We start from the raw sequence: 63,159 nt of genomic DNA, 5'->3' as shown, positions 1-63,159 counted from the left end.
AACATTTCATGAAATTTGCATTTCTGAAANACCTCGTTCCTAAATATATATATATATATATATATATATATATATATATATATATATATATATATATATTATGTTACATTACATGTATGTGTTTTAAATTAAATATTTATGTAATTTTTATATACTAAAATTAAGTTTACAGGAAATTAATATTACCACCATTTACAAGGACTATAATTATGTTAACTTATATTTTAATTCAACATTAGTTCGAAGGCATTCAAAAACGAGTCCAACAGCAATCCTCTTATCTAAGAAAAAACATGGAAATTTTTGCCTAATTGAGTGATGATACTGCGTTGAAAAAGATTCAAACGGACAAAAGCATTCAACCTTCCAGCAAAAAGCACATCTTAACAGAATGATATACTGTAGTCTGACAAATGATTTTGATGATCAAACAAATTCTTCTGTTACAAATAAAAAATTTTTTTAACTTGGATGGAAATTTTATTTTCTAATTAACAACTATAAATACATAATATGTGAAACAAATTACATTTGAATTGTAAATATTAACTCATAAAAAAACACTCACTTTTATTTCAGAAAATTATGTTTAATCCATAAAATGTATTATCGGCCGCGACAACATGTTCAGTAGAGCACTTCAACGCAATATTTTCGGCGGTCACAAAAGTCGATGTTGTAAAAAATATACATGGATAAAACAAAGAAAATATAAGATGAAAGAACTTTCAAACGAATGACGACGACGATGATGATGATGATATGATGGCAAGCAAAACTTTTAAGCTCATCTCTGCGCCGAGGAATGAATGAATGCACAAACAAACATATGTTGCCTACTGCATCATCACGTGCATTTATTCATTCATTCATCTACTCAATCAATCACTCATATGCGTCTTTTTGTTGGGCATTATTATTGTATTGCATATGTTTATATAATTAAACTATGTATATATATATGTATAATACATACTTATATATATATATATATATATATATATATATATATATATATGTGTGTGTGTGTGTGTGTGTGTGTGTGTGTGTGTGTGTGTGTGTGTGTGTGTGTGTGTGTGTGTGTGTGTGTGTGTGTGTGTGTGTGTGTGTGTGTGTGTATTAAATCGTTTACTTATATAAATATACAATTTTTTTTTTTTTATGGCATTTTCAGATATTTTCTTAAAAAAACAGTAAGCATTAAACCTATTTAATAAAATAGAAATATTTTATCTATGCAGAACTTTTTATTTGTTTTACCAGTTGTTCCTGCTATTTCGGCACTTATTTGGTCTAAAAATGTTGCCTGAGGACTGAATATTTCTATGCCTAATGGGAGAAAAGTTTTCGTGTCATTGTTCAAATCGTTATATTTGCTATTTTGAAACCGTCTGCTTTCACCATCCTCATTGGCTGTATAATTGACATACCTTTATGCCAATTTATGGTAAAATATAACATCCCATGTTAAAGCGGCCTTGTAACCAAAAGGAAAGTGTGTAGCCATGAAGCCTAAAATTAATTTCCTCCACTAAACCCAAGGGGTTTTTAGACCGCGTGGATGTTGGTTTTCTGAAACAACCTAACAATGAGGTCATTCGTGGCAGAATTTCTGGTCTGCCTACCTACCTACCTGGAAACGCCATGGTAACCTAATGGTGAATTATCCCCATAGACATTTGCTCTCTGAACCAACCTGTGGGACAAGTTTTGGACATAATCCAATCAAGATGTTTTAATCGTACAAACGGTTACCACATGCCGAGTTAGGCACCGCCATCAGCCAAGCCGAGCCAAGTTTGATATTACCGTCAATAAGTAAGTTTTATCAAAAAGTGAGACATTTATTTGTTTAAATGATGATACAGAGTTTTTATCCATCCAGGCGACTTTTTCAAAAAATACTGTTATAACTGCGGGAATGATCAAATTGTGCTCTATTATATGATTATTGTCATCTTTGCTATGTTTATAATCTTTGGAACATTATGAGTGGTCAAACATCGAGTAACAAATGGATTAACGCTTTGATCTCTCGTTAGTTGCACAGCACACGTCGGCATTTAGCTGACTATTCGCCATCACGCCGACACGCATGAACCGCTGCACCAAGCAGGAAATGTGATTTGTTGCAAAAAAACAGTTAGTTCTCTGTTGTCACCTGATCTTTTCACTAATTAACTTACATATTGTTTTGAAGAATTTAAAAGTGTTGAGGTTCATAGGGCCAAAAACTTCGGTGCATATCGGCAAAAATTCCATCAAGGGAACGGCGTTTTCGAATTATTTCATTTGTAGGTATGAATTATGTATGTAGGAATTTATGTATGTTTGTAGGTAGGTAAATTCTGTATGTGTGTACGAGTATGGGAATGTAAAAATGAGTTCTAAATATAGCAGTATTATGTTATTTTAAGATATTTACATAACACCAATCTATTGACTAAGAAGCAATTAATTAATGAATATTGAATACAAGCTGTTACCCCTTCTTGCACAGAACAACTGTTCATCTCGCTATGATGAAGTGCTGTCTCTAACTAACATGCTATTTATATTCATGTAGTCATCAAGCCTATTATTCAGCTTCTAATAATAATGCATTTGAATGAAATTTACTTAAACTAACTTATCCAGAAAATGCTGAGGAAACTCTATTATTACTATAAAATCTAAAATAAAGCATGTTCTTTGATTTTTCATTTTTGCATCCTATGTGCGAATTAGAGCAGAAGCAAAAATAACAAATTAATATTTCTCATTTTTTCCAATCTAAAGTAATTTTTCCTTTTTATACCATTTTTCTGGAATAATTTTATTAATTATTTTTACATTTTGGTCTTTTTTATTTTTTTCTCAATTATTTAAGATATGAATTGTAAATAAATTACTCAGCTAGCAATTGCAACGCTCATAAATTAAGTTGTGAAGAAATGGTTGCAGTCATAAAACTTTTGTTCATACGGAGCCATCGATTGTGTTGCGCAACTTTTTGTTTGTAACTAAATGTAACTTCAGTAAATTAAGAAAATAAATGATAGATCAAAAAAATTATTTGTTAGTACAACTGCATTGAGTTACATCACGAGTTTTTACATGCAATAGTGAACAAGCAGCCACGAATGTAAACTTTAAAAATATTGCTTGATTGTTTAAAAACTACTTCATTGTTCACAAATTGTTAAATTATTAATACATAAATATTGAGAAGTTCATTTAATATTTTCAAATTCATAAAAATTGTTGAGGCAATATATAGTGACTTATTTTTAAAATTTCACAAATTGATATAAAACATTGTAGTTATTTTTAGAATTTTATTTTTTTATTTTAAATAATTTATTGACATCTTTTCTGGTTTCTCAATTAACGTTCTGTTGTTTACTCATTTGATATCTCTCTCCACTCACCATCAATATCATCACTCCGTTCTATTTTGTGTTATTCATCAAAAAAGTCACTGAAAACCAACAAAAATATAAACTCCAACAACAATAATTACAATAGCAATAATAACAGAAGCGAAGTAAACTATAAGTCAGACAACAATAATGCCTGATGGAGAAAAAATTAACTAGTGCCTATTACGTGTTTATGTACGTGAATGTACTTGTGTGTGCTTGCATCTTATTCGCGTATGTATGGGTATACGCTTGCATTTGTGCATAAATAAATTGTTAAAAAAATTAACAGCATAAATTAAGCTTACCATAAACATATATTATTTTATAACATTTTTGCTTCGGATTCGATTTCAAGAAACTAATAACAAAGGGTATTAGATGGATTTTTCTGCCAATTGGATTAATAAATACTTACAAAAACATCTTTTTCAAACCAGCTAGCGATGTGATACATTGGAAAATCTTCGGCTCAATTTAAGTCATATTAAGTACAAAAAATATTGTAACTAATTTGAAGTTCTAACTTAGTCACTTCAGTCGTGTACTTCGCTACCCAAATTGTAGTCATTGCTCCCTATAACTTATTAAGATTAAAAGTTTGACAGGGTTGATGTCATTGTATGTTCATAAAAATTGTCATACCTCAACACATATCTATGTGTTAATATATATATATATATATATATATATACATATATATATACATACATATATATATATATATATATATATATATATATATATTAAAAATACCAAAAACACATCTCAAATCTCTTCTCCAAATCTGTACAACCGAAGCACCTTGCCACACTCCCACAGGCAAGCTATACAATCAAATTGACGGTGTAGCCTTATTTTTGAACGTTAAATAAGTCATACCTTAACTTTAATAAGAATTTCACTACACTTGCCTGAGAAACTGTTGCAAAGAATAAAAATCTATTTTTATAAAACTGACACATTCTATTAACTGTCTATTTCTGATTAACCGGCTTCCCTCGTAAATATCGTTCATAAAAATTTTATCTAACAATTTTCATATAAATAAAGATGTAAGTTGTCGATTTAGGATTTTAGAAAAAAAAACGGTTAATCTGTAAATAATTTACAGAAAGATTAATTGAATTTTGAAAAAAAAAATGCTGCATCCACCCTTCAACAGCATCGCCTTTTTTAACGCTTCTGTTTGCAGAACTTTTAATTTTATCTTCAAGAACTTTTTAATTATTTTTATTTTTGAAAATTACTACAAAACACGCGATTGAAATTGAAAAATCTAGCATATAACAGAAAAAATATTGTTACGAAAAATTTTAAATATGAAAATTATTGCCAATGTTAAAAATATTAAATGAAAACAATTTTTTTGAAAATTTCATAGAAAATGTTTGAAGAATAATTCAAACCACATCACGAACGAACTTCACAGAACAAACCGTAAAATATTTTTGTTTTGTTTCAGCAAAAAAATATTCAAGCATTTCATGTATTTGTACGTTCAATGTAAGGTTTTTTGAAAAGAAATGTGATACATTGTTGGGATCACGTGTCTTGTGGATTCAAGTACTGACTACAATGCTCTTGCAAATACATGAATAGAGCTTGTAAATAAATAATTACAGCTAAGCTATTTTCGTTGTTATGATCAGTTGCATTGTTGTTGTTGTTGCTGTTGCTGATTTTTTGTTCTTTGAGTTCTATAATTTTCTGGATGGACTTTTTATATTCATCATTAGTAAGTAATTTAGTGACTCTATCTAGTCCCGTTTAAATGAACGTTTAGTATTCACATTAAACAAACAAAGAATTAACATTGTAGAGACACAATACACAACTTATCAATTCGAACACCGAATCATGCTTAAAATAAATCAAAATTTTGATTTTGAATTCAAGAACGATTTACGATCTACAGTTAGAAAAATCGAAAAATTAAACATGAAGTCAACCAATAATATTATATATATATATATATATATATAAATATATATATATATATACATATATATATATATGTATATATATATATATATATATATATATATATATTATACATATGTGAAGTTGTGACGATTGTGATGATAATGATTGCGCGATTGAAATATGCCGCCTGTATTGTGATGATAATGATTGCGCGATTGAAATATGCCGCCTGTATATTTTGTGAAATTGTGACGATTGTGATGATAATGATTGCGTCTTTGAGGCGTGCCGCCTATATATATCTATATATTTTACTAGACATTCTATGCATGTATATTTTGTTATTTGATATGCTATATATGCGACGCTGCTGTGTTGTATCGCTTTTCTGAGTATAGGAAAAGAGTATAGATAGGAGTATAGAATTTTCTATGATATAGAAAGCGTTATGTAGATAGGGCGGTAAAAACATATAAAAGGCCACGAGTTCAATCAATCAATCAATCAATCAATCAATTAGCTTATAAAGCGCTATTTCCGCGATGTTCAACAGCGCTGCTCAATGAATTTTGAAAACAGATGGGTCTTGAGATCCGCTCTGAACTTCGCAAGTGATGGAGAAATAGTTAGAGAAGTAGGTAGAGAGTTCCAGAGAAAAGGACCAGAAAAAGCAAAAGCAGATTTGGCAAAAGAGTGTTTAACACAAGTTAAGAAAAAGCGAGAAGAAGAAGACGATCGTAAACCGGGGCGTTTAGGTTCAATTAATATATCTGATAAGTACTTAGGAAATAATTGAGATATACGAGGGGCTGGTCGTTTGTTATCTTAATTTTAGGTTTCGGTCTCTTGCTTGTCAGTTGAAGATTAATTTTGGACTTATCGTTTTGTTTTAATAAGGACAGAGGTTTGATTTGTATTATTTTGTTTGTTATTTTATTTCTTTTATTGAATAAAAGAAGTGTACACTTGAAGTTTGGCTCGGCTTAATTATTCTACCTAAAATAATGGATGTTGAAGAAGACTTGTTGATAGTTGACGAGGTCGGCGTCTCTAGTCAACAAGCAGGGCGCGAACAAACTTCCGCCCGGCCCGTGTTTTCAGACCCTGAGAGGGTCTATTGTAGAGTGGCGGATCCCGGCCAGGAAAGACTCCGCCGAAGCGAAGGCTCGGGTGGATATTCGTATGCGGACGCGGTTCGGGACCGCGTGGTGCGGAATTCGAATGTCGCCCGGCGAAAATCTACACATATATATATATATATATATATATATATATATATATATATATATATATATATATATATATATTTTACAATATTCTATAAATTCTACCGGACTTTATTTTCCGAATTCATGCTGCAAATAAGGCCATATTTCGATTTCGAATGTACCATCATCAGTGTTCACTTAGAAAAAGTCAATATTTCCCTATATAAACTTCCGACTGCACTGATGGTGATTCATTCGGAATCGAAATATGGCCTTATTTGCAGCATGAATTCGGAAAATAAATTTATTTTGAATTTTAATAAATTAATTTTAATAAATGAATTATATATATATATATATATATATATATATATATATATATATATATATATATATTATTTTTTATTGTTGCAGTCCTGAAAATTTTAACGATAAAAAAACTTTTCAACGTTGAAGAGAATTTAAAACTTTTCAAAAACAGTTCAAACTTCAAAAGAATAACGTTTCTTAACATTAATCAAGCGGACAATTAAATAACTTTTAATCAATTAGGACATAAATTATTTCGTTAAATTTATGCATATAGTTGTTCATGCTTTTGGAGTCTGCTTGATTTAATCAATAAAATATTTGTAAAACCTATTGATTTTCATAACATTTCCATTTTCTTATGTTAACAAATATCAGACAAAATTTCCAAAATCAAAATCCTGGCTACGATCTTGTGCTTAGTTAATGTTCAAGTCGACCATGCCCCACAACAACTTATTTGAACTAAAACTACATCTCTCTATTTGAAAAATTCAACAATTTTCAGATTCATTCTCGCATTGTGCAGCTTCCATCAACCAGTTCTTAATCTTGAGACGTATAAATATTAACAAGTTATTGAATTCAATTCAAATTACATTCTTTAAATTAATATTATCAAACTTTGCAGGTTAGAAAAATGCAAATGCAAAAAAAATCTTTCTTTCTGCTCAATCTCAAAACTTATCTTGAGCATTACCTTACTGAAACATTGCAATACAGAAAAAATTAAAAGTTGTTTGTTATCTAACTTTCATCATCCAACACAGCAAGTTGTGTGTGAAATAGCACTACAGTTTATTTTCATCCCAGTTTTGGTATTATTATGTTTTATTTATTTTCTATTTTTATCAATCAGTTCATCTTCTTTGGTTTTTATTTTTCTTTCTCTAAATATCTAGGCTATTTATCAAAACCATATTTCTCCTGCTTTTGAGACGCATAAATATATTCAACCGATAGCGCATTTTATTTGTTCTCAACGATAACATCATTATATTAATTATACTTGTAATCTAAATCATTTTAAAATACTTTTGCGAATTTCAGTTATATTGCAAAATTTTTATTGTGTAATACAAAATATATTAATTATTTTATATAATTTATTTATTTTATATATATTTAAATAGTAATAATATATTAAAAATATGTTCTAAAGTTGTACAATGAATCGTTTCAATGTGTTAGTTTATGGATATTGTTGACTATATTTTGATAATTTAATTTTATTCGATTTCAATCACACAACGTGACATTTGGATATGAAAACCGCCCTAATACAATTATATAACAAAAAATAAACATTTATAAAAAAAATAACTTCATAAAATACCGCAATAAATTTGTCTATATCGCAAGTTGGACGAGCAGATATTTTAAAAAATCTGTTGAAAATACCGGGAAGTACTTTTTGAACACGATGTTTGAATTACTTGCATAACCCAAAAACGTTGGAGCTGCTACAAAAAAGAACGAAAAAACACTTTTCTCCCGGCATGGTATGAACAAAAAGTTAGAAGAAAATAAATTATTAGAAAACTGTAAAAAGCGGGCAAAAATATAAATTATCAAATTAACTACTGTTGAAAACTGAGGATTGCGAGCTTTGTTATCGCATATTTGCGAACAGGTAAATGCAAATAGCATCGTATGCATTGCATCGCAGCGAGTATATAGGCTAGGCACCATAAAAACGGATAAACACGTTACATATACATACAGTCAGAATATACACACATGATCAAACGATAAAGTATGTATTCACATCCAAAAGTGATTTACGACACGTGAATTATTATGAGAATCGAATATTTGGAAAAACAAATCTATTCCTGTCATCACAACATATCTTCAAACGAATGCTCCATTATATTTTTATAATATATTTACTACTCGGATAATGCTTTGGATGGTTTTCAAATGTTATAAACGTTTGATAAAATATTTTTATTATTATCCGTAAAAATTTTCGACTGAAACAAACACCAATAATTAATATTGTTGATGTTTAATAAATGAAATGATAGAAAAAGGTTGAAAGGTCTATTAAAGTTTTTTAAAATTCAAGTGTATCAACAATACACTACACACATACACACACACACACACACACACACACACACACACACACACACACACACAACACACACACACAGTGTATATGAATATGTGCTAAACGACGCCCCTCACACAAAGCAAGCTGATAGGCGGAGTATCCTCTTGCTTATTCAAACCGGGTCACTGCACGCACTGCGAAACAGGATTAGGCGCTTTTAACCAGTTGGCCAAACTGACGCCCAATAGAACCAATAATAAACCAGCACAAAATTTTCAATCAATTCATTTTCAACCTCTTAACTTCCTTTCATGAATTCATAAAATCATTCGCTTGTTTCTATAATTCACTTTGTTAACTCTTCCCTATTAAAAGTTATACCTACCACAGTTTTATTTAAATTTAAAAGCTTTGTAATTGCAACCTTCTACTTGCATTCGCTGTTATTTGTTATAATAAATATCGTCTGACGGTTAACTGTCATCCTCCTGTTTCCAGTCCAGTTGTTTTACTAATCTGGCATTTAGTTTGGCTTAATCATCCTTTAGCAGAAGCAATTTTCCAGTGCCTTTTAACAACTTCACAGTTCAGAATCTTACTCCTGTTTCTTTAATTGCTATTGTAGCTGCTCTGTTGGTCACCTGGCACTAGGCAGAAGTGAGTTTACATATGTATAAATAAAATCACTTATATATGTGAACTCATAATAATATTAATACAAATAATTATTTGGACCACAACATAAAAAAACTTTACAAAATTAATGTAGGCAATAATGTAATAATGCCACAGTGAATTTCAAGATATTATAACCGATAAAATTATTTAGTCGGAGATCCAAACCTACACAGTAACCTCTCAACTATGAAAATCAACTGAATTATGTTCATTTTCATCTTTTTTTTATTTCATTTTGCATAAATTAAATTTCAACAAGTTAGTATATGTTAGATTAGGATTATTTTTAAATTAATTAAAAATATTTCTATAGAACTAAGAATCTTTTTCCAAGCAGATATCTGAAATTTATTCGCAGTTGGTTATGTTTGCCACACTTGATCTATTGCAATATTACTTGGGCTTCTGCATATAAATCAATCCTTTATCTATTCTATCAACATTCTTATAAACAGAGCAATAAGCAAATTTGCCGTTTTGAGTTCACTTTAAATTTCTATATCAACAAAGAATTTTGAAGTACATAATGGAATCAATATCTCATTCCAATTTTTGTTAGCCAACAAAAAACAATTGCCACTCTTTTTGAAACATTACTACACGCATAGCCGTTCAACCTATTTTAGTAATCATTCACTACGAAACATCACAGCAAGTCGGCATTTTCATGTTTTCTGTAAACCTCCTGAAGTCCGAAACATGGTATCAAAGGATGGTTTAGGCCCAAACACAAACAAAATTAAAAAGGATTGAAATTAGTGTTCAACAAATGTTAAAAAAACAAATAAATGGATAAACGTGTGCATGCTTGCGGACATTCGAGCGTTAATTTCTGTTATTTAAAATTATAAACGTGAAAATTATTTATAAAAATTGTATTTGTTTTAAAATCTTTCGTGACAGTGTTAAACTATCTCAATAGGTCACTATAGACCTTGCTTAGTCATCCTGAATCCTGCTTATCTACATTTAAAAAAAGTATTCCGTTGTGCCTGACAGCTAAGGAAAAAAAGAACATTAACAACTTTAACTCAAATACGAATAATTAAACTGGATCGTTTCCTGAATCTGGCATCATCTGCTAAAATGTCTCGCCATCATTTGCCAAAGTGAGCAGTTGATTACACGTCAGATTGTTTGTTAACATGGTAGGTAGCCGACAGATGGGAAGGATGGTGCAGATACGTTATCGAGAACTTTTTTATATAGTCAGCTGTCATTCCGCCTGGCATTCTTCATTCTTTTCAGTTTTATTATAAAAAAAATGCGCGTATAATATATATGTATGTATGTATATATATATATATATATATATATATATATATATAAATGCGCGTATAATATATATGTATGTATATGTATATGTATATATATATAATTATATATATATATATATATATAATTATATATATATATATATATATATAATTGATAAACTGAACCGACGGTTGCATTCGCTTCTATAAAATAAGCTGCTCCATCCGCCTGAGCTCACTCATTTTATTAAGTAGAGACAATCATTTCAAATTAAAACTACATTTTCAATTTATTTTACTTCTAAAATGAGCATATACCCTTAAAGCTTCAATAGATTTAGATGCAACAATAATAATAATTTAGCGTGCAATTTATAATGAACGAGAGTTCTTCTGAGACATTCTCAGGTAGGAATATCGAAACAATAAAAACATTTCGCAATTTTTTCTTTGATAACGTTTTGACTGAACTAAACGAGTAACTACGCCCTATGAGCAGTGCTGTTTGTGAGCGAACGAGTTATAAAGAGATTTTTAGCTGCCTGACTAATCATTAAAAATTGCAAAACAATTTCAAATTTTTGTAACTTTAAGTAAGCACCTCTCGACAAAAATGAACGGTCTACTAGCTAGATTAAAAGCATAGCGGACATCTGTCGAGTTAAAATGAAATAATTGTCATGATAATAATGGATGATATTCACAACATGCGATGGGAAAGAGTGCGATCAACATTAACTTGTTAGCAAGTATATTTTTCGATAAAATGGTAATAATGAATTGTTATTAATATATCCATGTTGAATTTTATTCCTGTAACAAAATTCACGATAAAAATGACTTAGTTGAATAAGCCAACAAACTCCATGCTCCTGGTGTTTAAAATAATTTCACAATTAAAAATTTTGTTATTGTAATCATTTTCCAATCTTTTTCTAATCTATATATAAGAAAAGAAATTAATTAAAACGCAATAGTCTTTTATAACAAGTCACAAAAGCCATAAAACAGTTTGTGTATATATATTAGATTAAGACTGTCAGAAATGCATGCAATTATTGATAAAAATCACAGCATGTTCGGCGTTAGTTAACTTCCAATTTATTTTTTCGATTTTTCTAACGGTTGACCGTAAATCATTTGCAAGTTTCTTTAGTGCAAAACCAAAATTTTTGTTTATTTTATGCATGATAAAACGGAAAAGCTTTTTTCGGTATTCCTATACCATCTTCGGTGCTCATATTGATATGTCGTGTTTGTGCCCAGATGTTCAAATATACCTATATATATTGTGCCTCTACTTTGTTGATTCCTTGTTTGTTTAAAGTGAACACTTAGTTTTACAATTTCGACTTCTTTAAATATAGCACTTTTACGTGTTTTCTAATAAATATATATAAGTATATATATATATATATTTGAGCATCTGGGCACAAACACAACATACCATTTGAACACCGAAGATGGTATAGGAATACCGAAAAAAGCTTTTCTGTTCTAACACGTATAAAATAAAAAAAAATTGGTTTTGAACTAAAGAAACTTGAAAATGATTTACGATGAACCGTTAGAAAAATCGAAAAGTTAAATTGGAAGTGAACTAACATCGAGCAAGCTGTGATTTTCATCAATAAGTGCAAATATATATATATATATATATATATATATACATATATACGTTGGTAATAGACCATAATTTTTACAATATTCTATAAATTCTACCGAATGTTTGGCGTTAACGTCGGTTGGTCGCAGAACTTCGGGTAAATGTTTGTAATAGACCATAATTTTTACAATATTCTATAAATTCTACCGAATGTTTGGCGTTGACATTCGGTAGAATTTATAGAATATTGTAAAAAATATATATATACATACATCTTTTCTTCAGGATTCTAGACGCTGTCTCACCACAACTACCTTCCAAGTACAAACGCCATAAAGGTTGGATCAATAAAAATATCATCAAATTATCCAAAACTAAATATAAATTATATATAAAAAGCATCAAATTTCCTACCGATACTAACATCTCTGCTTACAAAAAGTTCCGTAACTTCTTCACTTCAATAAAAAGAAAGACTGAGCGCAAATTCTATGTCATCAATTTTGCTATTTCTAAAAATGATCCCAAATACCAATGGAAACTGATAAAGCAAGCCCTGAACTCCAATTCATCTTTTCTTCCTATATCTAAACTCACCATTAACAACATCCCCATTGACGACAAACAGGACATATGTGAACACTTGAACGAACACTTTACTACTATCTGCAACAAACTTCTTTCTACTCTTCCTGCTGTTTCAACTAATCCGATTTCATTCATAAGCCGCTCTCTATCTGATTCTATTGATTTTTACCCCATCTCAACTTCTGAATTGATAACTTTAACTGCCAAGATGAAAAATAATAAATCGGTTGCTGCTGACGGATTAAATATGTTTTTAATAAAAAATACAATTCACAATTTAACAATTCCCCTAATCCATATTTTCAATTTATCTTTGTCCACTGGTGTATTCCCTGATACTTTTAAAACCTCTAAAGTTATTCCTATATTTAAAAACGGTAAACCTGATGACATCAATAACTATAGACCCATTTCTCTTCTCTCTCCACTATCCAAACTTCTTGAAAAATTAGTTTATACTAGGTTGTTCTCCTTTTTTGAGGCCAACAAAATTTTTTGCAATAATCAATACGGTTTTAGGCCAAACCACTCCACAGAGCTTGCTACTCTTGATTTCATACATCACATTTTATCCAGGTTAAATGACAAAAAGCTTTCAGTTGGATTATTTTTAGACCTTTCCAAAGCATTTGATGTAATCAATCATAACATCTTACTAAACAAACTAAAACTTTATGGTGTCAGAAACGTAGCCAACGATTGGATTAAGAGTTATCTCTCTTCACGTAAACAATACGTCTCCGTTGAAAATCACCAATCTACTACGGCCTTCATCCTAAACGGCGTTCCTCAAGGCTCAATCTTAGGCCCTCTACTTTTTCTAATCTATATTAACGATATCCAAAATGTATCTACCGATATAAAATGTTTGCTTTATGCTGACGATACCAACCTCCTATTTACTCCTGATAACATCTCAAACTGTTCTGATTCAATTAACCAAGTGCTCTCTAAATATTCTGATTGGTTCTCTGCTAATAAACTCATAATAAACTACTCTAAGTGTTCTTATATCATCTTTGGCCCAAAAATCTTATCAAATTTGTCTCCAAACCTAAATCTTAATATCAACAATATCTCAATAAGTCGTGCATCTTCTTCTAAATTTTTAGGTATAACCATTTCTGAAAATCTTTCTTGGGAATCTCATCTACAATCTATCTCCTCTAAAATCAACAAACTCATAGGTCTTTTCTACAAAATCAAGCACAAATTAACCAAATCCGCCTTAAAAAAAACTCTACTATGCTTTTATTTATCCTCATCTCACTTACTGCATAACCATTTGGGGTAACTCACCAAAAACCCATCTTCATTGTATGATATTGTCACAAAAAAGAGCTATACGCTTAATCTTCAATTTGAACCCTTTCTCTCCCACTAGCTCTTTTTTTAGTAAACATAATATTTTGTCGATTAATTGTTTATACATTTATTTTACAGCTATTTTTGTATTCAAATTCTTAAATAATTTACTTCCCTCCTTTTTTTCTAACTTTTTTACACTCAGTGAATCTGTTCAAACTCTCAAAACTAGACACACCACTATCTTTTACTCAGTGAAAACTCGCCTTAAACTCATCTCTACAAGTTTAAAAACAACTGGCCCTAAAATTTGGAAATTATTTGTGCCTCAGGCCATTCAAAACATAACAAACAAGCAACTCTTCAAAAAAAGGTTGCAATCTCAGCTTTACTTACTTCACCCCGACACCACCATCTAACGATTTATATACATTAATATATAGCTGTTGTTTAAATATGAATAGAAGTGTGGGTGTGTTGTGCGTGCGTGTGTGTGGTGCGTGTGTGTGGTGCGAGTGCGTGGTGCGTGTGTGTTTTTGTCTGTCCGTTATTATTATGATTATTTGTCTGGTTAAGAAGTATTATCTGAATATATTCAATTGGAGTTAACATTTTTATAGGATTTCGATATAGTATTTGAATGTATTTGAACGCCGAAATTTAGTTTTTTTAATTTTCTAACCTTTGAACCTTTATGTTTATTAATGACTTAGTTAAGGGTGGCTTCTCCACAAGTTTATTTTAAACTTATTTGGTCCTCTATAATGAAAATAAAATAAAATAAATAAAATATTAGAGATATGACTAAAAATTTTTTTGGCGATGTTTGGTTTCCCATGCCACTATGAGTGGAGAAATTACATTTTAAAACTGGAAATACCATTTGAAAGTGTTGAATCTTAAAAAGGTTCACCCCCTAGCTGAAAACCGTTTTCTCCCATTTATCTATTGTTAGATACAGTACAGTTTAAGGTATCACAGCTTCAGTTTATTGCTGGTGTATGCTAAATGTATGCATGCTTACTACATAATCTTTCATATTATATATTATATTTGTTATCATCACCTGACTTTTGATATTTAATAAACCTATTTTGATAATCTAAACTCATAAGATTTGTTTATTTGTAGATAATTAAATTTTCACTCAAATTATAATTCGAAAGGACGTCTAGATGTCGAAAAATAGTCTTCCTTCAGATTTGAATAAGAAACTATGGGAATCAAATTTGGTGAGATTTGAAACAGCCAAGAATTCAAGAAAGTATGCAAAGATTGTTGACAGTCTTGATCAAATGAACAAAATGCCAACAGAACAGCATATCCTGGACAGATTTACGTGCTTGGCTGCAAATGTGAAAAGTAGACAGGAGAGAGTTGTGATAGTGGTCAAAGAAGTAAAAATCTTATGGAAAAAACTGAATCTTCCAATTCAAAAAGGCAAATCTACAGTGGAAAGAAAAATTGAGAATGTACTAAACAAGTATGAAAAAGACAGCAGAAAACCAGGAACGCAAGACTTTACCAACTTGTTCAACGTAACTGATGAAAATGGAGAATGGTTGTGCCAGGAAGATAAAGCCTTCTATAACCTTCAGATGTCAACAAATTGTAGAGCTGGCTACTGCACTACAATTGAAGATACACAAGGAGTTCATCCTAGAAAACTAAAGTTGATTAAGCAAAAAGCCAGTCAAAATATTACTAAAACATGTAATGAATGATTATTTTGAAGCAGCAACAACCTCGCCTAATCTCAATTATTGGTTCATTAGCAGAATAACAGAAGAGTACCAGCAACTGAAAGCATCTTTTGACAATTCTGGAGATGCTCTGAAGGAAGAAGAAGAAGAAGTTGTTTGGAGAGATGATATGGCTTTCATTCATCACTTGATCACATGTTACAGACAGTTTAAGAAAACAGGATGCTTCCCTAAAGTAAAATTCAGAACTTTGCCAAATATAAGCAATGCAAGATGGAATAGCCGAGCAATCTATGCTTTGCTAGCTTATATTTTACTTCCAGAATTTCGACAGTCAGCCGAAGGTCAGTCATCATGTGACTTTATTAGTGGCACGTGGAGTGACATCTGGTTTTCTGGTCAGGTTTATAATGAGGATAACTACAATAATTTGGCAGCCGTTTGCAAAGATCACTCAAAGGCAATAAAGACTTTAAGGACTTTTTGGTCGGTTGAGCCGACTCCAATCCCAACTCAAAGGTCAAACATTTGTGCTGAACGTGCAATTAAAGTTCTGCAGGATTTACTTCCATTGTGCAAAAACATTGAAAAAATTAACATTAAATTTCTTTTGACAAATGAACACTAAAACCTGTATGTTTGTATTTCTGATTAAAAAAAACCATTTTGTACAATGTATAATTGTATATATATATAAATTTGATTAAGGGGGTAACATTTTTTTAAAGTTGACACTTGCCATTGGATTTTTCTTCATCTTTGCATTAAAACTCCACAAAAAATAACATGGGGATAGGGTCTTTAAAAATTGTCATATCCCTAATACATACATACATATACATATATATATATATATATATATATATATATATATATATATATATATATATATATATATACATACATACATATACATACATATAGCACAATTTGTACAAACACGTAGTAACACTTTCAATATTTCTCTCTCCTCTTTCTTTCTTTTTCCAAGTAAAAAAAGCAAGTATATTTTTCGCTATCGTCGGTCGGTCGTAGAGATCAGTATAATAAATCCATCCACCCACACTCTATCCATCCTACAATCTTCAACATTCATTCAATTTATATATGTGTGTGTGTGTGTGTGTGTGTGTGTGTGTGTGTGTGTGTGTGTAGTGTCAGCGATTATATATGCATATATGTAAGCATGTAAGCTTTTCAGTGCTTAATTGTGTGTGCAAGCTTCTGCGCGTGTTGTCGGCTAACTTTCACCAACACGCCAAATGTTTACAAATGGATACAAATTGGAACTTCAAGCGATCATAAACTTTGGCGACTTGTGTGGCGACCGCACTGCGAACCATGAATTTTAAAAGCAGAAGGGATCAGAAGGGTCAATGCTTGTGGAATAAAATGGTATCGAAGAGAGGAAGCTGCAGGCGTTTTGGAAAGATGACTACCACCAAAGAGATGCGTGGAAAACTAAATAAATATACAACGGTGGTAGAAAAAAAAACTCAAATTGTTCTGTGGATGATAATGGATTGAAAAAGAAACAAAAAATGCCTGCTTACGTGCATATATGTGTGTGTACCATCTGTATATATAACATGCCGTTTCGACGAAGTATCACATCACCAACATTGACAATGGAAAGTTTCCTTATTCGCAATGTTGCATTGTTACACTCCATCCACCCACACTCCATCCATCCTACAATCACCAACATTCATTTGAGAACTCCTCACTTCCGTCCTATCTACTCATCTACCCGCTGAAGAGCTTGTTCCAATCATCATCTGTATATATATATATATATATATGTGTGTGTGTGTGTGTGTGTGTGTGTGAAAACATAGAGTATATATATATATATATATATATATATATATATATATATATATATATATATATATATAACAAAGAATTAAGCATACTCACCAAATACGTGGAAAGAGTGAGAAAGATATAAATCGAGGGTTGAACTTTAAAGTGCAACCTAAAACTTAAAGAGAATCAAAAGTCGAAATGCATGCATGACGTAAGATCGACTTGTTATTACAATCGTTTTATCAACTGCTAAATAAACAAAAACTTTCAAAAATATTTTCCAAACATTTAGCACAAATTACACTTTGTTAACAGATTATTTTACATAGTATTCAAGAATTTTTTAAACGAATACACACAAATATATATAAATATATGGTCTAAAGTTAAAGATTTTAAAAATTGAAACTGTTTCTGCTTACTAATGAACACCACAAAAACTAAAAATTAAAATATAAGAATGAACAGAATAAAGAACATAATGAACAGTTCCCCATCAGACATCTGACTAATGATGCCAGCAATCACATCGCATCACATAAGACACATGTAGAGTACACACACATTCGCGATACTGCAATTCACACGCTCGACCACAAGTACTACGATCTTAATACCATTGGAAATTTAGTAAAGTTTAGAATAAAAGTTTAGAACATCTTCCGAAACATCAAGTAGGATGAATAAACAATCAATTTATAAAAAATCATGTATAAAGGTTCAGTGCGGTCCAATGATGGGATCCAGGCTTATAAACCAACGTTGTTATGGCATATCAAATAATCAAATAATAACGATCATAATCGACATCATCAACCCACATCACATAATGAATGAACATAATTATATAAAAATAATAAATAGAGAACAAAATTGTACGGCCCATAGCAAGTTGAATGAAAGTATTTAATTACTTGAAATCGAGACACAACACTGCATTGCATTCAACACTAGCAAGCACTATGAAATGTAGCGTATCACAAAATTATTAACTTCAAGCACTGATGTCTGTTGTACGCAAGCAACTACAAAGGAAAGTGTACATTTCAATTCGTCGCCAAATTTATAGAATCAGAAAGTACAATATTAAAATAATAACTCTTCATTTGTGACAACTTGTTGAAACTTTATTAAACCAGGCAAATAAAAATTTTCGGCAGACATGGGATTAGCCCATGAGATCCTTACATTAAGTATTTATTACGTTACTAACATTGGAGAAGGTAGAAGTTCTAATGATTGGAGCCCTTCATTGGTAGATGTGGCGATAAAATTGTTACTGTCCTCTAGTTGTTATGAAAATAAAAGCAAGCAAGTAACCAGTAGCATACAATCGTACGTTTGTGTCCATGAATTATAAGAAAGCGTGTGAATTACCTCGATAGGAACCTTTGCGTTCTTTTGATGTTCATAAAGTTTCTCACTTAACCGCTATTAAAAGTCATTTAAATTCATAAAAATATACGTTGAAAAAAATGTATAAAATAAAAATACTCCTTTACGTGTAAATATATAAATATATATATAGAGTTGTATAAACATATCAAATAATTTGCGAATGTGTTATTCAACATTTGCAAGAGTCAGCTTGAGAGCATATACTCATCCAACATATACATATCAAAATGACAATAAAATACAACAGCCAAAAAATACATTGGAAGAGTAATAAAAAAATAAAAAATAATAAAAAAAAAAAAAATTTAATTCCAGCGGTTGTCCTTGATCATGTGGGCGACCTCGATGATGTACTTGCCCTCCTTGTACTTCTGACTCGTCTCGAATGCGTGCTCCTGCCAGTGCAACATCGCAACGTTTTATAAAAACGTGCTAACAACATCATGACATCATGACAACGTCACAACATCATGACAACGTCACAACATCATGACAACGTCACAACATCATGACAACGTCACAACATCATGAAATCGTGATAACGTAATAAACAGGGCGTCGGAGTCGGAAATTTTTCCCAGAGTCGGAACTTTTTGGGAGCCCGGAGTCGGACCGGAAAAAGTTATTTACTTTTAAAAAATTTTAATTTTAAAATTTTAAAAATAAAAAATTTAATTTTCTTTCCTGTAAGTTTTTTAAGATTGTGTTTTTTAGAAGATAAATATACGCACCAAAAGGCAATCATCTTCAATACTAAAAATAAATGCTAGTTATGTTAATAAAATCACTAATTTTTTTTCAGTATACTGTAAAACATAAAAACAAAGTAATTTTACTGAGATAAACAGTAACATTGACTGATTTTAAGTGTTTGTTTAAAATATTTTTCACTTAGTAGTGATAATATGATGAAATTATGATACGAAAGTTGGAATTCGGAACCCGGAGTCGGATTTTTTTCACCCGACTGCGACACACTGATGATAACGGCGTTCTAATTACGTCAACTTAACATCTTCGTAACACCATCATCGTAACACCATCATCGTAACAACATCATCGCAACATCATCATCATTACAACATCATGACAACAACACCAAAATAGTATCTTAACATCATGATGGCAAAAACGAATCAAGCAGATGTTTATGAAATGTTCACTTCAGTTAATTGCGTCTCAGCAATTATATTACAACAATTCAACGAGGAGGCTAGTGCAACTTAAGCTAGAAAGAAGCATAAACATGAAGGTGGGCAGATGCAAATATATCAGAGAGAACGTGGTAAGAAGCTGAAAAGAACAAACCCACCCATCAGATCTGCAAGGGAATAAAAATAAATTACTGAGCCTGCCGGGGTGTAACGACAGGAAGTAGAAAATCAATACAACACACGCACGCACACGCGCGCTCAGCATAAAATTCCAATGGCGATAAAATTAAAATTAGAACACAACCGAACAGAAAAATATCATCAACTCATTATCTAAAAACTGTTGCTGATGTTTTTAATCACATAAACTTTGTAACTCAAAACTGTACTGCTTGATATTTTTATCTGCTGAAAATATCTCAAGCTTGTTTACATGTTCATGTATTTTTCTATGTAAATGAGTTGGAGTCTGCTGGACAATGAAATGAAGAGCCGTGGAGGACCTCCTTCACAGTGACCTAACTACGACTGACAATGACTACCCTAACCAAACCAGTTCGTGTGAGTGAGAATGTAGCAGAAACAAAGCAGTAAGCAAATGGAACTGCCAGCCAACATAACTTGAACAGCACGAAGTAATTAAAAAATGTTACTAACGTATTTCCAACCGAGTGTAGTTTTGCAGGATTCACAGAAAATGTCTGCCACTGCATGCAACCCTGTCAACAGGACCCTCTCCTCTGCTTGTCCACATCCGACATTTACTCTGTTGGTTTTTGTTCGTTCGCTTGTTCGTTCGTTCTTACGTTCGTTCGTTCGTTCGTTCGGTTTAGAGCGAAACGAAGGAGCATGATCGGGTTTGAACTCGAAGAGACCCCACAGGAATGTGTGACGCGGTGGTTCACTCGTATTCATGCGTGTCCATGTGGCGTGCAGGCCTCTCAGTAATCATTGCCATCAGTCGAATGTTTCATTAATAACAACAAGCACTTAACATGTACTCGCATCGTCAGCACGCAATCCTCTCATCCCCTCCATTACATGCATTGTTTTCAAGTGCATTGATACGTTCTATAATCTATAAAAGTTATATAAGACGAAACCGAAACGATATACTAAGCAACGTATGAAATGTTATATAATGATCACGTAAAATTATAATGTTCATTGAAAGAAAAAACTCTCATCAATTTGGCAGTTCAATAAAATGAACACACAGCTTCCAGTCTGTGACGCACAAAAATGAAGAGGCGAACGAAACCGAAGAGAACTGGAGACAGCCAGCAACTGCTGTGCGTTCGACGAGATGGATGGATGGATGGGTGGATGGATGGATGGATGGATGGATGGATGTTTAAAGGTGCCAGGCCAGGTTCGAATGCCTGTCAGGTACAACGTGTGAGGTGCCGTCCTTTGGGTTTCACGTTCGCTGTGTGTTAGGATAACCAATGAGAATAACAAAGTAATGAAAACTGAAGAGAACAAAGAACTACAAACGGAGAATTGAAGAGAACAAAGAACTACAGAAAATTGAAGAGAAAAAGAACTACAAACAGAGAATTGAAGAAAACAAAGAACTACAAACAGAGAATTTAAGAGAACAAAGAACTACAAACAGAGAATTGAGGAGAACAAAAAACTGCAAACAGAGAATTGAAGAGAACAAAGTAATGAGAAATAAAGAAAACAAAGAACTACGAACGGAGAATTGAAGAGAACAAAAAACTAAAAACGGAGAATTGAAGAGAACAAAGAACTACAAACGGAGAATTGAAGAGAACAAAGAACTACAAACAGAGAATTGAAGAGAACAAAGAACTACAAACAGAGAATTGAAGAGAACAAAAAACTATAAACAGAGAATTGAAGAGAACAAAGTAATGAGAAATAAAGAAAACAAAGAACTACGAACGGAGAATTGAAGAGAACAAAGAACTACAAACAGAGAATTGAAGAGAACAAAGAACTACAAACAGAGAATTGAAGAGAACAAAAAACTATAAACAGAGAATTGAAGAGAACAAAGTAATGAGAAATAAAGAAAACAAAGAACTACGAACGGAGAATTGAAGAGAACAAAGAACTACAAACAGAGAATTGAAGAGAACAAAGAACTACAAACAGAGAATTGAAGAGAACAAAAAACTATAAACAGAGAATTGAAGAGAACAAAGTAATGAGAAATAAAGAAAACAAAGAACTACGAACGGAGAATTGAAGAGAACAAAAAACTAAAAACGGAGAATTGAAGAGAAAAAAGAACTACAAACAGAGAATTGGAGATAACAAAGAACTACTAACACAGAATTGAAGAGATAGGCTCGCCCTTGACTTCCCTGGAATGACTGAATGAAATAATGAATAAACGAATGAAATTTAATGGGTAGATGAACAATATTTATAAATATAAATTATATGTATATATATGTATGTGTGTGTATGTGAGTGTGTGTGTGTGTGTGTGTGTGAAAAAAATTAAGATGTAGATGTTTGATAAACTGTCATATATTGAAAATATTTACTATCTGATGATGAAGAATTTTGCATCAATCATTTCAATCGATGTTTCTAATGATTTTGAAAAAAATGAAATTCATTTCAAATTGATCATGTTTACAAAATAAAACTATTGATTCTCAAAACTTTAAATGGTTTCTCATAAATGATTTTCACATTTAGATTTGAATTAATAAATTAAAAACAAAGCTCATAAACACATGTGTTTTTGTTCACAAAAGCAGAAATGCTGTTTAAACTTACAAATTATGAAATCTTCTTCGCAGTCAGTATTTCATCTTATAAACATTGGTAAATTAGAATTACAAACATGAATTAGTTTAGTTTAGGACAGCACTGATCTGTTAGTTATTATTATTTAATGTGAGAACAAACAAATGAATGTAAGAACCTTAGAAATGAGTTCATCGTGATTGGCTAGATGAGCTCTGCAGTGGACACAGCTGTACGTTCGATGACACTCGTCAGGGAGGTAGGCATGAAAAGTTTTCACCATTGCTTTTGAGGTCTGCTGGTCACTTGTCGTTGAAATTTTGGCTGGTAAAACTGACTGAAGCCAAAAATTGTTTTAAAACATTCAATTATTTTTAAAAAAATTCATGTTCCAAATTTTAACTGAAAACAGATAAATCAAACAGCTCTTTTTATATATTTTCAATGGAGCTGGCTGGTCAATTTCTTAATTATAATGCAATAATGAATAACTATGCATCATAAAATAAAGTCCCAGAAGATAACGGAATTAAAATAAGACTTACATTTTTTGTAAGTTTTTTTTGGTAGATTATTAAAAAATAAAATATGAAAGCTCAAAATTAAAATTCTGATGTTTCAAAGTTTTATAAACACCATGAAACCTACATTTTGATTTTGAAACATCAAAAAAGTAAATTAATATAAATATACAATACAATAATTCTTATGTTAATTGAATGACTACTTTTGTCTTATTTATTACCTTATTTCGCTGTTTTTATATGGCTTATGCTTTTTTTAAGATGTTTAGTAAAGATTAGTTTTAAAAAAAACTTTGAAAATTTAAATTTAAACTTTGAAAAATTTCAAAAACCAGATGTTTTGAAATTAGAATTAAAACAAATAAATTAATTAAACGCTACGAAATCTAAAATCTTAAATAATAATTTCCTGAAAACTGAATAGGAAGATTTTATTTTGTGTCTAAAAAAGCTTTCTTTATTATTTGCCTATTTGTTTATTTGCCTGTCCGTTTGTTATTGCTAGAGAAACGATCAGCTGTTCTGACAGGATTCTAACAGCACACAACAACAAACACCACAAAATATCTTTGCTGCTTACCGCGTTCAGAAAAAATGACGATTTAGAAAATAATAAACTTTAAAACGATATTTGTATGTTGAAATAATCACCAGCTGAATAGAAATTATTTTCAAGTCTTTGTTTAAAACGCAAAACGCTCGAGCGATTGTTGAATTTATCTTTTATGCATATGTGCCTGGTGCGCGCTGGTTCCCTGCAGAAAGCTGGTTGAAGCTTTTTTGTAATGTAAGTAGGCAGCCCGTTGCTAAGGAACCAGGCTAATGTTAATTACAACACGTGATGTAAACAAATGAACACAGCTGACAAGGGAGAACTAAAAATAGCTTCCTACCTTCGTTTGCTCATTCGTTGGGAAAACAACACAGAGATTGATTTTGTTCGTTTGGTCGGTTAGTTGGTTGGTTGGTTGATTTGTTGGTTGGCTTATTTGCTGGTTGGTTAATTGGCTGGTTGGTTGGTTTGTTGGTTGTCGATCTTTCGTGTTATAGAAAATATGTTCAATTTTCTTTGTTGATCTGAGCGTGAATTATTTTACATCCTGCAAACGAGTGTATGTTTATGTGTGTTTATTAACATGTTTTATGCTTGCGTCATCTCTATTCTTTGTATAAAGAAACCTGTCTGCATAATTTCTCTCAGTTCGAACACGTGTGCAAGCATGCTAGTGAACACTCATAAGAACAAGTATAAATAGTTAGCTCAATATATGTAATACTAACACGACGTAAGACGCCATACAGACTTGTTATGAGATAGCAGCACAAATATACTGCACGCACCATATGCGCGTGAGCACAACGTGCAGTTTCAAACTCTGTCTAAAATGCACGTTGAATTGGATTTTGCAAATGTCAATTTGAAGAAAAGCGCCTCAATAAAATTTAAACTTCTTTGTCTTGCTTTGCTTACTAGTCTAAACCTGTACGTGCTGATAGTGTGCTGTGTCGCTCTAGTCATGGATAAAAAATAGAGATCGTCAATGCAAATAAAGCTTAATAACTTCAAATCGTCCTAACTTTGTTTTTTTTAGTTTAATTTTGTCAATTGCAATAGCTTTCATGACTTCTCTAACTTTGTTAAAATATTTTATTATTAATTGTCGGTTATTATTATTTTTTAAAATTGTGTTTTGTTTACTGATGTTGTGTCCAAGCCAAGCCAAGCCGATGTAGCTGATTCGACTCGACTTGAAGTTAGAAGCCGATCGGCTCGGCTCGGAAATTTAACCAGCTAACCAATGGAGATGATCGAAAAAAAATTTCAATTATGTAAAAAAATATCTTTAAAACTTTAAAACAAGCTGTTAGCATCACTAAACTTAATAGTTAAAGTGGAATCCCGAAATTATAATTCGTGTGAATGGTGGAAAAATCATAAATTACAATATTCCATACTGAGTGAAATGGCAAGGGGTTACATTTGTATCTCTTCAACTTCCGTTCCAAGTTGAATATTTTTATATATAAACCGCTTACAAATTTACGCGTATTAAAATGATTTCTTTTCGTTAGGGGTAAATGCGTATTCATCTGCTTCGTGTCTTGGATCGGCTCAGTTTGGAATTGTATCGGCTCAGCTTGGATCGGCTCGGCTTAAAATTTTATCGGCTCGGCTTGGAATTTTATAGGCTTGACTCGGCTTGAGAGTCAAGCCAAGCCAAACCCGTTAATATCACTAGTCTTGTTTATATTTTTGTGAGTTCATCAAATATTTCACTGAGCCTACAGCAGCATTTTACTTTATTTTAATGCGTTCTATGCCAAATAAATTAAAATTGGTTTTCGAACGTGAGGGTGCTGTCCCAAAGCGTTAACTTCTTTTGCATTGGTGCTATATTTGTAAAATTATTTGCCATTTCTATATTTTGGTCATAATTGTAGTTTTATACGCAAAAAATTGCTTGTCAACCTTGCTCTTTACAATTTAAAACTTTTAACTTATGCACTAAATTAAAGTAAATAATTAAAAATAAGTGACTTGTTTATTACAAATCAATGTGGAATTGTGACTCAGGTTATTTCATCTCGTTCATTATAAAATCAATTATCAATTCAACCACAAAACAAATTTGTTAAGTTACTGGCTTCAACTTACTGAGCAGCGTGATGGTCTAATGGTTAAGGTCGCCTGGTGTTGTTTCGCAGTAACCGGGTTTGAATATGATAAAAAGATCCAGCCTATCACATACTTCGTGTGTGATGCGTCGTTTAGCATGTATTCATATGCGATGTTTGTGCACTTTGTTAAATCCTCTGAGCTCTGGAAGAGTGTAATTGACCTTTTTAACCTTTCTAACCTTTTCAAACGAATTGAAACGATCAATCAACTACATAGATTACGCTAGACTTACAGGGACGGGACGTTCTGTCCCTTCGTCCCTGCCTCGATATTTACGAGGGGCATATTTTTCTGCCTTCTAGTGTTTTTTAAAAAAATCAAATGTTGACAACTGACAACTGAGCATTTTTTGGAACTGGTTTGCTAATTTGTAAATATAGAAAACAATAACATGAATTAAAAAAATGGACAACGAATCGAAAAATAAATTATTTTTTCCAATCGATGATGTTTGGCTTTTTATTACATTTATGCAACTGCGTAGCATTGAACTGCGCAACTTGAATTCTCATAGGCTTATCATGATTTGTGTTTTAACATTTAAGAAAATCTTCAAATCTCATTATCAGCTTTCTGAAGTGCAATGCGCCGATAAACTCATCCCAATTTTTTTGTTTGAATTAATTATACTTCCGATTATTTGTGAATAAGAGAATATGATGATTGTGTGAACAACCTTTTCCCAATAGCATGGTTTGTTACTTTTACTTCCTTAAGTTGTTGAGTATATAGCAACCAACTTTTTGCTGATATTACATATTTCTCCATAACGACTAAATGTTAATTTTCCTGAAAAGATTGCGGCATGGTCTGATACGAGTTTTCGAATGTACGCAGTTTGCATTTCAAAAACCTGCTGCCGTGATTTTGTTTCAAATGCAAGCAGGAGTGTCAACGTCCATCGGCCTACTAAGCAGTTATTTATTGAACGTAATATAACTTTTTTTTTACATTCAAGACATTGATCAAGTGCCATGTTTTTGCTTAATTCTTTTCGGCATTTGTATAACAGCAATTTATAAACAACAATTTCATGTTGACGTCATTATGACATCAATCTTTCTTGATTATTTTTAATAAAAAAATTTATTTCTGATATATAAATGAATCACGTATATACTTTATATTAATGTAGCACCATACTTTCACTCAAATATTGTTGCATATAATGTCGCGGGTAGCAAGCGTCAGAAAATTATTTGTGTCAACCCACATTATGTTTCTGTGTTTAATATTATTTATTACTTTATTATTTTCAATAATTTCCATAGTAACAGAATAAAATAACGATTAAAATTTTTACAACTTTAAAGTCCATGCCAATAAACTTTTTATATGATATTAATATACAAAGAAACCTTGAAATAAAATTATATTTTTTTCAAAATTTAAATTACACTATTGATTAAATGCATGCGAATTGCTTTCTCATCATCAATCATCATTGATTGTTCTAAACTTACATGCCAATTTGCGCTAGAAAGCTAGAGAACCAATTTACTTAATTATATGTTTATGGTCTTTTGCTTAATGTTTAATTCTTTATCATCAACGATTTGTGTTTTTTGGCTGTCTGTATTTAAAAGTGTATCTGATGATCATTACAATAATTATAAATTAATAAGTAATTGCATTCTATCTCGTCTCGTATTGTCTGTTAATATTAATAATAATAATATAAATCATAATTTGAAAACAAAAATTGTCCGGGGAGTAATTGTCCTGGGGGTATTTTGTTTTGGGGGTATTTGTCCGGGTGGTTATTTGCGTGGGGGGTGGGGGGGGGGTATTTGTCCGGGGGTATATTGTTTGGGGGTTTTTTGTCCGGGGGATAATTGTCCGGGGGGGTTTTTGTCCGGGGAGTTATTTGCGTGGGGGTATTTGTCCGGGGGGTATTTGTCCGGGGGGTAATTGTCCTAGAACCGTTTTTGGCACATGCTGTAACACTTTAACAACCCTATAATCCATTCCAATAAACCTCTCAGATAATATTAATACACAAAGAACATAATAAAGTTATTATGATTTTTATTAATTTTTATTGTAACAAATTTTTTATGTAAAAATGTAATTTCATTTTTGTATGTATGAATATTTTAAAAATAAAATAGTATCGTTGGATTTTTTTCTGGAAGACTTTTTTTCCTGAAGACGTTTTTTCTGGAAGACTTTTTTTCTTGAAGACTTTTTTTCTTGAAGGCATTTTTTCTGGAAGACCTTTTTGAATGAAGATATTTTTACTGAAGATATTTTTTCTGAAGACATTTTTTCCTGAATGCTTTTTTTCTGGTTACCGTATTGAGTTTAGAGTATAGAGTATGTATTGTATGTATGTATAGAGTATGTATATATCAGTTTAGAGTATGTATTGACAGTCGAGATGTGAAAAAAACAAAATGCCATAACACATAATAGTTTGCTTTTGGTGATCTGATAATAAAAAATAAGAGACCGAGTACCAAACGACAACTGCACCTTTCAAGACGATTTTACTTTGAAGCCTAATCATGTAATGTACGACTATGTGCATCAACAACATTCGTATATTTGTGTTACGACCACTTCACTATCATGACGTCTCTCAAATCTCACAATCAGCACATGCAACTCCAATAATCAGCCAATTTCTTGACTGCAACGCAAGATATCACAACACACCTTAGAACACCACAAAACACTGTCTTTCTTTTTCACTTATTCTTGATTATAATAAAAAAAAGTTTCCATTATTATTATTATCGCTGTTGTTAAAAATTTAAAAATAAAAAAATGAACTCAAAAAAATTGGCAGATTAAATTTCTCTTCTTCATCCTAATAAAGTTAGATGTGATGTTGCTGTTTCTTGGTATAATTATGAATGTAAGACTTGAAAGACTTTGCCGTAAAAAGGAAAGAAAGTACAGAAAGCATCAGTCTGCTGAATGCAAAAGTGATTGGATTGCAGCTCTTAAAAACTAATCTCGAATTTTTTCCCAAAAAAGAAATTGTTATTGGGAAAAACTTATCAACAAAAATTGTGGATCTCCTAAAAAATTTATAAAAAATAATAAACAAAGTTTTATGCAATCAAGTTACTGGAGAATCGTCTAATAAAATTATTAACTTAGATTCGTCACAGTTTGTTAAATTTTTTGATGATAAAGTTAACAGAATAAGACAGACTACTTATGCTATTAATAGACCAAAAATTTGTCAAACTGCTGACATAAACTGCTCGTTTTCTGATTTTACGCTCCTTACAGAATTGGAGGTTAAAAAGGTGGTGCTCAGCTTGCCATCTAAGATTTGTTTGATTGATATCTTTCCTACACACATTTTTATAAAATATATTGATCTGTTTATAGTCTTTTTGACAAGTTTCATAAATTTGAGTTTAAGCAGCGGTTTTTTTTCTCTTAAACATAAACATAAAGAAATGATGGGCGCGAAAAACATATGCCCATATCTAAATGAAATAAAATGTTATTATAATATCATTATATATGATGACTTTTCAAAAACAGAAATAAACACACACACACACACACTCACTTATATACTTCTAAATAAAATACACACACTCACTTATATACTTCTAAATAAAATAAAATAAAGATGTACGTTACCCACACATACTATCACACACAAACCACATCCACACACACCCGTATAATACATGCATACATATACAAGCGAGCAAAAATTTATCCAGTTTTGAAAAAAGTGAATATGGATAGAAATGATTCGACTAGTTATAAACCAATCTCCAATATTTGATTTATTTCTAAAGTAGTTGAACAAGTGGTTGCTAAACAATTCTAAATTATTTGACTCTAAACAGCTGTTACCTGTTTATCAGTCATCACATGACTGAGACAGCACTGTTATCTCTGGAGCAGTTACTGGATGGTTCAGATCATATCTAGACGGCAGGAAGCAGCAGGTTGTTTTCAAAAATGTATTATCTGAAGAAATGGTTATAGCATCAGGAGTACCACAAGGCTCGGTACTGGGACCTATTCTTTTCGTCATGTATACTGGCCTTAGGTATCACGCTTATGCCAGAATTATTACAGTGTACAATAAATCGATTTGTCAAGTGTCTAAAAAATATTGAAACGTGGATGCCTAACAATGGTCTTAAATTAAACCAACAAAAGTCAAAATTTTTACTCTTTGGAACTTGGCAGATATTAACAAAATTTATTATTGATTCGGTAGAAAATGATGATATCAAGATCAGATTTTGCGACAAAGTAGCTAATTTGGGTTGTTCACTTGATTCTAGATTATCAATGCATGATCATATAAAAACGATAACAAAATCATGTTCCTTGCAGATTAAAGAGTTATATAAGTTTCTTAATTTTTTGAATAAATATTCCATTAAGACGCTGGTACATGATTTATTTCTCTCGAGATTAGATTATTGCAATGGCCTTTTTTAAAGGCTGTCTGACAAACATGTTTCTGCAAAACAGTGCGGCCAAATTTAGTGTAGGTGGTCTCAGATATAATCATGTAACTCCAATTTTGGAAAGTCTCCATTGGCTTAACATAAAAAAAAAAGAATTACCTACTAAATAGTTCTAATAATGTATAAAACGTTACATGGTTTGTTACCAAGTTATTTGATTAATAAAATAGAAGAAAAATCTGTAATGATGAGTGGCCTGAAACTTAGGTCAGATGATAATATTTTGCTGGTTGCCCCGGTCATCAATTTACAGATCGCATCAAGAAATTTGGCTGTTTCCGGACCGGTTGTTTGGAACAGTTTGCCAAGATCTTTAAAGTCTAAGAATTTGAAATTGGAAGATTATAAGAAAAATTTGAAATCTTATTTATTTACACTTTAATTTTGATATTAAATTGTTCATTAATGATTGCCATCATAAACTGTTCTTTACTTTAATTAATTCGATATGGATAGCGCTTTTGAGAACCTTTTGATTTTTATTAGCGCCTAATAAAATGTCATAATAATAATAATAATAATAAATAATAATTATATATATATATATATATATATATGTGTGTGTGTGTGTGTGTGTGTGTGTGTGTGTGTGTGTATGCTTTTGTATTTTTTAGTGCAAAATGGCATGTGAGTTTTAACAAAACTAAGAGGACACGATGAAACAGAATCATCGGCTAACAAGGGAAATCTTATGGAATTGTTAGACCCATTCACAGCTTTTGCTCTGGAACTTAAAAACAAACTTTAACGTCGTTACGGTAATTAAAGTTGTCCTGAATACCAAAATGTCTAGCGCAACAGTTGCGACTCAAGATAGTACAAAGGTCAGGTATTGGTCAATACTTGTTGATTAAACCAGAGACGTATCCAGGAAGGAACAGCCCAGTTACGTCATAAGATATGTTGATAATTGCGTCATCAATGAAAAACCACTTGGAGCGTATCACATGCATCAGGTAGATGCTCTTAATCTAACGTCGTCTATCATTGATATTACTGATGAATTTAAGCTGAATTGGAACCACCTAGTCGCTCATTGTTACGACGGAGCCTCAATTACGAGTGTACACTTCGGTGTCCAAGCCTGAATCAAGGAAAAAGACCCACAAGCAATTTATGTGCACTGTCATGCACATCGTCTGAATTTGGTTCTAGTACAGACTGTTAGAAGCATCAGCGAGGTTAATGCATTTTTGTAACAATCCAACAGCTGTATGTCTTTCTGACTCAAAGCAAAATTGGTCATGAATTGTTCAAGCAGATGCAAAAAATCAAAACGTACAAACTCTCGAGCTTGAGTTTCTAGTTGATACCTGTTAGTCTCATTGGTACCGATCATAATCATTCAACTTATCAATTAACTTAATACGAGAAAATGAGCCAATTATCTTAATGATGTTAATAATAATTATAATACTATATTATATATAATTATAATATATATATATAGTTTATCTTTATTATTTTGATAATTGATTTCATCAAATCTTCAAATGATCAGATCATAATATGAATTTGATGATGTCTAATTAAATATTAAATGATAGTACTTAATTTGTTTGAAATGGTGACGTATGAATACCGGATGGGTGGACAGGCTGGCAGCTGGAGACAGTGATGGTAGCAAGGGCTTCATGTTCTTCGATGTTGAAATTGATCTTACCATTGAAGATGGCATTGGTTATGTTATTGTAGCGCTGCTACAGCTACTGCTGCTGATAATGTTAGTAGTGATGACGAATAGGAAGTAAAAATGATGATGGAGATGATGAAGTTAATAATTAATTAATTACGATTTGGTTTTAAAAGTGGTTAAAATGTTATGTGATAATAAATATGATTGATGCAATTTATTAAATTGAATATTCTCATATATTTTCTGATTTACATTTAAAAATATCCTGATCATTCACCAAAAATTAAATGATATGGATTGTTTTAATGAAATTTAATTATTTTGTAGTTAGTATTGTGTTGGAATTTAGTTTGTTTAATGAATCACATAAGACATAATAAATGTAATCAAACCATTGCAGAACATGTTGAAGATATCGTATCATTGGTCTTTCAGTATCTGAAGATGCTGAAGAAGGAAGCAATTAAGGAATGGGTATCCAGCGAATGCCAGGTTGCTGTCTCAGCACTTGAATAATTTTTCAGTGTTTATGCAGTTCTTAGAAAGAATCATTGTTCATGTGGATTTTTGTTGTTGGTTGATGTGAGAATGACAAACAAATACGAACGAGGAACATGATTGTTGCTTGCATCACTTCTGATGTTGTTGCGTTCATGTTTAAGTTGTTCTCCTTCAACTCGTTTCAGTTATTTGGAAAATTTGTTTATTTTGTTGTTCTCCTCAGAAGCTCAGCTCATGGTTTTTCCGATTCAAAGATGAGATGAAACCAATTGATTACACAAGCAAGTGTACTTCCAACATGCAGGTTCTTTAGTTTTGTTCCATTCTATCTTTCTTCTGTATGCACCTGTTCTTTTTCCAAATCAGTTGTTCAACCTTTTTGTTGTTCATCATCCAACATTTATAAACATCATAATTTTTTTGTTCCGTCATTTTGAGATTTAATCAGTCCATCATTCTGTGGTGCTTTTTATCTTCATTTTTTCATTACATCATTTTTTATTGTTTTATTCCATCGTATTTTATCTATTCATTTCATCATTTTTTGTTCCATCATTCTTTCATTCTTTATTCCTTCATTTTTCCATTTCATCATTCCTTTGTTGCAGATCTTTCCACTGAAGGAGATTCTGTCAGGGGGATATCTTTAAACCTGAACTCACCAAGATGGTCTTCGACGGGCTCTACTTATATAGAAATTTCGTTATATAGAATTTGTTTTGGAAAAGATTCTGTATTGCCTAGAAGGTGTTAATATGTCATATATTTATGAAAACAACTTTTTAATAATTTATTTTGATACCAGAAGGTAATAATGCACGGCATAATTGTAAAAATATAAAATTTTAAAAGTGAAATTTACTCTTTGTTCCATGCAACGATGATTTCGATTCCATTGAAATTAGTCGTGGTAGAATTCGCAAAATTACTAGAATATTAGAACAAGAAACAAAAAATATGGTTCTAAGATATTAAAGGAGTACAAAAACACCGCTCATATCAATTCATAAAATGCTGGTCGGATATTTCTTTTAACTTTTATAAATTTTGTTTGTTATGGAGGTATTATTTTCGTTCTATAGAAATTTTTATATGTAAAATTTCAAGGGACATAAAAAAAATGTTATAGTATAGAGATTTTCGTTGTATGGAAGTTCGCTATAAGGGGGTTCCACTTATGCATGCATATCAGTCTGATATGTTGATGAATTCAGTTATTTTCCCGCGGCCGTCATCGTTTGTTGTAATGATAACTTGTTATCAATATTATCATTGTGATAGCCATCATTATGATGATGGTTGCAATGATGACTAAAATAATTTTGAGGTACGAATTACAAATCAGTGATGATCATCTTACTTTCGATTAGAAATGTTTATTGTAACTATTTTTAAAACATGTTTCGACATTTTGTTTTTTTTACAATTCGCTCTTAGGTATTTCTTAGAGGAATCAACTACTATCAACTACTAAATCCATGCGTTCCACATGTATTGTAGATTTGCAGAGCGCCACTATGTTTTAAAATGTAATCATTTACACTTTTTTTTTTTTTTTTCAATCCAATTTTATTCGGCAAAAATCAAACCAGGAGATCCAAAAAAGAAAAACTTGTGCAGACCACCTTAACTAAAAAAAATAAAAAAATGTGCATGTTTCATCCTTTTATACATATATATATATATATATTGCTGAAGTCGTTAAAATGTAAATTAATGAACAGATTAGTACATATGTGGTGCCTGCTAGTGTTAACATGTTACATAATGCTGACGTTGTGCTATGTTACATTTCTCATGCTATTTATTTTGTTTCATTACGTGCATACTTATTAATATTTGTTGTTTTTCACATGTGCACAGACACGCCGTGTTATGTAATGTTTTTTTCAAATGAAATGAACCACTATACCATACTAAACGGCTGTAGGAAATCTAACTCTAGAATTCATTCCTTGGTTATATCAGCAACAACAAATACCCGAAGGTAGCGTAATAGCCATATGCAGGACCGTATGCCTGGTCATTAAAGAGAAGGATGATGAAATGAATGATGTGATATCTGGGATAGAGAGACCTTAAGTCTACAACCTTTTTGCCGATATAAAAAATCAGACCTTTTGTAACAAGATTACAAAAGGTCTAGGCAGTTAATCACAAAGTTTGTGGACATCAAGCCAGCCAATGACAAGGATTGTGGAAGAACAAATTTAGTTAGCATCCAATAGATATGTTAGTACGAACTTATGCTACTAACAAGACACCTTGTTGTGAATTAAAATAAATAAAACAAACACAATTCAAGCGTAATAAAATATTATCTTTATTCCCACGTGAATCTCGAACCGTTTCGTTTTACAAGCTACCAGGAAAAAGGGTAAAAAAATCGAGAGAGAAGCAAAGACATAAAAATTAACATAGATTAAGTAACATTGAAATTGCAATAATCTTTAATAATAATTTATATGTGAGATAGTTTATAAATGAATGTTTGATCCCTACAGATACAATAACCAATCCGACAACATCAGCGGCATCGTCGGCAGTGTTTGTCACTGTATCGTGCTCGTACAAAGTGATAAAATAAACTAGAATCAGGAATAATTTTAATAAAAGTCTATTAAAATATATCTTCAATAACTCGTTTGTCAAATATTTATTCAATGCAACGTGAAACGTCTGTTATAGTGTTGACAACATTTTAAGTCCAAATTTTGGGCTTGTGTTTTACTGACCATTTGACTGGTAGAGCTTTAGTATTTTAAATGCTGCTGGCAGTAGACCAACCAAATCTCACAAATTGTGGAAAACCAAAGATTGGGTCTATGTTCTCACTCAGAAACTGGTTTTTCTTGGGGTTCTGTTGATAATTTAAACCACTCTTCAAATATGATATTTAAAGCTATGGTAAACACATATTAATGAGTTCTGGAGGATTTGGTGATGGAATAAAAAAAGTTAAATGAAATTATTTCTGCGATCAAATAAAGCCAAATACAATTTATTTTAAACTAAATTACCGCTTTTACAAATGAAAAGCGTTGTTGTTTACGTGATGATTGAGTATAAAAAGAAAAAGGAGGTTAAGCTGGTTGGCAATAATTCTTTTTTTTCAAAACAGTAGTAAATCAATGAATGCCATGAAAATGTTTAATCTCAAATAAACAAATAGTTTAATAATTTTTATAATGGCGGGTCAAAAGTTATTTATTATAATTTTGAACTTACTTTAAGCCATTGGACACCGCAAGGCAAGATGAGCAAACCAAATACCAAATGTGATAACCAAATACCTGAGAAAGAACGTGGAGCTGTTTTGAGCGTACTTTCAAAGTTTCAGTACTTTCTTACTCATTACATTCATCAGAAACATTTTTAGTTTTTGCATTGGAATTAATTTATTGACTACATCATTGCATAACAATTGGTATGATTTTGTAACCACACGGTTCAACTTTCACTTTTCAAGAATACTGGAGCGTACTGTCTGTGACTCACTGCCATTCATGCACTGATTGCTTAACAGTGAGAGTTTTTTTTTATAAATTATATATTTAATGCTCAAATTTAGTTTTCGCTTGTTAGTTCACACCATCTTAAATAGTTAAAAAAAGCCTTTTATTTCATCTCAATCAAACTTTCACCGTTGCATCGTTCACCATCCTTCTTATATGCGCGCCATCTTTTGACTTCCACCTACAAAAACATTGCAACTTTATAATTTTGTATATTTTATTTTGCAGAATCCACATCAAAGTAGCAGTCACCACAGCTTCACGACACCATAACAGCAGCATTCAATACAAAAGTTACATTAAAATATGGAATGTACAACTTGACAGCAAAAATAATGAGCTATTAATGGATTTCAATTGAATATATAGTGCTGAATGAGACGGAAGAATTTTTATCTCTTATCAAATGAAGTCCTATTGTTTCAAATGTAATGTATTTGCTTGCGTATTCAAGTTATTTTTCTGAATCGTCTCTGACAATTCAACAGAGGCGCTTTACAAATCTACAATATTTCAATATCAACCAAAACTTTTTATTTTCTAGATTATTTTATTTGCGTTATTGAATAAAAAGATTTCAAATGAAGTATTTGTACCACGCAGACCGACAGATCATGGAAAGCTTCCTTTGGAATGCTTTAGCGTTAGGTTTGATGATCAGAGTGAAATTCAATCAATCTTCGAAATATTTTAAAGCTTTGAACTTTTATGATTGAACTTGTTACAAAATTACTTAAATAGTTCATCCATGGCTTCAACTTTGAGTTGTGTATGGTATGTTTTCAGAGTTTCATTTCCTACACAACATGCATTAACATTGTCACAGCATCAAAGCAGCAGCATCAACAGTAAAAAATTAACGTCACCATCTACAAAAAAGCAACATAAGAATGATGCTAATTTTAATATTTATGTAATACGTAATGCATCAACACACCGCAACAGTGCAATATACTACAATACACACCCCACCACGACACACTCCTCGGCACACTTCATCCTCGACACAACAACACATCTCAACACTACTCCACACACCACAGTACTACAATCCATCGATGCGTATCGCCGACTCCCCACCTGGCTTTCTGTGAGTTATAAGTTAATATCCTTTCTGGCTGTTTGATTATCATCTCCTAATTATCTGAACTAACACTCGTAGTAACACTCAAGATAACATACATAATTGTAAACATGATATCATCATATATGATTGCTTATTTGATGATATACATACATTATTGTATACATGGTTATATACATAATGCCATGCCATTGATTACATCATGAAATCAATCAATCAATCAATGATCCTCCTTTGTCCATCGGGGGACCGTCGAGGCCGATGGTGTACATCTAATCATGCTTTGTACATTGATTTTTTCCCTTTTTTCAAAAAACCTTTTCCATCTTTGGCCAGTTTAATTGAATTCAGAGTACCAACACCAGTCCATTCAGTAATGTCATCTATCCATTTTTTGCAGGTCTACCAACTTTTTACTTCCAATCTCTTTTCCTCATAAGTAACATTTTAATCAATCTGTCTTATCTCATTCTACAAATGTGTCCAAAAAATCCCAATTTTCTTTCTCTGACTTTGTCATATACACTTTTCTGTCTTCTAAGTTGATTTCTGAAATATGTGATGAAAAACTGGATAACATTTAGATAGAAAACTCATTATAACATTAACAATCGTTTTGATATAATGTATTAAGATATCATGTTTGTGATAATATCAAGTTGCAATTTGTCAGAAAAATTTTCATTCTTACAAATGTGAGTTGTCAGTCAGTATAATAGTAAATAGCGATAAAATGGTTGACCAGAAATAATCAACTTTTCTAATCAGGAAGTTACTTGGCTATGTAAATGGAAAATTTTAATCACCATAAAATAAAGTTGTTTAGTAATGTAAATCCTTTTGTTGTTTTCAAACAAATTCTTTAATAATTGTTATATTAACAGCAGAAAAATTTGCATATGTATGTAAATTAACAAGAAAACTTACCAAACCAACTAAAAAATATTAAAAGTACATCGGAAGCTTTTTGAAGAATAAAAACAAATCGGTAGCCGATGAGAATTGAATGAAAACTTTTGAGAAATGAACCAACATCTGCACGACAGGTTGGGAGTCTTTTAATTATATTAAAATGTAATAAAAAGGTTTTACTGAAATGAGAACCTTTCCTGTCACCGAAATCAACCACCAACACATAATTAATTGTTCTTCGTATATCGTTGTTTTTTATTTTAATGGAGAAATTAAAGACAAAGTTGTTATTATTAACAGCAAAAATAAATTTCCTCACTACAAAAATAAATTTAAAATGTAAGAAGTAGTGAAATTTTGACATTGAAATGAGACAAAATTTTACATTCTGCAAGTATTTGAAATTTTTCCAACACTCGTTGACGTTGGTCCAAACATGGTTGTAATAATTACAACAACATTATCACTGCATGAAAAGCCGGTTCACAACAGCTCATGCCTCATTTAGACCAAATACAATGAAACTAACTTTCTTTAAATTTGACAACATAACTGACATTAGTCATTTTTTTACTTTATCATCCAAAACATTTCAAGTTTGAACAGCCATAGTTGAAACAATTTAGTCAAACTTTAGAACGAACAGTTAACAATCGCGTGTGGTAACTCTGGCTCCATCCATTTCTGACATTTCTCGCCAGTTTCACGAAAATTAACGCATGCCTGGTTTGAATTTCTTGTCAATCAGCATCTCACATCGTCCTCCATAATTATTTCATTGAAATCAACAGGATGCACTGTATAATTTTACTGAAATCATCATGGCATTAAAGAACGAAAACGTGGCATTACTTAACTAAAACGCGATGTGACAAAGTTTAATTAATTCAAACTACTTCATTAGTCTAAATAGAACATACACAAAATAAGGCTGAAGAAAAAAGATTATTGACGCGATCGTGTGCCTACTAGACTATACGTCTAACATTTAACCGACAAACAAATCACACAACAACAAAGCAACTTCTGTTAATTAGCGCATCACAAAACAAAACAACAACAACAACAATAATGAACCTGAAGTAACGATAGCACAACACCTCAGCAACACAACCGCAACAAACAGCAGAGCATTGATGACGCATCGAACGAAATGGTCATTAAAACGTGACGACCATTCATACACTCGCCATGTTACTATCCTCTCTAACAAACACCCGCATCACATACATATCCATATATGCGTACATATATTACATATCTATATGTATGTACGTATGGGGTGTATATGTGTATATATATATATACATATATATATATATATATATATATATATATGTGTGAGTGTGTGTGTGTGTGTGTGTGTGTGTTGTGTGTGTGTGTTGCATAGCATACATACATACATTCATTCATACATACACACACTTATACATACATACATACAGACAGACCGACACAGACACACACAGTTCCACCTGACTGCTCTTGATAATTATGAAGGAACACTTCTATGAATACAAAACATTCAACACAATCATCACCCACCATCATATATTTCCAACACCATCATCATCATAATTTAAATTTGTTCGAAGTTATCACCAGCCATCATCACCACTTATCACCATAATCATCATCATCTTCCTCCTTCTCTTTATCATCACCATTAACACCATCAAACTTTGACTATATGTTGTGATATTTTGTGTTAATGTAGTATGATGGTAATTGATGGTATAATGCAGTAAAGCGGAGATATGATGAGGATGAGATGATGCTGTACAATTAAGGCGCTTGGTCTCGTTGCTGCAGTGACTGGATTCAAATGCATAGAGATCTCCGCCTCTCACATTCAACGAGTCTGTTGTCTGGATTCACGTATATTTCCATGCAACGTGTTTTGGTGATACTTCTAGAAATTAAAATTTACAAAAAATTGTAAACCGAAAATCTTATTTTTGATAAATAAAATATTAGCAAGAAGTGGTTGTGTTATAATTTGTTGCAGAGGCTGTGGAATTCAGAAACACTACAACATGTGATTACGAACATGACAGCCAGTCAAACTCGTTGCAGTTATTAGAACATGTCCAGTGAATAAATAAATAATGGCAGAATAATTTTAATATAATTAAATTTTTGAAAGTTTAGAAAATTTGATACCAAAAATTTCAACGATGGTGTCAGAATTTTATATAATATTAATAATAACTTATATAGCGCTAATGGCAAGCAACTGAAGCGCTCTTTGCCAGACAAGCTAGTGCAACATGATATATGATATAAAATGGAAATTACATATAACGCCAAACAATTGGTTAGAAAAGATATAATGTTGTTTAAATGCTATTAGCGATTATAGCAAATTGTAAAAAATAAGTTTTTAGTTTTTTCTTAAAAGTAGCCAGTAAAGAACAGGTTCTAATATCAGGGGCGTCATTTCAGATTTTGGTTGGGGGGGCGAACTTTTGTGGTCCATGACTTAGCATGTAACACACACACACACACACACACACACACACACACACACACACACACACACACACACACACATATATATATATATATATATATATATATTATTAATAAAGATCACGGCGTTTCTTACAGTACTCAACTCAATCTATATGATAGTTTCTCGATTCTTCGAATAATTCTCCGATCTACCAAGCTTACTTGTTAATGCTATTAACAAAATTCCTATTTACAGAAGATGTCATTGTCTACATGTATGCATGCATATAGTACTAATTCGACTACCTAGTCTCGTCAGTGCAACATTATAATAAATTTTACATTTTTAAAGTTTTTAAAATTTCAAAATTTTTAAAGTTTTAAAATTACTAAATTATATATCCTATATATATCCTTTTTACAAAGAATTTAAAATTAACACTTTTATAATTTATAAGTTTAATTTTTTTCTTTGGTAATTCATTTCCAGCTGACATCTTTCTACAATATAATCTAAACTTTTTATAAAATTTATTACAATATCCAGAAAAAATAGTTATTGTTATTTGACTTACCAACTTGATGATTTAAAATATTTTTTATATCATTGATAATTAATTTAATTTAATCATTTATTATTGATTAGTAGTTTGATCAAATTTATTAACGAAACTGAAACAATTTGTATTCAAACTCACCTTCACTCTTTATCTTAAAAAATGACATAAATTTACTTCCAGCTAAATCAAAATAACATTAATAACAGCGAACGCGAGAGTTAATATGGCGACAACACAACGGTTTTTTTTAAACAGAACATGAATTATTGTAGGAACAAATGAAATAAATTGTATAGCGCTTGACATTTAAAAATTCAAAAAGCACAATATTTTGTATATATAATTATAATAAATTATATAATTTTATATAATTATTTTATAGTGTTTGCAATTTAGAATTTTGAATTCTCCTGCCTCCCCCCAAATGACGCCTCTGTTCTAATATGATCTGGTAATGCATTTCAAATTGATGGTGAAGAATGACGGAAAGCACGGTTAGCAAAGTTGGTTGACACATGTTGTTTGGCTATTGTAGGTGCTTCGGATGAACGTAAGTTTTGGTTGGATTCTTTGATGGCGATTAGATTTCTTAAGTAAATTGGCTGTGATGTTGAAGTGTCTTGAATTTTATTGATATTGTTATATATATAAATCTGTTGTCCGACTCGCTGAAGAAATATTTTCAGCTTCGCTCAACAATTTTGATTAAGTACCACCACTCACGATGAAATGAAAAATATTTTAAAGACTTTTAAAATCAGTTTAACTAAGTCTTTCCTTATTACGATTTTCTTATATTTAATTAAAATTTTGGATAAAAAAATAATGTAAGATAATTATTTTCATTTTTTGCATCTCAGTGCGATGCTAATTGTTCGTGGCTGCGTCCAAATATAGTTCACAACTTTTTTGCATTGCGTAGAATTTTCTAAAAGCATGTAAAAGAAAAACGCCCCTGGACCTTTTGTGTTTTTAAAAATGATTGGACTTAAAGTAATATATTTGTGGTTGGATTTGAATCCAGGCTGTAGCATGATTATTAAAGTTTGTGGGAGCACAGAAGAACACGAAATACCATTGTGAAATGTGAAATCAAAAAAATTGGAAACTGTTGAATGAAATTTTGAATTTTAGCGGAAGTTGAGAATTGAGTCGTGAAACGTTGGAAGATGAACAGCGCAACAAAATATACAGTGCGAAACACTTTCACAATATTGTCACCACCAAGTTTTATCGTATAACTTTTATTATGTTGATATAGGATGTTCAAAATTTTTTATATTGTTCTTAATGCAGCTCTGTCAAACGCAGAACTGCTTCCATGTTATGCTCTAATATTAAATTAAAATTCGTGCCACAAAGCCTGTCCCGCCCACACCACACGACGCACACACACATTTTGTATGCACGCGCAAGCACCGCATCAACTGCTCATGATGGTTTTAGAGTTTCAGAAAGACAGTATTCGAACCAGGCCATTGCGTAATAGCAGCGCGAGACATGGCACTTCTGCCGATTGAGCTAACTCGGTGACCAAACACCATAAATGAACATCATATATGAACCTGATATATGAACATTATATTCCTTTATTAACATCATATATGATGTTCATATATGATTTTTATAAAAAAAAAATTTAATTACCGGTAGATTTCATTCAAATTTTTACTTGGGTTATGTCTAGGGCAAAGTTATAAAGTAAAAATCAAGCCGCTGATGTGTTGTAGATACATCGACAAAATCTTTATATATATTTGTCTAGACACACACACACACGCGCAATTAATTAGCTAAATATTTAGTTGTTTGAAAGAGACACAAACACATAAATAAATGCGTTTTTGTAGGGATGCGAAGCTGCACGCACAAATTTATATTTATTTGTTTGGAGACGTACACACACGGATATAGGAGCGTATTTGTTTTGTGGGCTCTAATAATAATTATCAATGAGTGCAGCAAGTTTGTTTGTTCATATTGTGTATGTGATGTGCACGTTTGTTTGTTTGTTTGCTCGTGTGTATACCGCTGCTCACATTTGTTATTTCTACACTTGTATGGATGGCTGTATTTATGTCTGTTTTTATACATTTAAATAATTTTTTGTCTGGATGATTTGTTTACGGTCGTTTAGTTATCTCCGTTGTGTTATTTTGTTTCTGTTTTAATTATTTTAATTTTTTACACGCCCATCAGGCCAGTCTGTTTTGTGCGTATGTGCTTGTCCTCTTCTTTATTTACACTCTGTATGTCCGTCTTGTTTCTTGTGCATGTACTTGTATGCACGGACAGTAGGTACCGGCTCATAATAATTATAGGAGTGGTTGATAATTTCCATTCACAGTTAGACAAAGGAAAGAAAATTTTCAGTTTGTTTCATAATTATTTGAATATATCATCGTTTTTTAGTGGTTCAAAATAATTGGAACAATATGAATTTTAATGATTCAGAGCAGCAAAATATTGGCATTGTTTACACCTTAGCCATTGCCATCTGTTGCTTTGTTTAGATTAGCAACAAATGCAAAATAGTTGTGCTTAATTTTTTAAAATGCCCAATAAGTTACAAAACCAAAAAATACTCGAACGGCGATCAATAGAAAGACGGCACGTGTAATTTAATTCGAGAAATCTGTGGGAATGTGACATGAATCTAAATTACAACATTAGCATTGTCAAACAATGTCTTGAAAAGTACAAAATATTAAAAAAAATTATTCATCTATCGGAAATCTTGAACCTACGGAATAACGAACACTGGACGATCGTTGGAAGCTACAACACTGGTGTCGAAAATATAGAGATCTTTGAAGTTATAACATCGGTGTTGGTAGTTATGAGGTCAAGGGTTACAACACTATTTTCTAAATACTTAAGTTTCAGATCAATTCGTAATTACTGTCTCATACAATATAACGTTTGTATTGCTTAGCCTAGCCATTGCTATTAATTCAGAACATTTTTCTCCCAACATCTTCTTGATTATCATTTTTTCTGCCAGCGTACTTTTTAAATTTTAGAACTCATTCCTGTTGAACATTTACTATTTTTATTTGCATATTTTTGTGTTTTTCTAGCTGTCTCATCATCAATCCCCTGATAAATTTGGAAGGTAAAAATTCCCCATTGAGTAAATTTGTTGTATGATTTAGAATTTTCTATTTAATTAAAAAGATGACCAAAATAGTGCATTTGGTAACAAATAGTTTGTATTTCACTGATAGTTACAACACAAAAGTTGAAATAGTTTCAATCGGCTTTTTATAATAAAATTCTCACCAGTAACTTAAAGTGGAGGCAACTGCCTTTCCACCCCTTTCTGTAAATGCTCCTTCATTGACGTAAGGAGAGACTAGTACAATAACACGTAACATACACCACGTAGAACGTAATTTAGGAGTAGTAGTACTATGCCACATACAATACATAGAAGATAACATATGTAGTACAACGACGCATGCAATACATAGAAAGTTACAATGTAGTACAATGCCAGATAAAATACATTGAAAATTACATATGTAGCATAATTCACGTACAATATATATAAAGTAACACATGTAGTACAATGACTTAAAAGATTACATAAAATGGTACGTACATTGCATTGAAGATAATGTAACACGTACACTACCTAGAGGATAATAGATAGCTTCAAATGTTTTGTAACCTCAATCTCCGATTCATGGACAATCAATCACTTATTCATATCCGCTCGCCGTACATTTCATCCGATTGCTCTTGTCTGGCTCTATACATCCTATCGTATGATTCATTCATTCATTCATCCATCCATTCATAGTTTCATTCATTCATCCATTCATTCATTCATTCATCCATCCATTCATAGTTTCATTCATTCATCCATTCATTCATTGTTATTGTTAATGATTATATTCATTCATTCATTCATTCATTTATTCATTCATTCATTCATTCATTCATTCATCCATTCATTCATAGTTTCATTCATTCATTCATCCATCCATTCATTCATTGTTATTGTTAATGATTATATTCATTCATTCATTCATTCATTCATTTATTCATTCATTCATTCATTCATCCATTCATTCATAGTTTCATTCATTCATTCATTCATCCATCCATTCATTCATTGTTATTGTTAATGATTATATTCATTCATTCATCCATTCATAGTTTCATTCATTCATTCATTCTAACAGTCCCATATAATTTTAAATTTATTGAAACATAAATTCACTCATTGATAAGTCCGTTCGTGCAAGCATCCAGTGATTTATATCATGCATCCACTCACTTTTACTTCTACATATTTCAAAGATCTCTATATTTCCAACACCAGTGTTGCAGCTTCCAACGATCGTCAAGTTATCGTTATTCCGTAGGTTCAAGATTTCCGAAAGATGAACATAACTGCTTCAAACGTAAACTTTTTTAAACGCTAAATCATTCACTAATCCAAGTTACTACATTAATCACCACTACAACTTCGCTAGTAACTTCGCTATTCGCAACCCCTCATATAGCTTCTATAGTAGATTTTTACAATCCTCCATGGTATGAAAAGATTCTATGGTTTACAATCAATGTCAAATAACGAAGATAACAAATACAACAAGATAAAAATAATATAGCGACATTTGACCATTGCAGCGGTTGTAACAATAAGTACGTAACGTACCGCCGACTGTACAATGTGCGTAGTTGACATAACACGAATTCATGTGCACATAAAACAACAACAGACAGAGACGCAGCAGACGAACATGGTTAAAAGTTCGTGTACTTTTTTAAATTTCCGTACAAAACCAGCCAGCAAATTGATCCTTTATAAAAATTAATTAGCATTTCAACTAATGAAATTTAACGCTCAGAAATGAAATTGCATGTACGTACAACCAACGAAATATCTACAAACAAACGAACAAGCATTTAAAAACAAACACATTTTTAAACACAATGACAGTCATACGCAAACTAAAATATTGAGTTATCGTTTTGGTCGAAACTGAGATGATGGGCGAAGGTTTGGATTTGCTTACGGTCGAAATTTTGGTTTTGTTCGGACACAACATGCAAGCAGACTAATAAACGCAGGCACAGATGCAAGCGAACTGGCGGATGAACAAATTGCAGTGGAGCCTTTTGCATGATGAGCGTTATTATGTTGATATGATTCTATGTGTTTATGTAGAGTGTGTTGGTTGATATGTTGAGCATGTTGATATGTTGAAATGTCAAGTGTGTTGATATGTTGAATGTGTTGATAACTTGAGTGTGTTGAAATGTTGAGTGTGTTTTCTATGTGTGTATGTTGAGTGTGTTGATATGTTGAAATGTTGAGTATGTTGATATAATGAAATGTCAAGTGTGTTGATATGTTGAATGTGTTGATAACTTGAGTGTGTTGAAATGTTGAGTGTGTTGATATGTTGATATGTTGAGTCTGCTGATTTGATGATATGTTGAGTCTGCTGATATGATGATATGTTAAGTGTGTTGATATGTTGAGTGTGTTGAGTATATCCCTCCCTTGGTCTTCTTCTGCCTCAACGCACATCTAATAGAGGTCTAGAGGTTTCCCATATATAATTGATCACATGACGATGTACAAATGTTTTTTGTATGTATGTATGCATGTGTGTGTGTGTGTATGTATGTATGTTTAAATGTATGTACGCGTGTGTGTGTGCTGTGCATATCACATGTATGTGTGCTTGTGCGAATGTATGTACGCATGAATATATGTATATATGTGTGCGTGTTTGTGCATGTACGTGTTTCTGTTGAGCATTGCAGGATTTACGTATAAGCTGCCCAAGTTGTATTTTGCTTAGGCACCCGCTTTCTTTCTTAGGAGTCCCAAAAAATTGTCTCAATATTTTTCCTATTTAACCAAACATGAAAACATTGAAATTTTTCACCTTTCACTCAAATTTTAACGTGGCCCTTAGAAAACAAAGCGTTATTGTACGTGCCTATAATTTACAAATGTCCGGTTATGTTGGGAATATTTTAATGTTTTTGTTGTGTTTTTAACCAAAAACAAAACGTGTAAAGCATACTGTTTTATTTATCATTGGCCTAAACATTTTTACGATCCTTCACTATCACATTCTATTATGAAATGTCACCATTATCTTTACCAACGACTCTATCACTTCCACAAACAAAACCACAGTTTTCAAAATTGTTATCAAATATTTTTTAAGATCACTACGACCATCGTCATTCTCACAAACATTACCAACGAAATTCCCACTGTTACACTTTGTCATCAGTCACCATAAACGCCATCCCCACCACCAACTAGGTCTGTTTCTGGGTTACCGGAATTTTTACCACTTTCCATTTGCCGACCTGACCTCTCACACGGTATAAAAAAAATTTTGTCAGAAATTTCCATTGCTTTTGCCTCTTCTATTTTTGACCTTTCTCTGCTCTGGAGAGAGGTCATGACTGAGTCCGATGCGACCCAGGCAGGCGTCTAGCGATTTTAAATTAGAAACGTTTTTTATCACATTCTTTATGCCAACATTTTCCAGTTTCATAAACAGCGGTCGAATGTGACCATCTGATTTTTTTTCTAAGTTTTGAAAGCCAAACTAGGTAAGCATCAACAACATTGTTAGACAAGTGTTTCGGAATCTTCATGACGTCTGTGCCGTCACTGTCGCTCTCAGACAAATGACACATCATTATATTCTTTTCTCTTTCTTTGATTTGTTTAGCTTCATAAATTGTCGTCTGGACTGTTTGACCTCCGCCTTGATATCATCGACGTGACCTTTAATACAGTGACTGACAATATCGGCAAATGATACTTTCATCTCATTCTTCAAGGTACTCAGTTCACCTCGAAAAACATCAATGCCCTCAAGCTGGTTTAACTTTTCTTTATAAGTTTCGATTGTTGCGTTGATACTCTCGAACTCTGACATGATATGTGCGTTCAAATCATTCAATATGCTGGGTTTGTTAAAATTTAAAAACATTCTTTCTAAGAGAATCGACGGAGCTGATCAACTTTTTAATGTTGGGTCCCAAGCTTGAGCACCTGTCCCAAAACCGTCTTGAGTTGGTACTTGAATCCAAAAAGTTACAAACCTCCTGAAGAACAGATACACAATTTCCATGCGCAAAATTTTCACATTCAAAACAGTTCACAATTTTCCCTTGACCTTTTCTTCTGAACTCTGCAGACATTTATTATAAATCATTTATAAAAAAAACACTGCATATTTATATATATATATATATATATATATATATAATTCATTCATTCATTCATTCATTCATTCATGGATTCATTCACTAATTCATTCATTCATTCATTCATTCATTCATTCATTCGTCCATTCATCCATTTATTTATTTTACGAAAAAACGAAAAAATCAGCTGATAAACAAAAAAACACACAAACGAACGAACAAATAGGCAAACAAACAGATAGACAGACATTCAAACAAACTGACATATACAGCACATGGAGGCATCCGTAGAACGGAAATTGAGATGAGCGTGACGCGCAAATCATAAAAAGAAAAAGAATAACAATAATAAACGTTATCGCTCGTGTATTAATTATCGTCATTATTGCAGTTGTCTTTCTGTTGTTGTTGTTGTTTGATGTTCATATTGCGGCTTGTTGTTATTGCAGTTGTTATTATTGTAGTATTAGCTTGGAGTTGATGAGTGGCTGGCTCTATTTAATAAGGCCTCTTCCAACGCAAAGTATCGCGCGGAATGGTCATTTCAATTTTTGCCTTTCTTATCATTATTTCGGCTGTGTATCGTATATCCTTAAATAGTTTAGAATTTATTCAAGTAATTTTTTAATATTTGAAATAGGCAATAAATTTGCTTATAAAAACACAAAGTTTCGTTTATTAATTGAAAAAGAAATCTAACGTAAATAGGTTTAAAATATTTATCAGCATCATAGTAGTCAACCTTACGATTTAAATTTTTTTTTGTTTAATTTTTTAAATAGCCATAAATTATAAAACTTACATAAAATGTTTTAATAATAACAAAATTTGGTTTAATATAAAATAAATTACAGCTTTAATACAATCACATTAACACAAGAATTAAAACTAGCCCGAACATCAGCGCAGTATGAAGACGAACATGAAGACGAACATGAAGATGAACATGAAAACGAACAAGAGTGAACTGACTCAGAAATTGTACACCAGACTAGTATGCTCTGATATTCTAGTCTAGTGAACAGTTCATGAGATCGTTCTTCCGCTTCTTCAATCCCAAATTCTAAATGACGTCATCACGTAACTCTCGTCTCGTCAAAGATGTCCTACGTATGAAATCATTCAAGTTCACTATTCTTTCTATTTAAGTAGTTTTCAAATAATTTTACTTATATTCATAATTATTAGCCAAATTTTTCATTTTAAATTTATATTACTTTTGTAAAGGAAATTTCGCTTTAGATAATGATTTTGATACAATATGTATTTGTTTGTAGCAAATGAATACAATACTTATAAAAATTTTGGAGAATTTTGCACAATTAGTTTGCCGCAAAATAAAACTTTGAACCAAAACATTTGAGAAAAGGAACGAAAATATAAAAAGCACATGCATAAAAAATACACATACACGTGTACCGTACATACATACGCATACACAATGCATAATTAAATATACACGTACACAAAAACACATACATGCTTACGTACATAAATACAAATACATACAAATGAACATACAAACTCCAATCATCTCTCCAATTGATTGTCATGGAAACCGAACAGGAAAGTTTGTATTTATTTGTTTATTTGATTTTTAAAATACATTTTTTATTATATAAATTTTTATTCGTGGCCAGTAATTAAACTTAACTTCTTATAAATATATATAGAAATTTTAATTCTGTTTTGTTCAATTAAAACTTTATTTATAAGAAAATGGTTTTAATTTTTTAAGAAATATAATTTTTATTGAGTTTTTTATTTTATTTTGATTTTAAATAACAGTTAATTGTTAAATGTGAAAAAATATAATTTATATTATAATATAGCTTTACAATGAAATGTTAAATTAAAGTTGAATTAATTAAATTTTAACTTATCAGATATTCTGCACATTTATTAATGTAATGATAATGTATTAATACATATTTGGTGGTTTAATAATTTCAAGTTTACTAATTTAGGTTAAGTTAATTTACTAGTTTTATTTTTAAAAAATAGAAAAACCATTATTATAAAATAATTCAAAAATTTGTCAACTCTTCCCAACTTTTAGATAGCCAAAAAATTATAAGTTAATTTTTATTGACAAAATTAACATTATTCAAAGCCCTGTGATGAGTTTACCAGTTGTGAACAAATCCTGCCTGCAAAATGATGGCAAGCGAATTGACGAGAATAAGCTCAAAAATTTGCAGGTGACAACTTAGTATTTTTCAAAGCAAAGTTTAATGGCACTTTCATTTATTATTAATTATTTTATTTTTCAACTTAATAGAGCATTGATTTTAAGGCAATATAAATAACTTGGGTTCCAGATGATGAACATTTTTGTTTGTCAGATGAATGCCGAAGCAAGCAACAAACACCTCATTCAATTCAGCAGACATATGCTGTACCAAGGTGATCAACTCTTGCAAGTAAATAACTTTTATGTTGAATAGCTGGCGGCTGATAAGTGTAAATTAGACTTCGTGCACTCATTTTTTTTTCATTTTCCATAAATTTACGTCCATTTCCTCAATTTGAACAAGGTGGCTAGAATTTGGTGTCTGGTTAGTTCTCCGTTAGTGCCGATTTGTGGCGTATTTATTTTCGTCTGTGTCCCTCCCAGTACGGGGTACCGTCGGGGAGCTCCGAGAGACCAGCACTAATGAAACAAAATACGACAGTAAAAGGCTCTCTAACGGTACCGCAAATTTCAAAACTCTAGCGGCATTTAGGGGGCTAATATTTTTTGAGTTTTCCTAGATATACCTATTTGGGGGGGACTAGCACTAACGAAAATTATTACATCACAAACCAGCACAAAAAAGTACTGACGTAGCACTAACGATACTGCAAATTTAAAGGTTCTAGCTGCATTTGGGGGCTGAAGAAATGGACCTAATAAATTTAATTGACTACTAAATTGTGGTTTACATATAACGTCATCATAATAAGTAAATGAGTTAATCGTGTATTGAAGAATTTCGAAGAACAGATCAGTCAGTGGAAAAGAGAAAAGTTGCATAAGAAAAAACTGTTGTACAAGGAGTGGATGGAGAATATATACCAGCCAATACAGGGAAGTTTAGACTGGGTGATGATGACTAACCGAAGACAAGATATTGAAAATTGGAGAGACCAACTCTACGAACATTTCCTTTGCCACACCAACCGAAGGGTAATATGTGGGTTCCATCAATCAATTGATTGACCATTGATCATTTGTCCATTTATTTAACCATCACAAAATCATTCATGTCCAGTGCCGGATCTAGACAACTTTGAGGGAGGAGGCCAAAAATTTGAAAATGTTTAAATTTTCACGAGGGGGCCAAGATTTGTGGTAGTGTGGCTGACGTTTCTTTAGCTTATCACATTCAATTTAGGTCGATTTTACACAAAAAACGGTTCTTTTTTCTGAGTTTTATTAAAAAACCGATTACAACGGGGGATCACTGGCCCCCCGCACCCGCCTAAAGATCCGCCACTGTTCATGTCTATTTATTATTTAGTAATTTGTTGGTTCTAACAAAATCTGAAATGACTTTTCCTATTAGCTCTTTCTTAAAACATGAAAGTTTAAGCTTAATATAAAAATTTGTTGGAAAAATGATGTCAATGTCGATAGAAATTCATCAAATTTTATGTCATCCGAATCCCGGTACTCAAGTAAACCTTTACTTTGTAAATAAATTTGTTACATTCAGTTAACAAATAACATTAGCATGTTAGCTGTATTTTGATGAGTAAGTACTGATCTGTTGACTGGTTGATGTTGAGAAGAGGAAGGTAATGAAGGTGATATTGACGATGAACAGTTGAGTGGAGGTGACCGAGTTGATGCAGGTTTTTAAGTTGGGAAGTGTTGGGTGTTCCGAGATGACGGTACTGTTGAATATGACGCTGATGCGCTGATGATTCGCTGATAAATCCATTAATAGACACAAAATTATTAAAAAATCGAAAAGATTAATAGAAACATTTTAATGGTAAAAAGCTAGTAATTCGGTAAGTATTATTAATTATATATATATATATATATATATATATATATATATATATATATATATATATATATTTGTGTGTTGCTTCCGGAGATCTGGGTTATGCAATTTCGACTGTAAATGCTAGCATAAATTCGTAATAGATATTTTATGCGCTTCGTAATTAGAAATATGCATTATACTTGTGATGTGGACGTGTGATCATCATAAAATGAAATGAACTGATTGCGTTGTAAGGGGAATGTTTTCCTGGATGACGACGACCCAACAGTTTACCAGGCCGTCACAAACAACCCTCCCAAGTCCCTCTTACTACAAGTTTGCCTCATTCGCTATACTATCCGGTCCGATGGTTGATGATGGGATGATATTGGTTGATGATGATGATGACGTAATCGTTTAAAATGATGACGACAATGATGTAAACACCTCAATAGAAGCCTTCATTAGAATGCCGATTGAATGTGATTAACGTCAGGTTCATACAGGCCGACTGAAGGATCCGCTGAATTTTGACGAGAGGAAGCATGTTCAGGAGCAATCCCTTCTACACCAGCTGAACACTGGCCATGTACCGATCGCCCATCAGAAACACCTCATCAAGCGTCCACACGCCTGCGACAAGTCATCCAGGAAATGAAATTGAAGAAACGTCCATTGTCAATAAATTTTTGTTCTTATTTTATAATCAATTGCAATTTGTATGCATTTCTGATGACGATCTGCTATAATTAATATCGTATTTTTAGTGCAATAGAAGAGAGAACATATTATTTTTATTTGTAAATTATATTGTTACCAAATAAAGAAGTGTTTAATTCTTTTTCACAAACTCCGGCTCTGAATGAATGAAAAAATGTGACAAAAAGAAAGAAAAAATGCATAAGTGAATTTACAATTAATTTTTTGATATGGAGTTCTATACAAAAATATCATTCGAAGAACGTGCATGTACGCAATGAAACAGGTTGATTTGATTGAGGTGAACGAATGCAGAAGTGAATTGGTGGACGGCGGCGTGGTACTATCGACTGACGTTGGGAGCTTCAGGACATGCAGGATTCGAAGCACTTCATCACGGCGTCTCTGCGTGTTTGGATTGTTTAGATTAAACTGAATCCATTTGAAAAAATTGATTTAAATCTTTATTATTTGGTTACTGAATCTAACACATCGTCACACCTAATCGTACAGTTAAAAAAATGAAATAAAAAACTGAATATATCATTTGATCAACTTATGGATTCGAATAATTCAATCTCATTTATTGTAAAGAAAACCATTGTAACAATCAGTGCACTTGTTTGTTCTTCACTTGTTTGTTCTTCTCTGCTTCTTCATTGTTTATATAGCTACTGATGTACTTGTAAATGTGTCTAATAACAATGTCAATGAATTTACAACCCTCTAATTAATTTCCAAGATTAACTATTCCTAACTATTAGTCTCCATCTCGGCCTCACGGCTGTAACAATAGTAGCAAGAATAATGAATGCGTAGTAACCTGGCGAACGGAATGTAGGAGAGACCGTACCAGGTCATGGCCAGGAACTGGATGATGCAGAACAATATTGCTACCGCTGACAACTTCCACTGTGGTGTGTCACAATGATGATGTGACGAAGTCGAGTGGTGGTGGTCATGTGGTGTGGTGCTGACGATTACGATGTAATGTGACGCTTATGTGACGTGATGTAGTAGTGATGACGTAATAATAATAAGGTGTAGGGTTGGTCACATTTGTGATGCTGATGAGATTGTAACGGGCAGAGTTGGCCTTAGGAGGTCGGGGTCAGGCATTGACCCGGGGCAACTGGTAACTTGGGGCGCCAAAGGCCGTTTGCAAATTAATTACTTTTTATCATAAAAATAAGTTTATAATAAATTTAATTAAAAACTATCCTAATTTATTTTCATTATAAATCAGTTTTTTCTGTAAATTAATTTATGTTTCATACTTATAACTTTTTAAAAATAATAGGGGCATGATTTCTCAAGTGATTTAGTGAAATTCGTTGAAAGGCCAAACTTGCATGATGCATCAATTGCTAAATGTGAAACTATTGACATTAGTTCAGTCTGCTAATGATGGTGTTCATTTTTTAGTAAAGATGAAATAGGTGAAGTGAAAGATGATAAAAAAAATAAAAGCATTTCGTGTTTTATTTTTATTTAAGAATTTTATTAAGAAACATTCCTTCAAGGACCCAAATGTATTGTTTGTTCTCACAATAACTGTAACAGTTGCAAATGGGGTCCGTAGCTTTTCTGAACTAATGTTAATTAGAACAAATTTGAAAAACACCATTCTGCACGATCGAAATAATCCTTCGGCTGAATTATCAATCGAGCAAGAAATCACCGAAAATCTAAATTTTTGTTGCTTGATAAAAAACGTTGGCCAACAAAAAGCTTAGAAAAAAATGAATTTCAATATTTAAAATTTTTACCAATATTTTTATGTATTTAAATTTAATTTTCATGTAACTAAAAGATTTTTATCAGTGTAGTAAAAATTTCTGCTATAAAATTCATCTTAACAGCGGTGTTTCATCGTTCATTTACTTTTTTTCAATAAATTACAAAAATTTAATTTAATTTTTTATCTAAAATTTAGTTGAAAAATAAGCTCATTACACCAAGGGCATGTTCACAAGTTTTGCCAGACCTGTAAAAAAAGCTGAGGCCGGCCCTGTTGATTTAAATGATGACGTTTTTGCTGATGACGTAGTGACGACGATTATGATGAGTTGATATGGTAATGATGTTATTTTGATCAAGATGATAGTAAGGTCGATGACTACATTGAAGATGTTCCCGCTGTTGAAGAGGCAGATGATAAAAATTATTTAGTGAATAAGGTTGTAGGCAGACAATGTGACGACAAAGAGGCGAAAAATCGGAAAGCCAAATTAATGATGTGACAAATGGAAAAGTAGCAGATGAATGAACGAAACAGCACACCAAAGACCAACCAACCAACCCACAACGCCGCACATAACGTCAAGGCCAAGCTAATCTGAATAGTTGGAAATTTATAGGCAACAATTATTGATCGAATGGACACGAATGAACATGTTCTCACATTTGAAATAAGTTAACAATTTTGTGGCAGACGACAATATCGGAAATGCAAAAATAATGAGAATATTGGAAAACTGATGTCACTGAAGAAGTTGCAACATGATATGAAGTTTCTAATTATGTATCACTTTAGCGAAAGTATCAAATGGTAAAAAACTTCCATTTCAAATAGAAACTTCTTGTTTGTTCTATTCCATGGAAGGTTATTATCCACGCATTATGTTTTATATGAAGAGTTCATCTAATTTAAGACATGGCTTCACGATCATTGAAATTTTCAAAAATCAAAATTGAAAATATTTGAATAATATATCTCTGATGTAAGTTAGCAGGATTTTTTCAAAATGAATTGTTAAACGTTAAACACGCTCGTTAAAAAGTTACACAACAACATTGTCACCTACATTTTTATATTTGTTTTAAAAAATTACTTAAAAATCGTAAAACAACCGTGATAATTTGCACAAACTTAAAAATAAATTTCGAGTGAAAAATTTGAAATTAAAAAAAAACTAGAAACCGACAACGACGATGATGGTGGCGATGAGTCTGGTCGGTGCAAACATCCTCTTCAGCTGGTTGCATGGACCCATGAGGAAACACGTGCTGGTAACAAACAATTATACGCTACATCATCACATCATCACATCTTGTTACATTACGACACCGTTTCATCATTACAACGTCACATTACATCATCACATTTTATTACACTACAATACCATTAAATCATTGCAACATCACATTAAATAATTATATTCGGTTGCATTATAACATTAAGTTACATCATTACATCACATTACATTAAAACATTATGCTGTGATATTAAAATATTATTACACCACATTTATGTTACATTAGTGCAAATTAAGTTAATGAATTACATTACGCTAATTTATTACATCATATTACATCAAATTATGTCGCATAGCACAGTGTAACATTACTTTACACTATTGCATTGTTACATTATAATGCATTAGCAGATCAGATTATACTACGTGTTGATTATTACAATGGGTTTGGGTTGCATTGTTATGATGGTTATTAGATGCAAGATGAATATTAATTTCACGAAACTTGCAATGAACTCAGCATTTAAAAAGTATATAGGCGATTTAATCCATTCCACCTAACATTCTCAACAAATTCTTTAAAAAAATCATTCTACACTCATTCTAGCTGTTCAAAGATGGATATTTAGCGTTGAACATTATACAACATGAGACTCATTTGAAAGGAACTAAGCGCTTTAACAAGATGCTTACACTATTTTGAAATTTAATCTTGAAAGCGTACAATTTATAACACCCACCATCACAATATCGTCCATATAAATACAACACAACAAATTTGTTGCGAATTATTTAATCAATGCAGAGCTTCAGATTTAAAAAAGACTGTAACAAAATACATAACAATAGAGGCAAAAAAAACTATAAACCTGATTAATGCAGTTACATTGCCCAAGGTGTAGAGGATGGCAAACAAGGTCAGTCCAGCTCCTGGTAGGAAGAGGAAGCATGAACCCTTCAAGTTGCAAACATTTGTCGTGAGACTACGTGTTGATGTGTGTGAGTGCAACATTTGTGTGAGACCAATTAACATGTGATGGACGACAAAATACAACAATGAAAAATTTCATAAAAAATGAAATAAACTCAAAATTTAATTTGAAGCTTATAATAGTCATAATGATAACAAACATGAGATAAAATAATTAAGTTAAGCAGTCAACGTCAATGTAGAAAGTAAGCAGCAGACCAGAATGGAGCAGAGGACTCCGATGCTGAAGCAGATGATGAAACCTTTCAATCGTGTCGACCAGCTAAGCGTCGTCACATCTACAATCTGTGATGTTTCAACCACAACATTTCAACCTCAACATTTCAACCATACACCATTTCAACTTCATAACACTTCAACCATGTAACAGGTCAATTACATGAAACAAAACGAAAAACAGACGAAAAGAAATGTGAGGAAGCAGGTTGTACCTCTGGAACAATTTGATTTTCATCGTCAGCTGGCTGCCCTGTTATCGTTTTCTTGATGTTGTTGATCTTTTCCGAGATGTTCATTCTTTGTTTAAAATTTTCAACTGCATCAGTTACAGTCACATTTAAAAAATAAATAATTATATCCATAAATAAATAAAGATATAATATGGTGGAATCTTCTTTCCATCTCATGCTGCAGACAGGTTGTCTAAAAAATTCCTTCATTAAAAATTGACAGACTGCAAATGTTGAAGAAATGTAAATGTCCCTAATAAAGTGGCCAGCAAATGTTCACCCATGCCTCCTACAATAAATGTCTGGCTTCATCTCAGGTCTTAATGAAAATTTAAATTAATTCACCTAACATTTTATTTTCTTACTTACTTATTTTGGATGGCAATTGAACTTTCAATCACTGAAATTTGTTGCTTAATTGTATAAAAAATTCAATTATTATAATTAGTTAGCATCAACAGAAATTCAAACAAAATTTCCAAATTTTCGTTAAGAGTACAACAAATGGAGATAACTCAAAATGAGATTAAATCAGAAAAATGACTGATATTTTATGAGACTGGTTGTGTTGCCTAGCTTTTACTTGAACTGCAGCATTTAGTCCACCAACTGTTCAAATAGGGTTATTTTGACTGAATTTTGATAACATGCTTAACTAAATTTTGCTCAAATTAGTTTAACAAATCTAGCTCTTACATTTCAATAACAACTTAAACGATTAATTTTTTTTTAAACATCAGTCATCTATAAATCCAAATTTTTTGATTCCATTTTGGTTTGATAAAAAAGTAAATGAATTTTTTTCTTGAAAAATAAACACTGATAAGTACATCAACAGTGGCAAGTGGACTTCCAACATCAGGTTCTAAAACATCATCCAAGTATCCCACAGTGGAATTTTAACAGTTTGCGATAGTATATATAGAGTATAGAGATAGAATAAAGAATGGATGGAAAGCAGGAAAACTTGAAAAAACCTTTATTCTTTTCACTTCAAACATACACCCCAAGACAATGTTATGATAATATATGACATGATGTAGTAAATTAATTAAGTTAATTAAATTCAAACTAATGTTTGATCAAATTTGAAATAAATTTAATTTTAATGAAATTTCAATTTTTCAACTAGAAATAAAAATATTTTTGACTTGTTGATCAATCTAACTAAGAGTTATGTTCTAACAATAATATTATTAATAAATTAATATGATGTCAATTATGAATTATTATGATGCATTCAGGAATGGCGAATGAAAGGATATTTCGATTTTCTAATATGCAAATAAATGTGCATGTATAATTGTATATTTATTTGTAAATTTAAATATTTATACTATACATTGTATAAGTATAGCATAGTCATAGTGTATGTATTGTATGTATGTATTGTATAGCACCATACAATTATACATACATTATAAATTATAATGTATGTATAATTTATTTTATATTTATAATTATACAACATACATTTTGATTTTATTTTTAATTTGTATGTCATAAAAGCTGTTACCAATCTCAGCGTATTGAAAAGCAAAAAATAAAATATAGAATAATAACTACTTGAACAACTTTGTAAAAAGTTCCAATCAATCAATCAACCAATGAATGAATGAAAACTCCACACGGAACTACAACGCTTATAAATGTTTTTTAAATCGTCAATTAGTCAGACATTTTTGTTTTCATGGATAGGTAAGAAAAAGTTAATTCGATAATTATTAAATTGAAGTGCGACATTTCTTCAAAAATGATGCCAAAAAACGTCTCAATTGAATGAAATAGAATGTAAATACATGGAATAATGAAGGAACATGCAAATAATGTATCGGGAATTGAAAATTTCATAATGTTGAGTTGATGAATAAATTTTGATGGGTGAATGAAACCAATTGGAAAAAAAACCGTCTTTTGCAGGGGGGGTCCTACCCCCTACTGAATAAATAATATTCACAAGAAGTTTTTACAGGAACCTTATACTTAAAAAATTTTTTCTTCTCCATTATTTTTTACGATTTCATTTCATTTGTACTTTTTTTGGGTAGTATAAATTCAACTATCTGTATGTAGTTCAAAAAATTAAAAAATGAGATAAATGATTATTTTGAATGTTCTCTTCTATAAATTCTCAACCTTTCAAAAGTTCAAATCAATTATTTTTAATGCTTTGTAATAATAAATAATTATTTCAAGTCACAAATAATTATGCAATAAATTTATTATTATTGTTCTATTATTTCATTAATAATGCCATCAAATAATTTTTCAGTTCAAAGATTGAACTGATTGAACTTCAATCATCTGAATAAAATATTCATTCATTATTTCATAAATTTATATACCATTTCATTAAATTCAATTAAAAGTAATAATTTATGTAATAAGTAATTGAAATATGTCGCAAAGTTAAAAAGCTCTGTATTTTATTCTTCAAAATGAGAATAATTTTTATTTCAATTAATTTAGAGAGCGTTATGACCATGGATATCCATGGTTATGACGCATGCTACATTCTCTCTAACACGCAAGTCTACATGGAAAGAAATCTCGCGAAACTATCAATTTGCAACTTGGAAGGTCACGGGGTCAAAAATTAGTCACCCCTATCGAATTAAAAAGTTGAAACTTGTATTGTTCCACTGAAATGTGTTGCTTGAAGAACTGTGCTGTTCATTCAGTTTTGGCTTACTTGCCGGATTTTCATTAATAATGCAAATTGCAAATAGGAGCGCTAATTAATTAAATAGAAGATCGTTTCTTGCGTGCTAAGTTCTCTCTCTAGGCGTCAGTCGTTTGAAAATAATCCAATTGTTCTTTAAATTCATCAGTTTTAAGTTTCGACATGGATTGTAGCAGAACATTCCATTCACTTTTAATTAACGCAATGTTCTTAGTTAACTATTTCTGTCATGCTAATGCGAAGTATACCTACTTACTTAATTGTGAAGAGCCAGATGGATGTGTTGTATCGCTCGCTCACTGGCTTGAAGTAATTTCTGATGAATATTTTTTATTCCAAGTTATTACTTCTAGATTCAAAAAAGTTATTGTAAATGTGTTACAAAATCATTGTTTTCAACAGATGACTTCTAAACTCCATGATTTCAAGAAAACATTGAATTCTAATTCAATATCCTACATATTTAAAAATTAAATTATAAAATTTAAACCCAAAGTAAATGAAAAAAACTATTAGATGAACGTTTCCAGATGTTCATGAACAATTTGTATCAATTTGCAAAGCATTCATTCGGTTAGACCACAATTTTTGTAAAAAAAACTGAAAATACTATTTAATTTGATGGTTTTGAACTTGACAATTTGAAAAAATTTGAAAATTGCGACCTGGTTCACACGAAAGCCTGAAACGTGAAAAAAGTTTCAACAAAAACGTTGAATTTATATTTGAGAAAATTACTGATTTAGAAATGACATCGGATGGAATTGAAAAATAAATAAAGAGCAGTTGCAGAACGCAATTATTAATAAACATGAAGTTCCTCTCGCCTAACATTGAACCTGATCCCAGCCAAACATCGGCATACAACATCGATTGGTCTCACTTGGCATGAAAATTAATACCTCCCATCTGAGAAGCACTCAACGTAATACATACAACTGTAACACAAACATACATACAACTGTAACACAAACATACATACAACTATAACACAAACATACAACTATTACAAAAACATAAATACAACTATAACACAAACATACATATAGCACAGGTATACATGTATCGCAAACATACGTACAACACAAACAAGCATACATACAGCAAAAACGTAGCCTACATACAACACAAATGTACTTACAATCTAAACATTCATGTAACACAAACATTCATATAACACCAGCATACAAAAGTATAACACAAACATACATATGATACAAACATACATATGACACAAACATACATATGATACAAACATACATATGACACAAACATACATATGATACAAACCTACACATGACACAAACATACATATGACTCAAACATACATATGATACAAACCTACATAAGATACAAACCTACACATGACACAAACATACATATGACTCAAACATACATATAGCACATAAAAAGAAGCATAAACATAGACAACGTTAATATTACATAACATTCATATCATAAACATAGACGTTTCATACAAACAAAAACAAACATACACAAAATAAAATGCGTCGTGTGTGTGTGTTGTGTATGTATATGTGTACATGTACATGTAGTGTGCATATATTGTGTATAGTGTGTGTGTATGTATGTGATTTAATGTTTAAGGCTTTTTCAAATGTATGCAATCCATCTCTGTTTTTCTTGTTGCTTGTGAATAGCTTATGTGTTAGATAAGTGGGATTTGTGTATGTGTGTGTTGTCTGTGTGTGTTGTCTGTGTGTGTGTGTGTGTGCGTGGTGTGTGTGGTGTGTTGTTGCGTGTGTTGTATATATTATTTTCGTTGTGTGTGTTGTTAGTGTTGTATGTTGTTTGTTTGTTTTTGCAAAAATCTACAAACACGATTTTAGTACTTCGGAAAAAACTTTTTAACAAAAAACTCAATTTTTGAATATTTTAAAATGGACGAAAAATTTTAAAACTCGGTTGTAGCCAACATGAAATCGTTGAGAGCATATTTTCATGTGATGAAGTACTGATGTTGATAAATTGATCATCATCACCATCATCATCACCATCATCATCACCAATTATCATCATCATCATTGCCATCATCATCATTATCATCATCGTCATCTGTGATTGGTTGGCCTCATCACATTTACCTACATTCGATTTTTTCATAACTTCACAATTCATCTGCCATCATTTTTCAGGTGAATGCCGAGAAATAAGAAATAAAAATTACTGAAAATAACTTGAAAATATTTGTACATGACAAGTTGTGAGATTGAGCGTGTGAGTGAGTGAGAGTGAGTGAGTGAGTGAGAGTGAGTGAGTGAGTGAGAGTGAGTGAGTGAGTGAGTGAGAGTGAGTGAGTGAGTGAGTGAGTGAGTGAGTGAGTGAGTGAGTGAGTGAGTGAGTGAGTGAGTGAGTGAGTGAGTGAGTGAGTGAGTGAGTGAGTGAGTGAGTGAGTGAGTGAGTGAGTGAGTGAGTGAGTGAGTGAGTGAGTGAGTGAGTGAGTGAGTGAGTGAGTGAGTGAGTGAGTGAGTGAGTGAGTGAGTGAGTGAGTGAGTGAGTGAGTGAGTGAGTGAGTGAGTGAGTGAGTGAGTGAGTGAGTGAGTGAGTGAGTGAGTGAGTGGCATAGAGACGTACCTAAAGACACGTGTGTTGTATAAATCATGTTGGCAAGCAACAAAAGAAAGTGACGCACACACACGCACACACACACGTACTCATCAGACACGCTAACGATTGAACGAAGTTTAATGTGGGACAACTAAGTGTGA

At 31.7% G+C, this 63,159-nt stretch overlaps 5 protein-coding genes across 5 annotated transcripts; 2 read left to right on the top strand and 3 right to left on the bottom strand.

Moving 5' to 3' along the window:
- Positions 1-15,511: 15,511 nt before the first annotated feature.
- On the top strand, positions 15,512-16,667 carry HELRODRAFT_163983 (hypothetical protein; the record flags this gene model as incomplete). Its single annotated transcript, XM_009029056.1, has 2 exons — positions 15,512-16,028; positions 16,123-16,667. The coding sequence occupies 2 exons, from the start codon at positions 15,512-15,514 to the stop codon at positions 16,665-16,667; spliced, it is 1,062 nt and encodes a 353-aa protein (XP_009027304.1).
- Positions 16,668-19,157: 2,490 nt separating this feature from the next.
- On the bottom strand, positions 19,158-24,308 carry HELRODRAFT_107695 (hypothetical protein). The gene is made up of 5 exons (XM_009029055.1): positions 24,235-24,308; positions 23,309-23,467; positions 22,702-22,745; positions 21,058-21,166; positions 19,158-19,641 (listed from the first exon to the last, which is right to left on the bottom strand). Exons 2-5 carry the CDS (start codon positions 23,411-23,413, stop codon positions 19,552-19,554), a joined length of 348 nt encoding a protein of 115 aa, XP_009027303.1. The 5' UTR covers positions 23,414-23,467; positions 24,235-24,308; the 3' UTR covers positions 19,158-19,551.
- A 23,410-nt stretch (positions 24,309-47,718) lies between these two features.
- Positions 47,719-48,647, bottom strand: HELRODRAFT_163981 (hypothetical protein; the record flags this gene model as incomplete). The annotated part of the gene is made up of 3 exons (XM_009029054.1): positions 47,719-47,928; positions 48,203-48,410; positions 48,499-48,647. The coding sequence occupies 3 exons, from the start codon at positions 48,645-48,647 to the stop codon at positions 47,719-47,721; spliced, it is 567 nt and encodes a 188-aa protein (XP_009027302.1).
- Positions 48,648-50,164: 1,517 nt separating this feature from the next.
- HELRODRAFT_163980 (hypothetical protein) lies at positions 50,165-53,288 on the top strand (the record flags this gene model as incomplete). The annotated part of the gene is made up of 6 exons (XM_009029053.1): positions 50,165-50,223; positions 50,767-50,854; positions 50,999-51,076; positions 51,625-51,822; positions 52,886-52,966; positions 53,127-53,288. The coding sequence occupies 6 exons, from the start codon at positions 50,165-50,167 to the stop codon at positions 53,286-53,288; spliced, it is 666 nt and encodes a 221-aa protein (XP_009027301.1).
- Positions 53,289-53,456: 168 nt separating this feature from the next.
- On the bottom strand, positions 53,457-59,427 carry HELRODRAFT_154240 (hypothetical protein). Its single transcript, XM_009029052.1, has 8 exons — positions 59,314-59,427; positions 57,730-57,814; positions 57,497-57,583; positions 57,180-57,262; positions 56,257-56,341; positions 55,632-55,667; positions 54,153-54,241; positions 53,457-53,734 (listed from the first exon to the last, which is right to left on the bottom strand). Exons 2-8 carry the CDS (start codon positions 57,811-57,813, stop codon positions 53,695-53,697), a joined length of 504 nt encoding a protein of 167 aa, XP_009027300.1. The 5' UTR covers position 57,814; positions 59,314-59,427; the 3' UTR covers positions 53,457-53,694.
- Between the last annotated feature and the right edge of the window lie 3,732 nt (positions 59,428-63,159).

This window comes from Helobdella robusta (assembly GCF_000326865.2).
Source record: "Helobdella robusta unplaced genomic scaffold HELROscaffold_6, whole genome shotgun sequence".
In the NCBI taxonomy this organism is placed as follows: domain Eukaryota; kingdom Metazoa; phylum Annelida; class Clitellata; order Rhynchobdellida; family Glossiphoniidae; genus Helobdella; species Helobdella robusta.
The sequence above is the reverse complement of the archived record's forward strand: the minus strand, read 5'-3'. Positions and strand labels throughout refer to the sequence as shown.

Coding starts and splice junctions, on each gene's coding strand:
- HELRODRAFT_107695 (XM_009029055.1), bottom strand. CDS start 23,413: ATGGTGAAAACTTTTCATGCCTACCTCCCTGACGAGTGTCATCGAACG. Junction 22,746..23,308: donor ACGATGAACTCATTTCTAAG/GTTCTTACATTC, acceptor TATTTCATTCAG/TCATTCCAGGGAAGTCAAGG. Junction 21,167..22,701: donor GCCTATCTCTTCAATTCTGT/GTTAGTAGTTCT, acceptor AAAAACCAACAG/AGTAAATGTCGGATGTGGAC.
- HELRODRAFT_154240 (XM_009029052.1), bottom strand. CDS start 57,813: ATGAACATCTCGGAAAAGATCAACAACATCAAGAAAACGATAACAGGG. Junction 57,584..57,729: donor AAAATCAAATTGTTCCAGAG/GTACAACCTGCT, acceptor GAAACATCACAG/ATTGTAGATGTGACGACGCT. Junction 53,735..54,152: donor TCCTACATTCCGTTCGCCAG/GTTACTACGCAT, acceptor CCAAACACGCAG/AGACGCCGTGATGAAGTGCT.